The 55,368-nt window shown below is 36.0% G+C and overlaps 1 protein-coding gene across 1 annotated transcript; it reads left to right on the top strand.

The window, feature by feature from the left end:
* Positions 1 to 36,234: 36,234 nt before the first annotated feature.
* On the top strand, positions 36,235 to 52,987 carry LOC145782145 (GATA-binding factor 2-like). Its single transcript, XM_082593900.1, has 5 exons — positions 36,235 to 36,575; positions 42,517 to 43,362; positions 44,684 to 44,829; positions 50,031 to 50,156; positions 50,805 to 52,987. The coding sequence occupies exons 1-5, from the start codon at positions 36,299 to 36,301 to the stop codon at positions 51,201 to 51,203; spliced, it is 1,794 nt and encodes a 597-aa protein (XP_082450026.1). The 5' UTR covers positions 36,235 to 36,298; the 3' UTR covers positions 51,204 to 52,987.
* The last annotated feature ends 2,381 nt before the right edge of the window (positions 52,988 to 55,368 follow it).

Raw genomic sequence — 55,368 nt, 5'->3', positions numbered from 1 at the left:
TCTTGGACTGGATCGTCATGCTATTGTCTGATTATTTATCTATTTTTCTAACATGCCAAATTGGATTTCTTTATCACTTTTGTTATGGTTTAACGTGTAAAACATATACACGATAACCCAAATTTATCATATTACTGTGACATGCCACTACTACTTCCCAGCTAGCGATGCCTGTCGTTTTTGCATTAATTCAACGTTTGCTAACGTTGGATCAGTGTGGAAGTGACGAGTTTAGCTGACTGGGTTTTAAAATTATCGCTTTATCAACGCAACTTTTATCAAAGCACGCTTGATATCTTCAAGACATAACTTCCCTGGGCATAATTGAATTTCCGAAAGATGATGATGTTGTTTTTGCTAGTTTGTTTTAGTTGTTTTCGTCATTGTTTTCAGTGTTGTCAAGTTATAGCCTATCTACTGTATTTTGTGAGTCGTGCAAGGCCTATGGTGCGTTGCGCTTGAAATGGCTTTGCCCGTGGTAGGATTTCTTTGTGGGGTTTTCTTTGCCTGCCTTGCTCTTCTTGCTATGAGCTAAACGCATCAAGACGTGTTCCCCTTAAGACCATCAGCACTCTTGATAACGCACCATGGCCGATCTTCATAGCAACTGTCCATACAAATCTTAAATATATCAGCTAAAGCTATGTGGGCTAATAAAGCTATAGCCTAAATTTATTTTTTTTTTTTTTTGTTTATTAACATTTTCTTTTTTTTTTATTTTCTTATATCTTAAATTTTTCTGAAGGTGTTGCGACCGTGCCAAATTTTTTTTTTCAACTCAATAACTTACTTCGGTCACAAGCACGTTTTTAACGTTCGCGTTTTGTCGCTTCTACCTTTTTCTCGACCTTTGCTATGTTGACGTGTATTGTTTTGATATGATGGTCAGAAATAAAAAACAACTGAACTGAACTGAACTGAAATTAAATATAAACGGCATTTGTTGTTGTCTAAATTGGTTCAATTTTGTGGGAAAGACCCGAAGCTGGCAACTTTGCATACAAATACATAACGCGTACGAACGTCACTGCGTTAAGTCATGTACAGTGCTGTATTCGAGGGTATACGGCGGTATACGCAGTATACCCTATACGCATGCAGTAGGCTATACCCTCTGCTTTTTCGAGCAACTATAGTAGCCTATACCTTCTGGTTTTCCCAAGCGAGTGCGTAACTGCCTGTGCTATCCTTACTGATTCCTAATGTATGATGTTCTGCAAGAATTATCCATGTTATCCATTAAACTTCAGTCTCGAAGTACAACTTTACCTAGAGCCGAACTTTTAATAAAATGGACAATACGAATTATTGAGAGTTTCAAGGAAAATCCGGGAGAAAAAACACAGTTGGCTTTAGCAGCGAAGGATAATTTAATGTTCAGAAATATTAATCTGATACAAAATTCTAAAATAGTGCCAATTAACGCAAATCAATTCATTCAGAGCATTGTTAGCAGAATGCAAATGAGACTTTGCACTAATACCGACACTGACAATGCTCAGCTACTGGTTGATATTGCTAACTTGCAACCAGAAAAAATGATAGAAGGAAATTTGCGTCATGGAGAAGCAGAGGTGAGAAGAATTTGTAAACACTTTGACATTGATGAAGTACAGTCAATCCAAGGATTAAGAGACTTTAGTGAAAAAGTTGAAATTGTGCCCAATAATCTGAAGTCTCTCTTTAGCCTACAGCTATTTCAACTTTACCTTGTTCAACAGCAGAAAGTGAACGTGGTTTCAGTTTAATGAAAAATATTATCACAGGTTTAAGAGCATCTTGCTCATTGATAATGTGAGCTGCTGTTTGATGCTTATTGCAATGGACCACCCGTGGCTCAATTTACCACTACAAATATGTAAGATCCTGGCTACTTGCAGATTCCTCTCGGCAGGCTGTATTCATAGAAAAATAAACAATTTGGTATCTCTAGTCCAATTTTGATGTTTATAATTCATGTTATGGTAGAATAAAGATTAGTATTTTGCAAGTTGTGTATTATTTATCATTATGGCAAATCTGACAGTATACCCTGTGCTTTTTTTACGAATACAGCACTGGTCATGTATATTGTGTAAATGGGTAGGCTAATGTGTATGGCTGCTTGAATTTTGTAACTTTGTAGGCTACAATTGATGGCCTTGTAAATTTACTGAAACTCAACTTCATTTCGCCAACAAACTTTCACTGCAAATTGACTCCGACGTTTGAGATGTTGCTATCGCAACAAATTTTAAACTGCTTTGTGATTTCCTACCTGTTTCAGTTACAAAAAAGGTATAGGCCCAACTAGTGGCGTACGCAGGATTTTCTCAAGGGGGGGGGGGGGGCATTGACAATGGCGTAGCCAGGAATTTTGAAAGAGGGGGGTTTTTGACGACCGGCGGACGAAGCCCGACGGCGTTTTCGCCTGAGACGACACCCAGCGGCGGGGGGTCTGGGGGGCCTCCCCCAGAAAATTTTGAAAAATTACTTTGAATTTGGTGCATTCTGAGAGCATTTTCAACAAAAATGTGGGTATGAATATTCCTGTAAAATGATGCTGTCAGGTGGCATAGCAAAAGGATAAGATCATGTTTTCTTCGGCATTTTTCGGAAATAAAGCTAAGTCTCTATGTTTTCTCGTTGCTATCTAATTCCTGGCTGAGATGTTTGAATGTTTGGTATTGGCAAAACTTGCTCTTTTAATGCAGTTTTGTTTATAATTAGGCAAGTTTTTTTTTAGACTGAAAGCATCATTCCCAAGCATAAGGAGACTGAAAGCATCATTCTCAATATCGTGACGTCACACGCGTATCAAAGGGGGGTTGTAACCCCCAAACCCCCCTGGCTACGCCACTGGCCTTTGATATCCCAGACGTCTTCATGATATCCCAGTATGGTTTTAGTTTAGACTTTATCCACTTCTTTCTCACTATAATAGGCTTACAGAACACTATGCTACATTGGCATACCTGGGGTAGGGTAAGTGGATTGGGCCATGTATTTTGTATTGGCTTAGTCTATAGGCAAACATGGTTAATTGCTTTGACAGTGCAATCCAAAACATATTAAATGCCTTAATCTCGTTAACTATTAAAACATTTTTAAGGGGGGGGGGGGAGGCCATGGCCCAATGGCCCCCCTCAGCGTACGCTAGTAGGCCTAACGTTCGCGTTTTGCCGCTTCTACTTTTTTCTAAACCTCTGCTGTGTTTGATACTATATTGTTTTTGGCTGTGATGGTCAGACATAAACACCAGTTGAACTGAGTCGAAAGTGGTCTCTGAAATGAAAAACAGGCCTTTGAAAGGTCAGTAATAAAAGATAAGTAGGCTAGCCTATCATCCTTAGCATCAGGAGATAACCTAGTATTTAGTAGCCTATAGTCACCAGAAGAACGCAAGTCACTTTATTTAACAGGCCTATTGTTGTTTTGAGGCATTTTTTCGCCATCTTAGCGTCTCTGAAAAAAAGGTCTTTACCCAGGCTCAACTGAGCTTTCTGAGCCGTCTGATTAGGCTACTCAGTTGCAAGTTTTATTTCAGATCATCAAAGCGAATAATCTCCTACGTGCCATAACATACTGTATGTGGAAGCAACAAAAAGCAATCGTTAAATTAAGCGTGCTCGAAACCAAAATGACTTACCAAATACAAGGGCACGGTCGCATCACTTTGCTTGTTTCAGCTTCCTTTTCAGAACCTAAAAATTCCTCAATTCAAAATTTTTGCTTTCGACGACCTTGAATTTTTCATCGTAATCCGTCCTTAAGTTTTGTTGCACCAACTTCAACGTGATCTCGAAAATTTTTTTTATTCATCTCGTATTTTCTGCCTGATCTCTAAACAAATACCGCTTTTATTCTCAGGGGGAGAGTTCATCTGTATATCTGGGGCTTTTGGAGGTGCAATTTTAGGACTATCTTGTTGAGGAGGTGGTCATCCTTTGCCATAGCTTGTAAAACCAGTCTATGTACGTGATTTTTCCAACGCAGTCTAGCTGAGACAATGCCTGATAGTACCGGCAGAAAGTCAGTGCTGGGAGTTGGAAGCATGCAACCTGTAATTATTCTCATGGATGGTTAAGTGCAGTGCCAATTTTGCTAGTGTGGACGCTGCTGCACCAAGCAGGGGAAACACATTCGGAGGTGCTGTAAACAAGTGCAAGAGCATGATAATCATGCTCTTCGCAAGCATGTGATTTTTAATGAAAAAACATCTAACTTAATCAAACTTTTCTTCAAGCACAAGATTTAAAAAAAACACAATAAAACCATAATAGGGTAGCCTACTGTATCTTTGGAAGTTGAGATCAGCAGGTCTATGGTGCATTAATCCTGGAAGTTTTTTTTAAATCCTTTTTATTGCATAAGAAACTAGTTATTCTGGTTTATTGCAAGATCAATAATTAATCAGTAGAAAAAGAAAAATTTCCATTAACAAAAAACGTGAAAACTGTTCCAAACAACAATGCTCAGTTTCGATTTTGAACTCGAAACAAAATGTATTATACATTAAATTAAATTTTTGTCCAATTCTATTAAAGTTCAAAATTCTACAAATATATTTCCAGGTATTTTGTGTTGCTTGGACGTAGAAATTTTTGTTTGGGTTTTGTTTCGTTTGAAATCAAATTTGTTGTGAGGGGTTTCATTTAAAACAAAAATATACTTTAGGTTTAATCAAGAAAGATAACAACTTAAATACCGTATAAAAACTGATTTGTATTTTATGTTCAAAATACAAACTACCCTTTTTCACGTAGAATATTAGGTAATTTTCTTAGACGAAGGGTGACTTTTCGACTTAAATCGATCAGCCTTGAACCAGAAACTGCTGCCTAATTAGTTCGTCGACAAATGATTTTGTCTTTCGACGGTCATTGTTGTGTTGTTGCACGCACAACGCTTTGAATAGCCGCCATATTTATTTAACATTTGAGTGTAAAAGCGGATTTCAGTTAAATGAAGATAAATGGACCATTGCATTAAATTGTTTGCTCAAACCAGTAGATCGTAAGTTCATGACCCTGCCTGGTCACAGACCGTGGTTGTTGCTCAACCAAAAAACTAAATTTAGTCTGGTTAAATATTTAACTTTTGAGGTTTTTCTCTTAAGCAAAAAGTTGTTGTCTGACAAAACATTGCACGACAATATATTGTCAAATTGAATCATTTATATGGCTGATTTTAAAACTTGTAAGAACAAAGTAATTTATATCAAATACTGTTTTATCATAGGTAAAATTTTGTACAGCACATACATATTTACTTAGCCGTAAGGTGGCAGTAAAACCTTTAATTGCCAACCAAGCAGGAAATATGGTCCTGTCAATCTGGGACGGACAAGTAGAATGGTGGCCATAGCTGTAACAAATTGAGGTGCAGAGGGTTAATCTCACTGTCGCACCCCGCTACAAAAAACGTCTTAAATTTGAGAAAAAATGTTTAGTTATTTAAGCAAATTGTAAATTGCTCCCTTTTTAAAAGCATATTTTGCAAAGACAAAACTTGGGCACCCCAAAAACTTTTTTTCCTACGGTTATGATAATTGATTCATAGTTCATTCTTGAGAAGAAAAAAATAGGAGCAAAATGGCTAAAAAACCTGTTTAATTTGATCAAAAAAACAAAGTAGGCTATCGTAGAATTAAGTTTATTTTCTGTAGTTTGACTTCATTTGTCAATCAAACAAAAAAAAAAAATTTTGTAAAAATTTAATTTATGTTTCGTTTTGACAAAAAGAAAAACGTTTTGAAAAACCTCATTACATAGAGCTTCGAAAGCATGGAACTTTTATTGACAGTGTTGACAAAGGGTTAGACCACGTTTGGCTAACATTCCTTTTCTCCTTTTTGCCTAACCTTTACTCCACCACTGGCTTTGTACATACCGGTGTCTTGGGAAAAAGAGAAAATGAATGATTTCTTGCAATTGTTGGTTTCATGATTTGAAAATTTGACTATTTTGTGGATTGAGTTGCACAAGGTAGATCTGCGTAAATTTGTGTGAAACTAGTCATGCGGAAGGCACAAACACAAGCTAATTCACCATGATAAAGCACAACATATTTGTATGTCAATTTGTTTCTTTATAACTTACCGCACATGTTTGTAGGCAGAAGACTTATGTTTCATTCACTCAGCTGTCAGTTTAGCAAAAGCAATTTTTTCACGACTGTTGATCAAAGTTCCAAAAGTATTTTTGGGTACTTATTGCTAGCAATAAACATATACCTTTACTACGCAAACAGTCGTTAATATGGATGAAAAGTTATTTGTGATCATGGACCGGACTATTATTGTTAATTGATAAAAGGTTGGTTTCTTGTTAACTTTTGAAGGACTTGCTCTTCTTCGAGATGAGTTCAACTTGCCTTTACTGCACTGACCATCAACACTCTTGGTAACGCACCAAAGCGACCAACATAGCCACCCTGCCAGCAAATGTTGCCATTTTTACATTATTTTAACGATTAACGCTAGTCGTTGAAATGGTGTAAAAATAGCAACTTTTGCTGGTTGGGCATAGTCTACCTCGTTTCATATATGTTTTTTAAAACATGTTTGTTTTTGCTTATCCACTGTACTTTTGAATTTCTAAATGTGTTGCGGCCGTGCCTTTTTACTTGGCATGCCATTTTGGTTTTGAGCATATTTTAACGTTGGCATTTAATCACTTTTACTTTTTAAAGGCCCCTGCAAGATTGCAACATTATTACAAGCATTATTATTGGTTTGAAGGTTAAAAACAAAAAAGACTAAACTAAACGGACTTAGCGTTACTGCACAGTAGCAAAAATACGCGAACAGCATGTTGTACGTCGCACACAATTGTTTGAGTATGTCACTAATCCAGCCGTCAAAGTCATTTTATTTTGTTTCAAGTTCGACTGCACCATTCTACTTTATACTTTACTTTATACATTTTACTAATATTTTATTTCTTGTGGCAGCCCAGAGTTTTTGACGTATTGTTACTTAAATCTTAAACACGAAATGTTGTTACACTTGAAAGCAAGGACAAAAAGGTGTTGAAACTTTAATGATGAAAAAAGGATACCCTTAGCCTATATCATCATATAATTAAACAAACTTGAATACATTTTTGTGCATGTAGGTTGTAGAAAAAATTTTCTACTTAATGATCACACTCCAATTGATTCTGGTGTCATGTCCACATGCATGTGAACATGCAGTAGGCATTGAAATCATGAAACCGGTGCACACTGTTCTGGTACCGCAATAAGGGGAGCTTATCAACAACGCCATCTTAAATTGGAATGGCTTTCATGTCATTTCATGGCTTTCTTTATTGTTTTATCAATTAAAAGAGAGTAGGCCTATATCATCGGTTACTAAAAATTCAACTTGATGCCGTTGATGCCAAATATTAAGTAGGCCTACCAAACGATCAGGGCTGTGAAGAGAATAATTTTGGCCGGTACCAATGAGATGCTCGGGTCCTAAATGAAGACCCTTCCAATAAAAACGCACTATATACAAATAATATTTGCTGGTTTCTTAAAGTTTCCGAGCCCCTTTAGAAATGTTACGGGTCCACAAAATTATCCCGGTCCGAGTCCAAAAGTGACCCTTGGACCTTTCTGTCAACGCTACTGAAAATGATAACGTACTTTTTCAACTCTTCGCCTATTAGAAGTAGATTGAACTACTGTGGTGTTGTAATATACACATAGACTACAACTTTGTATAAAAACGCAGATCATTGTTATTATTTGTGCCATTATGTTACCAAACAACTTCAGTTGATGCATTTCAAAACAAAGGCAATTTTTAGACAAATGCTGTAGCGAGTTTCTAAAATTGACCAAAAAAGTTGTTCAACATTGCGTGAAATATCGCAACAAAGCAACGAAACCTCATGTTTAAAAAACTGATTATTGCCAACCTGCTGTACTGCATGATACAAGATTTCCTATTGAAATGTGACCTTCATGCAGCGATCGTAAAGAAATGAATTTGAAATTTTTCTTTGATAATTTTTTGAAATGTCAGCTGGCAGTTGTTGTAAAGACAAAAATTTATTTTACTAAGGATTTTATCAGCTCTTAGTCGATTTCACAGTGACAACGGTTGCAGACCACACATGCTGTTAAATTGAAAATCTAAACAATATGTCCGTCATTTCATGATATAGGTTATCTGATCAACTGTCTCAAGCTCTGAGAGAATGATAAGTGGTTTTAAGTTGAAAAATTTATTTAGTTTTATATTTTGCTTCGGAATATCCAACATTAGGCTATTCTATTCATAATTAGGGCATGTTTGTGCCCTGCCACTCTTCAGTACATACGCAGTCAAAACCAAATTAAACTCAGATGAAAATGTTTTTTGCATTTTTCGATTTGTACTCGTTAGGGTACTAAGCTTTTTCTCGACCTTTGCTATGTTGACGTGTATTGTTTTGATATGATGGTCAGAAATAAAAACAACTGAACTGAAACTGAACTATGCAGCTTAAACACAACTCACTACCGGTAATGAGTTGTCAAAATTTTGTTATTTGCAGAAAAATTTGGGTCCCACCAGTGACTTTTTAAAAGTGGTAGTGAATCTTATTAATCAAACGGGTGGTTGAGTTCGCAAGGGCAAACAGGGATTCATCTTAAAATTGTAGTGATATTCAAATTTACTCAAATTTGCTCTGCTTATCTTTTTTGCCTGACATCGAGTAGCCTAGGCCTACTTTTTGTAACTTAGTATTAGGCCTAATAGCATTTATTATTGGCAAGTTATATATTCTTCATCTTGTATTCTCAGGCTTACTTCACATCGTATTTTGAGTGGTACTCTACCAGTAAACGTTAAATAGCTGTTTGTTTGGTCATACTCAACTTGATTGGTTCCAAATAGCATTTATACAACTCAGAAATGTGCCTGGGATTACTTCCAGTTTGGGTCTATATGATAAACCAAACGACGTTAAATCTATGGTCACTCGAAACTGCCAAAAATATAATTTTGCTGTATCTCAAAAACTAGAACCAATTCGAAAAAAGCAAGTGCATTTTCGGAATCAGGGGCTCCAAAATACTCCAAAATGACTCTCACATGTTGTGCCTTAAAAAAACAAAAACATTTTGGCCTGTGTAGTTTCATCAACAAGTTTGAGGATGATTTTAAAGATGCAACAATGATTGAACTGTTTTAAATAGTGGAGGCTTATCTGAATTGCAACTGTAAGAAAATTTATTTCTAAACTTATATTTCCGGAGAGCAAAGTAGTCTGTTTCTATGAAGGGCAGTTCTTTGATTTTTCAGCCTTTCACAAATGGACACAGTCGTTGAAGAATTATCTGATCTACGATCAGATTCCGATTGACGCCGGAAAATTGCGTTTAAATTTTAGCCATATGCTAACTTTTGGATGAATATTCGTCAATATCAAAATATAAAAAGCTTTCTTGGGGAGTCACATCTTAATTGCTACTGATTCAATTACTCTCAACACAGTTTTGCAAAAGCGGATATTCTTTTAATAAAAAGTAAAATAAAAACCAACAAACCAATAATCTCAGACAATCCACATTTTGCGCGAGGTTTACTTGGAACAGACCTGGCTGCTTACTGGAGTTCACTATACAGTGATTGAAGATTTGCATCAGCAAAAAGGTCATTAGTTTGTAGTAGCCTAAAACTGTAAAATAAACTTCTTCATCACTTGAACACTGAATCGAAGGTGAATCACAGTGTGTGTGTATGTGTGTGTGTATGTGTGTATGTGTGTGTGTGTGTGTGTGTGTGTGTGTGTGTGTGTGTGTGTGTGTGTGTGTGTGTGTGTTTGTGTGTGTGTGTCTGCGGCTACATGAAGATTGATGCTTTTGTGCCTGATCTTTGACACAGTCGTTAGAACTCATAATCTTCCAAATCTTTGCTTTTGGCTTTCGTGTGAAATCATTGCTTTAGATTGTATGTGATCCACTTATTCAGACTATAATTTTAACACACTTGTTCTCTTAAAAATTACTGTTTTGCATCAAGATTTACAGCGTTATCATATCACATTTGTGAATCGAACAAACGATGGTAATTATTACTCAATTACAAGGGTGGATGGAACAGCAGTAGCTTATCGATTCTGGAAGGTGTACGAGAGAAAACAGTTGAAGTGCACTACATTGTTGGGATTATTTTTCCACTATTTCACGTCTTTACATGGTTGACAAACCCTTGACAAAGAAAAGCAACTTCCAGAGCTTATCTACAATCTCCTGCAGAAAGAAGGGGTTCTTAAATGTTCTTGCATGTTAAGTTTATTATCCATTTCCGTTTCACTATTATCACTGTTGACTAAATATTAAATTTTGTTGTTACAAAATTTAAACCAAATTTTTCCAAACACTAAAAATTAGGAACTGCCTTTCTTGGTCAAAACATATTTTCGATGTTTAAGATTTAGATTTTGCGGTAGATAAGAACTTTACATGGTCTAAAATGTTTCCCACCCTGCTCCCCTGACACCTGTCAATAAACACTTTATCAAGAAGAAAATGTGTGCTGGAAAAAAAAATTGCTTTAAAGTGGTGTAGCCTACTGGTGCTGTAAATCTCTGGCTAAATCACATTCAGTTGATATTGAGTTTCAAACACGGAGATGCGATGCAAACAATATTATGAGGCTTTTGGTTACTTGATTGCGTTTAACTGTAAATAGTCTGTATGTTTTTAGGTGCTAAGTGCAAAGCTGCATGATCAAGCTTGCAACTTGTTTTACAAAAATTTATTTTTTCTGATACGCTCCAAAGCTCATAATATAGCCAGTGACATTCGAATGAAGAATAGCAACTTATATTTAGCTTGATAAAAAATGTTCAAAACTGTTTAAATGTAAATCAAAATTTTCTAAAGTTTTGCTTTGCCTAATAGACCGAGAGCCTACGACAGAAGATTTCACCCCATAAGGTACAAAAGGTTTGACCCCTTGAAGTTACTGGGGTCAACCATGTCACTCACAAAAAGTATGGAAGATTGACCGCACCGGGTGGATCTGGACCCTAGAGCCCCCTAAAAAGCCCAAAAAGGGGGTTAATTTCACCCCATAAGGTACATAGACCAAACTTGGTCTATGTACCATAAAATCTTGGTCTATGTACCTTGGTCTATGTACCATATGTACCAATAAATCATATTCAGTCAATCGAAAAAAGGCAACAGGACATGACAATACATGGCTTTGTAACACCAAAAACAGAAAGTACATAAGAAGCATATAGGCTACAGTAGCCAGAAAATTGATCCAAGATCTTGATACGACCACTAAATGTGGACTTAATCGAACAACTGACTATCCAAATCAAAACGTTTCGAAATGAATCATTTGGAACGTTAATTCAGGCAGTAATGAACATTTTCCAGCTGCTACAATAAATAACCCAATAAACCAAATGTAGTAAATTTTTGTTTAATGCCATTTGCTTCATGTCTCCAATCAGTTATTGTAACTGTTCATTTATAAACAGAGATTGTTTGTGTAAATGTAAACGGTCGTTTCTTCATTCTTCATTGTCACTGCTGTCGCTTTTTCATTTTTTTCGTCTTATTCTTCAGATTCATACAATTCTCCTGTTATGTACAGAGAAATAAAGACTGTACAAAACATTTGCTATTATGCACTACAGATATGCGTAACATACAATAGTAATTTTATTATCTTTTACAGACGTCTATTTTTCTTCGAATAATGCAACATTGCAACTTACTATTAACTGGAAAAAGTTCAACATTTATTTGTTATTTAGTGCACCCAGGCATTTTTCTCAAGATTGCAGAAACTATTGGTTATAGGTTCCTAAAACGAAACTTTACAGCCAGTTATTGGCTAATGTTTACAGTAAGAAAGTAAATGATGGATAGACCAGGAGAAAGTTTTATATTTATAAAGGGTAACCCAAGCGACATCCAATGCTGTTTACCTTCTTCTTGACTTTCCTGGATGAGATCAGATTCCACGCAGAGACATCTAAAGATGCTTTATACCTTTACCTTCAAACCACACCACTTTATAACAACCTCCTTCTTCTTTCCAGCCATACTCTAGCAGCGACGTTGCTGCTTGTTCACTTCTAGTTGAAGATAACCACCATCTTGTGATGAGATGTGTGCGCCTTGTCTTCTGGAGAAGTACTCGTAAACAAAGTGGTAGAGTACTATTATCTACAGTAGTTTCTGGTATGCATGATATCCTTTTATTTTCTTTTTTGGGTATGTAGCCGTCTAAAAACATTTGTAAACGGACTTCGTTGACAAAATTAATTTTCTTGTTTTTGTACATGTTACACACAAAGTTCTCTATTGCGATGATAGTGTCTTCACTAATTTCTTTGTCTTGTCCGAGTTGGCTAAAAGCTGCCTGTGCTTTGTGGTTTCCTTGGAGTAATTTCAGCGGCCGCACTTTCCCTTTCCTGCTAAATGACGAGGTGTAATCAGAATCTGTAAAGGCATGATATGCGGGTAAACACTTGCAAATGGTCACTCCAAGTGCGGTATGCAGCTGGTTGATGTTGATGTACCGCTGCGTGTTATTGCTTTGCAAGCCAGCTTCTATCCATATCTTTAATGAAGGATCAAAAGTTCCATAGCAACCTAGGCCAATTATAAGACAGTCAGTGTCAGACGTGCGGATAACCACATTGCTTGGAGCTGGTACATAGCAGACAGCTTGCTTTATCTCTGTATATAACAGGAGAATTGTATGAATCTGAAGAATAAGATGAAGAAAGTGAAAGCGACAGCAATGACAATGAAGAATAAAGAAACGACCGTTTACATTTACACAAACAATCTTTGTTTATTAATGAACAGTCACAATAACTAATTGGAGACATGAAGCAAATGGCATTAAACAAAAATTTACTACATTTGGTTTATTGGGTTATTTATTGTAGCAGCTGGAAAATGTTCATTACTGCCTGAATTAACGTTCCAAATGATTCATTTCGAAACGTTTTGATTTGGATAGTCAGTTGTTCGAATAAGTCCACATTTAGTGGTCGTATCAAGATCTTGGATCAATTTTCTGGTTACTGTAGCCTATATGCTTCTTATGTACTTTCTGTTTTTGGTGTTACAAAGCCATGTATTGTCATGTCCTGTTGCCTTTTTTCGATTGACTGAATATGATTTATACAAAAACTTTTTGTAAAGTAGGCTATAGTTCCATTTCATGCATCATGGGACAGCTTGTGAATGTATTTCACCAAAACCTATATAAAAATATTTTTAGATTTAATCCATTCGTACTGTCCTGGCATAGCACTTCCGTTACACCAAGGTTGGTTCGAGAAAGAGATGAAGTAAATTAAACTATAGGAGGAGATTCACTTTTGGGTAGGTCTTTTATCACCTTCCCAATTGAGAGTATTGTTAGATTTGATACTTTGTGATGTCCTATAAAACTTCGTTTTGACCACGTTTAGTCCATGTACTCAGTGTTTTTTTTAAGGTGTTTTGGGGGACCGAAACGGTCCCCCAAATTTCTCCAGCGGTTTCCCAAAATTTGGAGTTGCAACTACAGTAGAAAAGTAATGGTTGTTTATCCCTATGTCTTAAGCAAATATGGCTATTTTTTGGTATTTAAATGAAACACTTGCGGTCTCTTAAAACTACTTAGTGGTCACCCAAACCAAACCTTAAAAAAAAACCTGCATGTACTCATGGCCACCTAAAGATACGGCCTGATTTGTCACATTTTGCAGAAATTTCCAGGTTTTTCTAACTTTGGGCGAACGTTTAAATAAATTTTTCTAAAAATTAGATTTTTACGCTTTCTTTTTTCTTTTCCCCAGATGACACAATAGGTTTTAACATCCTCACATGTTGAAAAACAAAGAAAATTTGATTTTGTAAATTTTAGTCAGACTGTTAATTTTGAATAACAGTCTGATTTTGCGTTTTTCAACTTACTTTTTCTCATTTGCTACTGCTTCCCCAAGGCAACAAAAAAGTTTTTTGTCATTAGGAAACCGCAAAAAGTAAAAACATCTCAAAAAATGTCAGTCAAGCACTAGCAGTAGCTGTAATTAAAATCTGCAAAATGTGACAAATCAGGCCGCATCTCCAGGCGGCCATGATGTACTCTATGCTGAAATAAACCCTCTGGGGGTTACTTTGATGACATCTTACATCACCTTTCCACCCGAAAATATTGTTAGATTTGATATTTTTGTTATGCCGTGAAATGAGACTTCGTTTTAACCTACTTTAGTCCATGTAGCCTACCTTATGGGGTGCAATTAATCCCCTGGGGGTCACTTTGGGGGAGTCTTACATCATCTTTCCACCCAAAGCTATTGTTAGATTTAATATTTTTGTGATGTCCTGACATAAGACTTCGTTTTGACCAAGTTTGGTCCATGTACTTTATGGGGTGAAATACACCTTCCGAGGGGTCACATTAAGGGAAGTCACTTTGAAGTCATCTTACATCACCTTTCCACCCGAAAATATTGTTAGATTTGATATTTTTGTGATGTCCTGACATAAGACTTCATTTTGACCAACTTTGGTCCATGTACCTTATGGGGTGAAATTAACCCCCTGGGGGGCCACTTTGGGGGGGTCTTACATCACCTTTCCACTCGAAAATATTGTTAGATTTGATATTTTTGTGATGTCCTGACATAGAACTTCGTTTTCACCAAGTTTGGTCCATGTACCTTATGGGGTGAAATTAACCCCCTTTTTGGGCTTTTTAGGGGGCTCTAGGGTCCAGATCCACCCGGTGCGGTCAATCTTCCATACTTTTTGTGAGTGACATGTTTGACCCCAGTAACTTCAAGGGGTCAAACCTTTTGTACCTTATGGGGTGAAATCTTCTGTCGTAGGCTCCCAGACCATAAAATCTTATTTCGTGTTACGGTAGGCCTATACTTTATTTTTGTGATTTTTTCTGCATCATTTCTTTTTACTTTTTCTTTCTTCGATATGTGGGACTGCTGTGGGTAATTGGGTATATCACACTACATGACCATAGACATGAAGGGATTCACGCTTATTTTTTCACTTACAATCATAATATTATCATGCACGTACAACATGTTATTTCATGCATTCTTCCGATTCTGATTATCCATGCTGTATCATTTTAGGGAAGCAGCAGAATGCCACTGGTTGCTCATCTCAAAAATATGACAACGCCCACGATAGCTATGAGACAATAATGTGATTTGACATCTTACTGAAACTCCAAAGCGTGATGGTTTGCTTTTTCGGTCAAATTGATAAGTTTATTTTGATTACAATCAAATTGAACTCACACTTGAATTTTCTCATACAGTATTGCTAACAGTCCTTCTCTTATTTCAAAGAAAAAAACAAAGCCATTTAAACAACATATTTATCGACTTGGTCAAACGAATAGATTACAATATAATGTAATGGCATCTTCATTCCCGATAAAATTAGTCAATAGTTTGTTGTTAATTGAAGTTTTTTTTACATTTTTAAACCATAACATGACATGGCAAAACCAAATTTTGAAAAACTATTTGAAACAAACAAAATAAAGTTTTGTTGAGGGACATGCCATCGATTCTCTTTGACTGATCATTTGCATAGCCTACTAAGATTTTTAAATCATCAAGCCTACCATGAGGTTGTTGTTTGTTATTTTGTTTTTATTTTTAAAAAGTTGATTGGTGGTAAAAAACTTGAAAATTGCGAGTAAAATATTGCTCATAGCTCGAATAGCGACGAAAGTCAGACAAAAAACTTGCAGCTTCGAGCTATAAGCAACATTCTACTCGCAGTTTTTATTACTGCACTAAAAACATAATCAGACAGCATTTTTTATTTTATTTTTTGAACAAATAAACGAAACATTTCACTAGCTTTGGATTAACCTTCTTTAAAGGAATATTTTGATAAAATGTGTTTATACAGAAGGATGAAATATCTTCAGATCTACCCCTCTTAAATGCGGTCGACGTATTAAGATGAGATAAGAAGATTTTGTACTGCACGTGGTCATTTAACTTGAATCATGCCTTGAAAACCTCACTTTATTTCTGATTATCTGTACTGATGATTTGTAAAGCAAATAAGCAAGTTTCACTGAGTTCTGGATTAAGTTTTTAGTGTTTTGGCTAAAGTGACGCAATTGCGCATATAATCTCAATCAGATTGCAGATAAGTGTTGTGCAAAGCGTGCTACTGTGCATTTGCGACTAATATTTGCGATTATAACTCAATAAGTTTAGGCTGTTTGCAAAGTAGACATAAACCCAGGGCCGTGTTAACCGGTCCTCATACCCCCGGCTGGGGCGGCTCACAGCTGATTAAGGGCCCTCTCATTTTTGTCTGTTTAAAGTGTTTCTTGTTTAAAAAGTAAAATATTTGCTACAAAAGCTCAATATTTAATAGTGAATCATTCAAGACCGTATTTACTCCTTCCTAAACCTTCCATTGGGGCCTATTTCTGCCTAGGGGTTTTACTTCATATTTATTTCGTTCAGCATTTTTGACTTGTAATTTCACTTGTAAACCAACCGGTAACATTGAATATGTAACTTTTTTCCCAATTTTGTAAAACTGTTTCGCTCGCTCAACCACATTTGATTTACTTCGGCTATATTGGGGATGTATTAGTAGGGGATTAAGGAAGTAAAAAGTTTTTTGTGTCCTAAAAACTAACAAAATGATGCAATAATCCGAAGTAAACACTGATCACTCAAATAACCTAGTTAATTAACAACTAAATTGATAAATTTCAATGTTAATCGAGATAGGTTGTAAAGTGAAAATGCTATCGGTGAAGGTAGGAACATCTCTGATAAATTTTCGAAGTGTTAACCTGCTGAAAGGCTATACCACGCTAAGTTATACCGTATGAACTTTCAAGAAATAAATTATTGAAATCGTTCTGTGGTCATAAATAATTTTTGTTTGAAATTCTGGTAGGTTAACTTAAATTTTAAATGAAAGCGTCTACCCTAATCCAATTTTAATTTAATGAAATTTGTTATATACCAAGTGTCCATCTTAATAAAAAAAAAAAAAATTATTCCTACAAATGTCTAAAAAGTGACCAAAACAAGACTATATTTGTCAAAATGCTCTGGAAGCAAGCCCCCCACAGCTCCACACCTCCTTTTAATTTTACTTTTTCGGACATTGAGTTTTGCATTGTTCATCTATGTTACAGATTGTGCTTTGTTAAAACTCTGGTCCTTCCCCATCTTTTTTCTAGATCCGCCATTGCATTGTCGGCATAGCCTATTAACTGCATTTTTTCTACAAAATATTAAGAGTTCTTTACTCTTTGCTAAAATGATGAAAGCGATATTTTCCCAACATTGAAAGAGTTTGTGTTCATAACCTATAACGCTTTCTTCTATTTTTAAGAGAGAAATCCACTAGGTCATCCTCACCACCATCGTGCTCGGGATGTTGCTGTATTAACCACAGCTGTGTATGGGCAAATTACTGCTAACAGTGCCGCTACACTAAACATAGGGACTCACTAGTGGATTTGGGGGGGGGGGAGAGATGGTGCTCACACGCCCCTGCTTAGATCCACCACAACTAATAAAGTTGCTGTGTCTACTTCTTCAACGTAAAGGAAATCAAAACTGCATTTCTGTCTTCTTGTATTATTTCAATATGTATAGTTTTCAATAGAGTATTTTCAGCAATCAAATACATAGGCTACAGACAGTGTAAAATGCACTTCGGTCTAGTCTAACAACAAAGCAGACGATGCAAAGAATAATTACTGTATGTTGCCACTAAATAAATGATTGCAGCCACTCAGCCTCAAGCCCAAACTAAGGTTTAACAATGCTAAATCATTTATATCTGAAGTAAATAAAACCACCCAGATTTGCTAACTTGCATAATTTGTTGAGAAATCTTTCTTCACCATAAAGTCGTCTTTTTCAATGTCTTATTCAAATAAAATACCGCCTGGTTGCCTTGCTTCCTCAGAACATATTATGTTTACTAGCAATAAAACTCATGTTGCAAATATTTTATGTCATATTACTTGAGGAATAGCCAGCTTATTTGTTTTCAAGATAATCATGGGAGATATAAATATACCTCACACAAAAAATCATTATCTTTGTTGTGCCATCGCAACCAAAGTGCTTTTCCAATAAACAACATGAAAATCAATTATCTACTTCTCCCTACAAATGTTCAAAGCGTTAAATTGACTGGTATTATTGTCAATACCTTGCGATGGAAAGATTGTGTTTTTGCATTCAGTGATAATGTTATTTTAGTTGCTATTTCAGGCATCGGCCTACACTGACGCTTACTTACAAAACCTTCTCTCAACTTTTAGTGCACAGTATTTTTTATCTGGAAATAGATGTTGACTTAGCAACTTATTCGTATTAAGTAAAGGAAAATTTTCTTGCAATTCTTAATCTGTTATGAAAACCACATGTAGACTACTTGCAATTTATTGCAGCTACTTACTTTATTGCTGACTTGCTGTTGTTGAGAAAGTACTCTTCTGCGTTAACAATTAGTACAGAGAAAACTCTTAAAACCAGATAAAGAATTTCATGCAAGCATTTTGGAATTTCGAAATTGCAATAAAGCTTCAATTTCGTGGTCACATGTCGCCATTAAATTCCCACCAAAAAACGTTTATAGTTGGCATTCTATTTCAAAGTGCTGTATTTTTATTATTTAGTGTTGCGACTGTGCCACATTTAAAACTGATTGTCCTGCTTTGGTACCTATCATGCACGTCATAACGTCCGCGTTTTGTCACTTTTACCTTGTTCTAGACCTCTGCTATGTTTGTCATTATTGCTTTTTCGTTGTGATGGTCAGAAATAAAAACAAACTGAACTGAACTAGAAGACTAAGAGATACCGCTTAGTTTGCATGTTTTGAATTATTTGTAGGTTGCAGCATTCGTGGTTTGATTATGGGTCATCTCTATTAAGTGCTAGAAGAATATGAGTAACTGTTGCATGTAATATGAAGATAAAAACAACTGTCTTTTGTTGAATCAAAAGTCAGTTAGCTTAACAATTGTTCGTTCATGGTCACATTATGATGAATCAACAGGACTTTCTTGATATTAGCTATTTAATGCATACTGGCATCGAACGTTGCCATCGATTGCTGTTAGCCTATTAATTTTGCATGCCAGCTTCTTGCCGGAACACATCCGCATACTCTGGAGCGGTGTTGAACCGGAGCCATTTCGAGTGTCGGTCACGCAGTGGACTACAGTATCAGGAAATCTTTTGAAACGACAAGTGCTTCGTAAGTTGCAAATAGATTTTTTTCTGGCTGGTCAGTTGTAAAACTGTTCGACGCGAATTGTTTTAGTCGAAACAAAATTCTTTCCAGACAATTTAATCAATGTAGGATAAAAAATTTTCTGTCGAATGAAATATTTCAAAATATATTTGCGCTGGACACTTGTAAGCCTGAAGTGGTGTTTTTTCAGTACATTTCGATTTCATAACGAAATGATATTGCTTTTCTTTCAGACACCAAAATCAAGACTAATAAGTTTCAATTAAAATGAAACAGTATCTGCTTCCGAGTCCTCATATAAACAAATGGTGGCTTTGTTGTCACAAACTATAATATTGAAATCACAAACAAACGATTGACCAACATAATATTTATGTTATTTTTCATCTAGCCCAAGTAACGACGTACAAGCAATTTAAATTACAGGGGTGATGCGCAAGGCCTTCTTGAAAACATGTTTATGCTGAATTTTTTGTTGTTAATTATGATGAAAAGAATATTTTTTATAGATTTTCCTGGTGAATCCTCATCCCATTCACACTGGGTGCTTTGTTGAAGCAGTCACACTTTTTTGTTGTTTCGTAATGTCAAAATAGATTTACACTGACTTTAGGTTTGCATCCTACTCTTCTTCTGTCGTTGAAAACAAACGCTAATATTTCTCTTGCAGTGGCATTGCTATAATTCAATAAAGAAAGCAAATATGCGAGAGGCAAAACCGCAACAGTGTTGTCAGTTTTAAGTCTCAGAATATTCGGCGCCAATGTCTCTTCCTTTTCACTTCTGTTTGTTTTTGAATAAACAAGGGTAAGTCTAATAGTGGCCAAAGCAATATTGGGTTTATTAAAATTGTTCAAAATAAAATTGCTCTGTAAACTCAAATAAAGTTTATAAATGTACGCCACATACACAGGGCCGGATTTAGACCATGAGAGGCCCTAGGCTATTCCATTTGTGAGGCCCCTCCCTATTTTTGAGCTCAGAATTTCTCTCTAAACAAATCACATGTCATTGCATGACATCGCGATAGATTCTCAATCTAGGATACTGTAGAAAAACTCTATTAGAAACACTTTGCCTACCAATGTTTGTGTAGCTGTCTATACTTCATCTTGTAGGCGAGTTATTATGCTAAACGATGCATCAAAAAAAAGTGTTTACAAAGTTATAAACCTTAGTACGTGAACATTTTCATAGTTTTCAAAAAAGTATTTTGTAGCCTATTATTGAAAAAAATTTCTGGTAATTTTTCACCCCTGAAAAATGAATCTATTAAAAACTTTTCAGGTGATACAATACTGCGGGGTAGTTTCTTTTGTGGAAAAAACAATTGTTAAAAATGTTGAAATAATATAAAAAAAGTTTTGTTAAAAATATGGACAATGACAATTTTAACTACTCGATTCTGAAAGTGAAGCTAATCATACAGAATTCTTCCTTTTACCGATATGAGAAGAAAAAGGTATGAACTAGCGGTTTGAAGTGACGTTTTAGTATTGTCTCTAATGGCAACATATATTTTTGTACATAACGTGTCAAGGAAAAAGGTCTTGAGTTTGTAATAGGCCATAACTCATCCGCTACAAGTATGCCTATTACAAAATTAGTGTATTAAATGAGTCTTCTTTTTCGTTGTGTAAGTGAATGAACTAAGTTTACATATCGAACATGTCTGCCGACAAAATTATGGAAAACCTGATCTGAAAAATAACAATTTTCTGCTCAGAATATAGTATAATATTTCAAATGTGGTGGTTAAAGGCTTGAATTTCGTTTGGGAAAACTATAATTTGCTTTGCTGCAATATCAATGAAAGGTTAAATCGATCTTAAACTTTTATTTCATATCATTTTCTTACAAATTTGCCACATGCAATTATGAACTGCTTGCAATTGCCTAAACGTGATGCTTACTGCACCACAGCTCACAGACATAATTTGTATCGATGTAAAAGAGGTACTTGTTGGTGACCAGTGACCACATTCAGTAAATATAAAAAAGCAGTGATCGCAAATGTCTGGAGAAAAAATGGGGGAGAAGCATGAAAAGATGTCAACTACAGGAGGATAGAATGCCAAGATGGGGTAGGAAGCGTGGTTCCTTTACTTTTGACGATCGCACGTGTGAACAAACGCGACTGTACTTGTAATTTTACATTAACAAATAAAAACTGACATACAAAATAAGTCCAAATTATGTGACAGGCGAACAATTAAAAAGGAAAGTTATGTCTTGCTCACACTCTTGCAGAAAATTGTTCTGAGTGGTAAAGCTCCATTATTTTGATTTTATTTTGCTTTTCTTCAGTAAGGAAATCTCATAGTTGTAACCTCAGGTTACTCACTCAATTGGGTGACCAATCGTTGCTATGCAGACCACACGTTTATTAAACAGGAAGAATACAAAGAGACCCAACACACAATGCAACCGACAAACAATTAATAGGATTTAGCCCCATCAAGACCAGGTAGCTGGCAGAGTGAGAAATAAGAAGGCTTCTAGTCGGGGAGGAGAAGCTGTAGTCAGGGGGATCGACTGCGTTTTTTGACCTTAATAGCGATCACTTTTGCTTTATATTTTGCTCGTCCAGCGTAGAAAACTACAACGCTGGAGTTGTAACGTGTTTATGCTCTTTGGACAGATTCAGCCACGATGTAGGCCTAGTTTACTGTTTCTTGTATACATTGTTATGCAAAGATTAATTTTAAAAAATACACTTTAAATTTTACTGCTAATGCTAAAAAATTAAAAAGCTTGGCAATACTTTGCTGAAACAGTAAGTTTGAGGTTGCTTCATGCAACTAATGAAGCTAGTTACATGTTTCGTAGGGTGCAGCAAGTGGTGGCCAGTCAAGAAAACCAACACTCAGTTAGCTGAGGGAGAGAGAGAGAGAGAGAGCAAAAAGGAGAAACCCCTCGAGAAGAGAAATGTATAGGAACTGGACATTCATTTGCCTGTATCAAAATAAAGTATTTAAAAAGTAGAAAGTTTGACCTGTTGAGAAGGAGCAATCTTGCTGGCGTCAGCACTACCTGACTACTCACAGCGAGCATTGCGTTTCGCTAACCATACCGGTTACCGTTATAGCCTACACTAGCCTTCAACGCTTTTCCAAAAACATGTGTTTATCGGCAGTCGAGTGTAGCAAGAATGTGTGTCTATCGCTGTCACTTCTTTCCACACTCGACTGCTGAGAAACACAAGTTTGGCCTGTTGACCTTTTTCATTTGCGCTTGTCTTCTCTCACAGGCATTAACATTGAGTTACACCACTGGCAGCAATTCTTAACCACAACACAGGCCTACAGCTATTTAATCATGACTGACTCTTCTTGTGACACCTTACGTAGGCTACGTGACTAAATCGCAGTCATCAGTGTTTTTAATTAACCGTAATCACTTCCACACATTTATAAACTTCAAAACATTGTTAAAATCCATCTGGACGTAATACAGGTAATATAAATGTTGAATTAAACTTTCATCCAATCTTATTTGCAAATGAGCTCTCCTCAGAAAAACATAAATGTTACAACACAGAGAGAGCACTATCTACAAACAATATGAAAACAAATTTCAGTTGTCAAAGTCAATAGTTAACAAACGCTGTGTCAAACGTTAACACATACTTATTGTTTTGTTTTCATAAAAAATCCAAACTGCTTCTTCACTAGAAGCAGTTGCTTGATTGACATCATGTCCACCCCGTTAGCTCACTGGTTAGGCGTCCGAATCAAGGTCAAGTTGTGCTTGTTCGGCTCTCGGGGTGTGCGCTTGAGCAACGCATTTCAGGACTGTTCTCCATGCATTGGCAGCTATAGTGGATGGAATAATTCCCTGGTAACAACATTTTAACAATCGGAAACTTTACTCTGTCAATCTCAGTAGCCTAACCTTTGTCAAAAAGCCTCCATAAGTATTCGAAACTACTAGAAATATACAGTAAATTGAGTTTCGCTTTTATCAGCATGATTGTTGTTTCCTTTACAAATGTAAATACAAACGACCTGTTTCAGCCTGATGCTGTGGGTTCACTGTGGTAGTAGCAGTTTGCACTAGCTTTTGGAACACAGTTCCTTAGTCATGTGCTATGACTATGACGTGTTATGCCAGAAAAAGCCTATCAAAGTCTTTGTCAGTCCGAGGATAAAGATTTAAAACCAACCAACTATCATGTGCTTCAAACTTACCATTTATCTAAGCTTTCCCCGGTGGTTGAAAATTTAATTTAATTGGATGGGAAGGAAAAAACAATCTTTTTCTCTATCTTTAGGCACGTTATTAAGCGTTCTGCCAAAGACGCTCTTGCTCTTGAGCGGTGTCGAACAGGCGCCATTTCGAGCATAGCTTTTGATTGGCTGGCGATTCCACTTTTAACTGGGATTAGATTATTCTTTTACTGATGCAACATAAGCGTGCTCACTTCTTTTATAAAAAATGCCCTTCAACGCAGCTTTGCACATTTTGTGTAAAGACAAGAAGATTATGTAAGGATGGGATGTGAGGAACAAAAGTTGTATTCTTTACCTTATATTTCTATTTAATCCACTTCTGGAGGTGCTAATGTTGTCAAAAGCACAGAAGCAAAGTCACCTTTGCACTATATCATGAACTATTCCAGGAAAAGACGTTGTTTGCAGAAAAGAGCTGAGGAAGCTTGGTTCAACTCGGTTGACTTTGTCAAACAGTTTCATTTCATGTGTTTCAATATTACACGATTTCTTAGAATTTCTCCAAAGCTTATTTTGGATGCGCGTAAATTAATTATTTAATTACTGTTCTTATGGAATTATTTCAACTTTGTGTAAATATACCTCAAAAGCTTCACGTCGGCAACACTTTAGGCATTTGTCAATGCAATGATTCACAGTTGCTTTGTGTTGAACATCAAATCCAAAAGGAAGTCTACAAGATTAAATCGCTTGACATCGCTACAAGTCCTTTTTAAATCGAGTCGCTGGTCATCTATTAAGGTGAATTGGGTTTGTTATAAATAATTACGTTAATGAAAGTTTTTGTGAGGTTCATCATTGTTTGAAAATTTTCTGTTGTCTTTCTGTGAGCAATGAGGATACGTGCACTACACAGTCAATCGTTATTGAAGTTTTCGTCGTCACAGGTAACTGAGTATTTTCTTTAATGTTACGAGAAAACAATTATTTTGTAAGAACGCATGTCAGCTTTTGAATGTAGACTTCTTAGTTCTGTTCAGAAGCAATCGTTTTTTGTTTTTTTTTGTAAATCGAATTTAAACTATTGTTTTTACATTGGTTTAAGAAAGGTGCAGCCATGAGCTACAAAATTTTAACAATACATTTCATATTTTCCCGTCATATTTCGGTTTAATGGAAAATGTACAGTCTTTTTTTGTCTGAATTTTCCAATATACATAATTTATGTCATTAACCGATCGACAATAATTAAAAACTACCAATTAATACACGGGGTTGTTAACAACCGGCGAAAGCTCTGTAATAAACTTGTTTTAAGATATTCTCTGCTTTTTTTTCTTTTTCTAAAAAGTGTTTCAGTATTATGGAATATCGTAAGCGGCTCTTTTTTGTGTTTCATTTTCTTTAAATAAAAATATGATTTCTGGAAAAGTATTGAAATATCTAAAGTAGGACAATATAACAAACTTACAGTCTGGCATATAGGCCATCAATTTTTGGTATTAAGTAACAAAGATGTGCTTACAAGGTAGTTCATTATTATTGTTCAAAATAACGTATGAAATTTCAGATTTCCGCACACGTAGAAGACAAGCTGGATTGTGAAAATCGACTTCTTTCTACGTCCATCCGTGGCGTCGATAGTGTTTATATTCATCAATTTGTAAAGAGATTAAATTTTGCGTCACTAAAAACAGCTTAAAGTCGGAAAAACTCACGCGTTTTTACGGCTTAGTAACCTCCGACGAAGCTAATAAGAAATAAACTGATTAAAATCCCAATGATGTAACATCACTGGACTTAGGCTACAAACAAAAATTAACTGTCAAAACCTTCAACCGTCTGCGTTATTACCTGTTTATCAGTGAAGAATTACACGAGTCTTCGGCAATGGTATGCGGATGAAAAAAGTGTAACTTGTGTTAAAACCTTGCTCATTATTAAATACCCAAGTATCCCAGACAGCAAAATCCATCATTTTTCACATTGGTTCAACTTCTGCAGACGTTGAACCAATGTAAAAATGACGGATTTTGCAAGGGTAATTAATTTCGCTCACAATCGGAAATTTTTTTGCAAAGTTTTGACCGCAATGTTTTTATGACCAGTTAAGCCTGCGTAATCTGTTCACCGTTCAGAGACAGGTGGACTACGGGGGAAGTTATAACGGTAAAGCGGCCACTAATAAGCTTAAGGTCGGTTCCATAACAAATGCACAGTTTCTCAATGGTGCACCATCACAGTGTATGATGTAATTCAAGAAAATAAGGATATAAGTCTGTATTTTATCAATAGAGACTTATGTGTGCACTTTCATTCAACCCAACTCGGCAGAGTTGCTGGCCACTTTCTCCTCTGTTTTTTGACATGTTAGTTACACCAGTTTTTCATTTTACATTAATACACAGTCTATTTCAGAAAAGAATTCTTTTGTGTTGTGAAGACTGTTAAACATTTTCCATCAAGTGTTTTTACGACAAGGAACACTTTACGGTCATGAGGCTATTGTTCTTTTCATGTTGTGTTCTTTTCTTTACACCGCAATGACAAATTGCTTCCTCACTTAAAACGAACAAGCAATAATGACGTTTAGTAAGTAAACATTATGACAAAAACATCCCGGTTATGAAATGCTTTATTTTGGTGTTGCGTCTGCTGATGGCTACAGCAAACCTATAAAACGGTAACCGTAATTTTTTTATGAAACTGCAAAGTTAAAAGTTGTATGAGGTTGCGTAGATGTTCAATCAAATCTTGATATCGTTTTAGTGTATTTTAGTCCAGCTATTTACAACAAAACGATTAAAAAAAGATGATCGTAAGTAATTTTTCTTTGGTAGGAATCTATAACACAACTTGCCTGTCAACTGGCCTCAAACGACTGAACAAATGTTTGCCTGGTTTTTCCGCGGCACACATTTGCAACAGTGGTGCTGTGGTTGAGCAGCAAATTAAATCCAATGGTGTTTTTAGAAGAAAAAAAAAAAACACAAACCAGTCTTGTCATTCTCTTTCTTTGTTGAGGGGTAGTGAACTTTTTGAGTTGTTTGAACAAAGGTAGTTAAAAACTTTCTAGACAGCACAATCCGTCATATTTACATCGACCCAACGTCCGAAGACGTTGAATCCATCTAAAAAATGATGGATTTTGCTGTCTGGATTGCTGTTTATCAAGATTAGTTTATACAAAAATGCAGGCTCATCAAGACGTCCCTAATCACCAAAAAAATGCGGTGATGACAAAAGCAACTCGTTAGTAAAGAAAATATCATGTGGAGTTGTGGACGACTTGTTAAAGATTTGAAATGTTTACGTTCAACATAAGTGATGTTGACTTTGCATTGAAAGCGACAAATCGAAAAACGAACCAAAAACATACTAATGACTGCAAGAAGGGCAAAAAGTCAATTTAGCAATACTCCATGCTGAAATCTTGTTGAGTTAATTGAGAAAATAATGACGTTTTTGGTACGCTATTTCAACCGATTTTCAAGACACTTGTCACTAAACAATTTTAAAGCAATTATTCTATAAAAGTGTGCGATACACTTTCTATTAAAATCTTGTTTGCACATGTCTTTCTAGAAGGCATAACATGAATGGCATCAACACTTGTTTAACTTTGACATTGAACATTTTGGCGTTGCTTAAAAAAAGCATATATTTCAAAAAATTTTCAAGCATATTTCGGAATTATTATGCACAAAAAAAGCATTTTTAGATGCATCACTATCATGAGAAAAATGCAATTGACTAAGGTTTAGAGCTACTTTCTACTCAACCCTTAATTTCCAACTTTAGATAGACGTAGCAATTTATATATTTGTTTGGTATTCTTGTATTAGATGATTTCCTCAAAGTTCTAGCAGACTCTCATCATACAAGCACACAACCTACAGTACAACCAAACGACTTGAAACCGTTGCAAACTTATTGTTGCAAACGAGTATTGATAATAATGGAGTGACCTAAATTAGGTACCACCAAAGCATCACATACGGTGGTCTTCAAAAAGCTGTGCAAGAATAACTTGGTAAAACTTATGCAATTTTTTTGTCTTGTCTGTTATACATAGACTATAGTTAAAAAGCAGAAATGGCCCAATGATAAAAGATATTCAAAATATTAATTCATTCACTCATAGCTTTTCACTCCAGTGTCGAAGCCAGATAAAAGCATTTTCTGTCATGCTTTTTACATCATTGTCGTCACAGGAAGGGCGAATGGGGCAGTTGGTCAGGATGTGCTTCATCATCTCATTGTCTAAGCCACAATCACACATTGGGTCAGGAGTCATCTTCCATCGAAAAATATTGGTTTTACTTCTCCAGACACCGTAGCGGGTTCTATTCAAGAAGCACCACTCTCTTCTCTAGAGGAGGGGTGGGCGGGGGCTTGTTGGAGGCTTTCGGAAGGACTTGGAATAGCAGGATGTTGTGTGCCATTAAACTTGGATAACCACTGTTTAAACCGAGCAGTTGCCGTGTTGGTGTGTTCAATGGGCTGTCTTTGGCGAAGCTCTTGCGTGACTTGAGCCAAGTCTTAATATAAATAACCAACTTAAAAACAAGCAAATCTCATCAATAGGCTTTGTTCAAAGAACACAAGTTGTTTATTGTCATCAGTTATCATCAGTCATAGACTCATAACAATAAAATGGCCGCATCTAAACAAAGTTTCATTTGTGGTTAGGCCTACGACTTTGTTTAAAAAGTGAAAATATTTACTATCCATTGGAGACACTAGTTTAATGACAATCCAAACAATGAAAACTCTTTAAAATATATCAGTTTGCGTAGAAAAAGAAAATGCATGTCTAAAGTACCGATTAACAGAATTTTTTCAAAGTCTTCAATTTTTTCGATCATTTTGACGTTGTGTGTGAAATGTCTCGGGAAAGTTGATCTTCCCTCATAGTGCACTGGTCGTCAAACCAGCAATAAATGAAACAGTGGAGACGGCATTTCATCTTTCTGAAATTTTTATGACGCAAAGATTACTCCATCAACCTACCTTTCGTTCTTCTTCATTCAACAAAAAGCAACAACTTTGCATAACAATAAGTGAAAAAGGTTGGTTTGCAATGGTGGTTATAAAACCCTCGCTATCCTATTCTGAAATCGGTTTCTCCTCAAGCTAGCCGATTTGATATCAATCACTGCCAGTTGGAACCACCTGTTTTCAGAAGCCGCTAACTTGTTTTTAAAAGTATTTCAAGCTCCAAAATTTCGGCCCGGTACCAATTACATCTCCCAGTCCCTAAAACAAGACACCACTAAAAATACCTTTAAAAAAGGGGAAATGTCAGTAAAATCATCGATGAAAGAAGCCATTTTCTTCGAAAAGCAGAAGTTGTCTCTAATATGAAATAGAACTATCGGAAACAAAAGGCCACGTTTTTTAACTTTCTGTATCCCTACAATTACCCTAGGCCGGAATTTAAAAGTAAGTACTCCCTGACCTCCTCCTTTCTTTTCCTGTCTACTCTACTGTTCAAATCCATTCCCAAAAATTCTCAGAATTTTTAAGTCTGATCTTTTGCTTTTCAATTGTTTGATTCCTTACATGGAAATCGTGCCAGGTGCCCACATTGGTTTCACACTTTCGGCACTTTTGTTGGAAAAAAAAACAAACTAAGTGATGAAACAGGAAAATCATTTTATAAAGTAACAGCAAGTTGAAAAGATTTTGACAGCTTGCAGGCGAGTTGCTGGTGCAAAGCAAAAACACATGACAAGCCAAATCAATCAAAGCAAATGGCTGTAAGCTAAAATTGAACTTTTGCAAATAGGACACAGCGTGGCCTACGTAAATAAGATATTTACGTAGGCCACGGACACAGTCAACTCAGTAGCGGATAAACAAGAAAACTTTTGGTCAAAGATCATTGTTTGATGATAAAATATGGACTTTGTTGTAAGAATTTTTTTCTTTTTTTTAAAGTTTTGAATCGCCTTAAGAAAAATCACTAGAGTATTTTAATTTGTTTGCTAACTATAGTTAGCTGTAAAATTTTGATGTACTTAAATGAGCAACGTTTTACTTTGCAGTTCCTTTGGAACATGCACAAATGCACTTATGATAAAATATTGCCGCAAGCCTACAACCACTACAAACTAGCTACACAAATGAAATTGGACCATCAAAACACAATTTCACATACGATTCTCTTTCAGTTCACCGTTTGTGACCTTTTTATTTCAAGCAATTGGAGCATGGGATTGGAAAAGCACAGATAGAAAGCTTTAAGACCAATTTTTCAAAAAAAAAAAAAATAGCCGAGTTTCACTGATTGCTAAAATTGTCAACCTGTCGAGAGTTTGGACTTGGTGAAGAGTCCGTGACAGTTAAAGGGTGTAAAATGTAGGAGTGATAATAAATAAATCACAACGATCATTACAGTTTCTATACACCACCTTAAAAATTTTCTAGGACCAGGTCATGCCATAGACAGTAAAAATATTTTTTGACTGGAGTACTTTACGGTAAAACAACGATTTATTACAAATTGATATAATAATGAACGTAGATGCGTTGCATTCCAACGTCGGTAAATAAGATTGTATCTTTTAAAAAGTTGGAGTACAAGAAAACTTTGACATATTTGCTTCATGGATTTCTTATCAGCATTCACGAGCTGCGTGTAAAGGTTAATGACAAAAACACTTTAACTTTTTCTAATTTTTTTATTTCGGTAAAAATAGACGTTAAAAATTAAATAAACATTTTGTTCATGGTCAAGTTTTCGTATTATAGTTGTTTTGTTGCTGAAAAAGTAATCTGCAATTTTCTAGCAATTAGCCTACGTTTTTCTTCAATGCTTCAAGCGGTAGTACTTTTGTCGAACCAAATGTACAGTCTTAATGGATCTTGAAGTGTTTTTAAGATTTTATCAACTAAAATATAACACAATTCTCGTGGTGACAAGATGACTTTCAATTTTCCAGTACATTACGGGGTTTTCTTTGTCTAAACAATTTGATAAGTTTTCTTTCAGAGCAGAAAACTTTAAACGTTAAAAAGCACCACTTTTGTTGCAAAACCCTTAAATATTGTGACCGAACAACTTACAGCCAGAAAAGTGTTTAGACACTGACAGGTACATGCAAAAATACCTAACAAATGGGACGAAACTATAGCAAGCAGAACCAATTGGGTTGACATCTATAGACAAACAATTGCTTCAGCTTGCGGAGTGAAGGCAAAAAGAGATAAAATGTGAAAAACTTGCTGCCACGAGCAGGCTTCCCACTTACACTTACTGTACCCACGAAACCTTATAAGCACCAGTCTCTTATATGCCTAAGAGCGAAACAAATTACACGAAGGTTCAAACTATGGAATCTGGAACACGATTTCATTTGCATTCTGTAAGTGTTTACTTAATATGGCGCATGGCTACCTAAAGATACGGCCTGTTTTGTCACATTTTGCTGAAATTTCCAGATTTTGCTCACTTTGGGCGAATGTTCGAATAAATTTTCTGAAAATTATATTTTTACGCTTTCTTTACTGTTTTCCCCAGATGACACAATAGGTTGTAACATCTTCACATGTTGAAAAACAAAGAAAATTTGATTTCGGAGATTTTAGTCAGAGTGTTAAATTTTCAATAACAGTCTGATTCAGCGTTTTTCAACTTACTTTTTCTCATTTGCTATTGCTTCACCAAGACAACAAAATTTTTTTTATATCATTAGGAGACAGCAAAAAGTAAAAAAAATCTCAGAAAATGTCAGTCAAACACTAGCAGTAGCTGTAATCAAAATCTGCAAAATGTGACAAATCAGGCCGCATCTTCAGGTGGCCATGTATGACGTAATTTAGATTCCAATTCAGACTTAGGCCTACCAGAAGCTGCTGCTATCTTCAGGCCCAGTTAGGCTATCTGAGAAATGGTGCAGTGTTTGTTTTCTTTGTGCACAATAATCTAATGACGAGAAGTCTACAAAATCCGTTCCACAAGCATGACAGAAGATAATTCTGCGGTTGTTGCCCGACAAATTTTAGCACTGTTTGATTTCGTTGCAAGCATAGCCTACTCCTTCTGGTGCCTTGTTGTATGTGATTTGCGGATATGTTTTCCATTCACCGGCATTAAAATTTCTTTTTAATTATCATCTGCCACGACAACAGACTTGTCTGTGAAACAACACTGGAAGTTTTTAGATGACCTCAGAAAACATTGGAAATGCTTATCGTATGAGTGAAGATGAGAAGAAATGCTCTCTTGAACACGTACACGTTCATTTGCGGCCTTTTTGTGTAGATTCAACGTTGTACAATGGTGATTTAACATAAAAATTGTGAGCTTCGACAACCGTGCGAAGGTGTATGAAAACTACAAGGGTCAAGTTTGTTTAGAACTGTCTTAATTCAGTTGTCGATTAAAAAATTGTTCTATCTATGACTTGAAAACAGACGCCCCTCTCCTTGATGTGACAATAAATAAACGCCTTCCATCCATCAGGAAGAAAATAACTTTTCTTTGCTTATAACGATACATATTGGTAAAGGCAATAACATTAACAACACCACTGTCGTCAGAGAAAATGCGACTTTGAAATTCGCCTGCAGAAGCCGTGGGCAGGAAGTGTGAGAAGCATAAGTCAAGATAATGTATCGAGATAATTTCAATATTTGATCTTCATGTAACCACATACCAAGATGAATAGCTGTTTTGGTGTTCATGTCGGCCAGCAGCCAAGTCCATTATGAAAATAGAGTAAGCGATATCTGACAGGCGAAACTGTCAGTTACGACAAAGAGAAAGATTTCAAGATATTTGCTCCATTTCCTATGCTATGGGTGTGATGCCTCACGTTCTGCAGCAGTTTAGCGGGCTGCAGAATGAATATTTAAGAAAGCCTCAGGACCACCATTCGTTATTTAAAACTTAGACTACTTAAGGTACTCGACGTCTATGTTTTATTTTGAATATAGAATTCTTTCAACTTTAAAGATCTCATGACATGTGAGGTTACGCTATTATTTATCAAAGATTACTGATAGACAAATGTAAATTTTGATAACAACGTATTGGTGTACCCAATTAAACAAATTGTGAAATTTTTTTTGCAAGATACGAAAAATAGTAAAGCGCACATTTGATAATAAAGTTGTAAAAGCCTACAGAAGTTATTTATTAAAAATGAACAGAAATTTGTAGTAAAACAATATTGCAATATTTTCAGCATGGATTAAATGTTTATTTGATGAACAACGATTTTTAAACCGTAAGTGTAATCATGTCATCAATTATGGAAATTTAATGATAATTTTTTAGATGCAGTATTATTGCACATAGCAATGTCGCGGGCAATTTTGTAAGATTTTGTTGTCATTTTCTTCCCACCTAATGCTTGTGTTTAAGTTAAACATGATAACATAGAATAAAATTTTTAACTTAGAAAGGTATTCTGCCTACGTGTAGTCAGTTATATATTACAGTTCACAATCGCAGTTTTTATTAACTGATCAAACATCCAAATCGAAATAAAAAAGAAAACCTTTCTAACATTTCCTAATTCTTTTTTTAAGGCTTGAAAACATTCAAAAACTGATGTCTCGTTTTTCTGTTCGTGTTGTGAAAAACAATTAGAGGCAGTCAGAGTCGGTTGTGTGCAGCTACCGGCTACAACTTGGTTAAGACTACGAAAACATTGTAATCTCTTGAGCTAATGTTTTGTAAATTTCATTATTAATTGCTAAATATGACCAGCTAATAATCTTAAATTCGAATAAAAAGTTTTGAATTAAAATTCTGTCTTCGGATATTTGCTCAAATGTTCGGTAACCCATAAATTTGTTGTAAATGATTTTAGCAGCACCAGCTAACACTGAGTCATCGTTTGTTTCCACAATTTAACTTAACAATTGCCTTGTTTGTATGAAGAAGGTGTGTAAAAGTAGGACGACTGTACAGTTTCAGCCCTCCAATGTAAAATTCGCAAAGCAGCAGAGGTGTAAGAAGGATTAAGAAGAGTGTGATAAACTTATGCAGATAAGTCAAAGCTTTATACAAAACACAAAACTAATTTTCACTTTGCTTTCCATAGCAAAGCATAGCAAAGAATTTGTTGAAACATTTTTAATATTAGACAATAAAAGTGTTTGATACGATTAACATTTAAGACGCTTATTCCTCTTTCTGCAAATGAGTTGGACAGAGTCGAAAACTCAACGTTTTACCACATTGATTAAAAATCAAACTTAAAGATTTTGTGGTCAAAAAAAGTGCACAAAGGTTGTTTTTTACGTTCGTCACAACGTAGTCCACGTAGTCCACAAAAGAGAGTTACGTTCTTCTATGACTTGTCGAAATATGGCGATCTCTGTTATAATCTGTGTGTTGTTTTTCGAGCCCAAAAGGAGAGAACATGCGGATAGAACAGAGAATAAAAATATGGTAGGCCAATTTACAAAGGCACATTGTTGTTAGTGAGCGAGTGACGAGTGTACCGCAAGGCGATGTAATCGCCAGTGTCTTTCTAGTAAGTAACAAATCGTGTGTGAGCGTAAATTCATTCAAACTTTAACAAGGGAACAAATGCTTGCTTATTAGCATGTCCAGTTGATAGCAGAAAGATAAGTAACAAACAAAAGCGTATAAAGTAGCTAGGTGGATACACTATGCACAGGCTTAGATTGTTTTTATAGTTTTTAGTTGTAGCAAAAAGTCGCTGTTTGAAATTTCGAGTTATAAACTCTGTCGAATGGATTTTCTTTTCAAATAAAAAAGAAATCATTTAAGCAAAACAGAGTAATTACAGGTAGCATACTGAAAACAAAATTATTATATCGTTGGCTATTTCTCCCGGCCTTACAGATTTGGCTAAATGCGATTATTTTGAGTCTAAAAACCTTTTTTCAAAGCCCGCTTCGTTTTCGTTGCATTAAATTTATATTTTACAAAACTCAGTGTCTCTTAATGAATATGAACCGTTTCTCAATCTTCAGTTTTGTAGGAGCTCATGCGCTTATTTGAGGTAATTTTATCGCGTTTTAACATCTGTCTTTTAGTTTAGCCGCTTTCAAGCACAAACCGTTTTTAATTCGGTTTTGCAGTTCATAGCTTACACCGAAACAATAGGTCGAGACAAAAAATAAGGTTACACAAAAATGTGTTCTTATTTTTAAATAAATGATATAATCACGCATATATACGTGATTATATGTGCATATACCCTTTGTCTACGTTTTTGTGCAGCTGAGTCATTTCTGGCGATCGGTGTGTACCGCACGATAAATAATGTTTTTTAGTTTAGGTAGCCCGAGGCCCAGCAGGATAATTGAGCCAAGCAATTTTACCTGAGCAACTGCAAAGGCAAAATATATCCAACAACTCGAAGTTTAAGTTGAATAAGTTAAGTCAGCTTAATCGGCCCATGTCTGGAGACAGCTAAATTGTCTGAACCAATTTAACATGTGTCCCATTGACAAGAATTGACTGCAACAACGTTTGTTGTAGATAAAGCTTTCAACTTTAATTTTTTTTGGAAGCCTTCTAAAACAAATCACTGGAACTGCTAAATCTAACATACAGTACAACTCAACGTTTTTTCTTTTGTTGCAAATGCGTAACCTATTTTTTGTTTGTCAAGATACGTAGATAGCAGCTTGTTGCAGCCTATCCTGTGATGATCGCAAGAAGACACTGATAGCTCTGTTCCCTCTGGAAAGTGTATCGCTTTCATTAGCATAGTCCGCCATTTTTAATACACAAAAAACTGTTCTTATCCCATATCAAACCAAAGAAAATAGGCTTCAAAATACAAAGAAAATTTAATATTTAATAGATTTTTGAGGTTTGAAACATTCCTGCTATAGACTAATGTGTTCTTAAAAAGCAGCAAAAATTACTTTGTTTTACTTCACAATTATTTACAACTGACTATAAATTGGTAGGTAATGCATCTCTTTTTGAAACGATAGACCAATAAATCAATGCTTAAATCTGTTTTGCAAAGTGTTTTGCTTTGATCATACACTGCAAGAGATTGCTTTGGTCTATGGAGGCAGTCGTCTGTCCATGTCCGCCATATTGTTTTGCAAAAGAATCTTTAGCTATGATGGCGCCCGAATATTACTAACAGGCGATGCTCAATTGTTTATGGTGAACGGTATTGAACGTTAATATAAGTTTTAAGTTAACTAGAAGACAACAAAATTAAATAGCAGTGTGGTTTTAGAAAGCAGTGAATATACCATTTTTGATGCAGAGAACAAAGACAGCCATTTCAACATAGCACAGAAATTAATATTCTTGACGAATTAGGCAGCGGTAAACTACCCAGTATTTAAAATTAAACAGTTTACTTGACTAATACTGGTCTGACTTGTGTAGTCAAGATGATGTAAATTGTCAATGTTTTACAAAAAATGACGTAATCGATTACCATGGACATGTCTGACTGTTATCGAACCCATGCACTGAAATATGTCGGAAATGACGTGCTTTCAAACGAGAAATGACGTCATAAACGTCAAGTCCTTGACTGGAAAGGAAATATTAAGTCAACAAAATATAGGTTTTAGAGCGATTGACCCACGTCCAGAATGCTTCCGATGAGTTCCCTTTCCCAATCTCTCTTCATACATTTCGTGACATTTCTGTCATTTTTGTACATCTTTGATCATCACCTAACAGCTGAATACGTAAGAGATGCTTAACTTTGCCTTAAAAGCTTATTAACCGACGTTAAACCTAAAGTAGGTATACTATTACAGATTTATCCGGGGTTTAAAACTGCTTCCTATCTTTGACGTGACGATTATTCATTATTTAAATGTGCTTCACCTTTTATTTGATGCAGATGTGAAGTTAGAGATGTTCTAGAAAAACCAGTAAAGTGTGAGCAAAAATTATAGTCTTGTGCTTATATCTGCAATTGATTAAAGATACCATGCTTCCCTCAACTGAACAGCACAGATGGTTTGCTCACCATCCAGGAATCCCAGCATCGTCTCATTATTCAGAAACTGCAGGAGTAGCAGGAGCAGGAGGAGCTGGACCATTTTCTTCTACCGCCACTGGATCTCATCATCCTGCTCTTAACCCGTACATGGAAACAGGGTACATTGATGATGTTGATGCGTACTTACACCATATTGACGGACAAAGCGCCGCCGGATATTACGGTTTAAATATGCAATATCGTGCACATCAAAGAAGCTTAACTGGTAAGAGGTATTTGTTTGCATTTTTAAATAAAACTTTTTGGTTTCAAGAACAAATAAACTTGTGCTCAACTTGGTGGATTAAACTTGCATAAGCTAACAATGGTTTCATATTAACAAAAAAAGGATAAATTGTACGGAAAAAGCGGACACTTGTTTGAGAATTAGGCTATAAAAAGTTTTTTGCACAAATTTGTGTGTTTGCTAGATTTTTTCCTTTCTTATCGTCTTCGCAGCTATGACGTTTGTTTGCTTTTTGTGAAGCGTAACTAACTCTTTGCAATTACTTGCATTAGTAAACAATAAATACTGCTCGGATGAGGTTAATTTTCTTTAGCGTTGTACCAACCTAAAGTTTGAAAAAATAAATAAATTAGAAATTAAGTACTAAAAACAAATTTCTTACAAGAATAATTTCTAAATTTATTTAATAATGATGCAATATAAATTTGAACCTTTTTGACCGATGAGTGAACGTTGGCTAAATAGAAGAGCCATGATACAAACCAGGTTCACAATGCTGCAGTCACATCCTGTGCCTACATCATAGATTGAAATGAATGAGATTAACAGCATTAAAAGATAAAATTTTGATAAAAAGAAGATACTTCAGTGTTAATAAACACCGATAGAATTATCATGCCCATTTGCGGATAATTAGCCTAAAAAATCGCGCTGAAATGCAGATCTGAGATTTTTCCTCGCTTTCAGCGAGGAAATCCTATGTATTTTAATCAATTAAATAAATTAATTATATTAGATATGCAGTACAGTATATCAGTTTAATCCTTCTAGTAAAAAATTCATTTACAAGTGGACAACAGTGGTAACAAGAAAATGGATAGTTCCAGGTGGAAAGTCTGGAAGAAATGCAGTACTCATAAAAATCTTCTGAGAGATTTCTGTAATCTTAGAAAGTGTAAAATTACTTCCGGAAGATCGCATCTTAGCAAGGTAAAGAAAGAAAAGAAATTTATAATAAACGTGTATAGAAAAGTGGACCTAAAACCTTTGTGTTATTGTGTAAGGGCATGGTTTTATCAGGGTTATCAAGACGTTTTATATCAATCATTGCATTGCTAAAAAGCTGGCTAAGTTTAAAGAAGAATAAAAATATGCAATAATAGCAAATGCATTATGAAAAACATACGATTTTAACATTACTGAAAGTTGTTTAGAACATTTTATTGCAACTTTGCCTCCATCGTTGGAATAAGTTGAAGGTAGATCTAATTTTTAACAGCCAGGGTGCAAGTGATTGGGAAATCTCCTCTCCGCTTAAAAGCAAAATGTTAAGATTATGCTTCAAAGTGTTTTTATATTTTGCGTCAATAATACACGGTGTTAGCACCAGGCCCGGATCTAGAGGGGAGGGGGGGCAGAGAGTGCAGGTGCCCCAGCCTCCCCGACTTTTGAAGGGCCCCCCTACGTGAAATAAGTGTGATTTTTGTGTGCTATTTTTTTCTTTTAGCCTTTGAATTTTCTGCAAAATGCTGTGCAGTGCTGGATTAATGCTATTATAGACGTAGAGGTGGTTTTTCGTGCCATAGGCGCGAAAATTTTTTTTGCACGGGGGCCCCCCCGATCTAAAAGTGCCCCGGGCCTCCCATCAGCTAAATCCGGCCCTGGTTAGCACCGGGACGTTAAAAAAGCTGCCTTATTAGTATCTAGAACAGGGGTGGGGAACCTTTTTAGTATTGCGGGCCACATAAAATGAGAAATAACACAGGCGGGTCACTAAAAATTTCGAAATTTTGTCCAATCTTTCTGGAACATTCTGCCTTCATCACCAATCTTTCTTTTCTTTCCAGAAGCCATTATACAACGTAAAATTTGCTAATTTGAGAAGTAGTCTACTCTGCAAAACACTTTTCACGAATGGCATAACTGACCGATTAACAATAACTGGTCACATTGTGACGGTCACATTGTGACGTACACATTGTTGTTACAAATGGCCATTTATGATGGATTAACTAGTCATAGAAGGCCATTCGCAATATACCGAGAATGCAGACTGCAGAGCCTACTCTTTTTTGAGCAGTGTTGTTTCAATATATTTTGGGCAAAGAAATTTTGACGCGGCCACATGGAACAGTCACGCGGGCCGCATTCGGCCCGCGGGCCGCAGGTTCCCCACCCCTGAATTCTAGAACGTGGCAAATATGCCAATTTTGCTTATTATGATTTGATTTTTCAAATGTCGCATTAGGGCATATACAAAACCGTGAATAATTTCTTCATTTAGTTCAAAACTGATTTTTTAAGGTCGCTTGAAACGTTTCGATTCATCGTTTTCATAATTTTTTTTTGTTGATAAAATAAATTTTGTCCTGATATGGGTGCAGCGTTTAGTTGAACACTCTAATGCACAGAAAGAGTTTTCATGTTGATTGTAAGAATTATATAAAACTTACTTTACAATGCCAGGTAATGAGACGAAATTACGACAAATAAGCACTAATTCGTAACAATAAAGCTGAGTTCTTATGGCCTTAATAACTGTAATGCAATATCAAGGAAAAAAACTTCTGTGCATTTAAAAAAATACTAATTTTATCGGCATAAACATGAATTAAATCAATGACACTTGTTACTGTCACTGACAAAAACGGGATTAAAACAGACTAAAGTGACGGGAACATCCAAGCTCTTTGGATTTTGGGAGCTAAAACTGATGGGAGACAGAAGGTCGCAATTTTCCGACAAGCTAAATCTAAAAACTGACACGTTTTTGGTATACAACAATTCGCATCAAAATCCTGTAGCATTTTATTTGCATGAATGTTATCCCTTGGTTTTCCCTTTTCAACTAAGCTACTTTACTTTCTGCCAAAAACTTTAGTCAACCAACTATTAATACTTCCATTTAAAATCAACAAATCATATTGATTCATGGAAGATTTTAATTTAAGTTGGGTCTCCTTCCATTAGCCTCGTATCTTTTAATCCACGGTATATCAGTGTCGATCTGTGGGTCATTGTTAGAAGCAGGTTTCGATTAAATGTCACACGTGCGTAAATGGACATTATCTCTGCGGATTTCTCTTGACAACTGTCGAAATTTTTGTGACCTTGTCACCTGCTTAAACGTAATTTACAAGATATTCTCTAACAAAGGGTTTCATTTTGTTAGAAATAAAAGCAACTGCAATTAAATGACTAACGCCTTGCATCATGAGAAAATTGATACTTCTGTAGCACTGTAGCGTCAAAGTATATCTTCTTTTTTATTACATAGCCTGCCCTACGTGTGTCTGATCATTGATCATACAGTATAAATAAACCAAAGTAGGCTAATTCATGAGATTTCGTCCATTTTATTTGCTCTTAAATGAATACGCATTGTAAAAAGAAAAATGAACTTTCCGTGCAAACGGCGAAACATTGTAAATTCTGAAAGTGCTTACAGAGGCTTTCCGCAGAGCTCAGAAAATCGGATTGACACAAAGTGTTGTTATGATACATTTTGTATTTGTTGACATCTACTGGTTCTTTCATACCTTCGGGGTATTTTGTAAGTTAAATCGAAGAAACAACAGTTAAATTGCTTAACGAAAATGTTAGAAATAATTGTAAAAAACAGACAGGATTTTACATTGATTTTTGTTATATATCAACAATATTTTTTAATGTCAAAGCAAAAAAGCTTGAGTGAATAACACTTTTGACTTAAAGAAGTTGTGAAACCGTTTTTGAATAAGCTATTGTACCATAACTTCCACTTTGTGAATGTCCACTTTTGGGAAGTGGTGCATATTGGGTTGATAAATGTTAGATTTTCATTTCTGAATATTTTGTAAAAATAAACAAAAATAGCAGCTTTTGGTTACACCTTCGGTTAAACATCATTCTATCACCTTGTTACAAATTCATTGTGACAAAATCCGAACAGTTCGCCTGTAATTGTCAAAATGTAGAAAGACCTATTTGTTATGTTTTTTTATATCTTACTTTTACAGTAGCAGTATACCAAAAATTCATTTTTCAAGCAAAGTTGTGTTGATCATAGCCAGCGACATGACCAAAAGCATATGTCGGACAGGGTACAGTTGAAATGGGCCCACTGCCACAAGTTCAAACATCAACAAGACAGTATCCAGTTTTTACTTTATTTTGTCGGGGAGTGGTTTCTTTATGGCCATGTGCCAGTTGTACCATCCCATTATTGCCTTCCTTTTTATTGTCACACTTCATTTACTTTCTCAAACTTGTTTCATTTATAACAATAGTGCCGGTTTTAATATACCAACATATTTAACTTTTCCATTTTCATTTAAGTTGGTGCCATAACGTTGTTTTTAGTTGGCTATGTGAACATTAAGCTTTAACTTAATAAATTAGGCAATTTACAAATAAACGCCAGTTGAACAAAAAAGAACATAGGATAAAGGTGTAGGGCTGTAGGCCTAAGTTAGTACCATGATCGATCAATTTATAACGTTCTTATTGTGTAAACATCGTAGTGAAACAAGACAAAAAAACATTTTGTAAACAACCCCACATCAAAAATTGAACCTGCAAGTCAATGTTCAATCTACCGGGCAACAATTCCCACCCCATTCCCACCCCCGATTGCTGGACACTAGTTCGAAACCAAACGTGGTTAGATTAAAATCGTCTTAAAGCGATAAATTTTGATGCTGCATGACACTTTCGAAGAGAAAATAACATTCCTGTAAATAAGGGTCATATTTCTGGGAGCTTAATTTGATTGAGGTAGACCTAGTCGTAAAGTTAATAATCTAAAACGATAGCACAAGAAATTTCATCACCCAACACAACCGTGAAGAAAGGAGCGTTCTTCCTGGCTATCAGCACAAAGCTGAACACTCACTAGTATGTAGCATGAATTAGTGGTGCGATACTGACGAGCCCAGCCTCATGGACGAAACATAGTGTCCATCGCTGTCAATTCTTGCTGCAATTGGCTGCCGAGAAACCAACACAACCATTAAACTTCAAGACAATCATTTAATTTCCATGCATTCTTTATTGGCGCTGAGTAGCTTACGCGTTAGAAACTAGAGACAAGTCATCCACTTCTTCATCAAGTCATCCACTGATTTGATTAGTTGTCGGTAGCAGTTATTAGAGAAAGGTAAACAGGAAGTTGGGAAACCTACATAGGAGCGATCGTTGATGAGTGCCGCGCAATTACAAGTAGTCAAGCGAGCTTGAGGAAACTTTTTACACTCACAATTTTATTGCCACTTAGTACGGTGATTTGTAATTTGTAAAGACTGCTTGCAAAAGCAATACTTGTATTAAGTTAATTAGTAAAAAAATAAACGTTTCGTTTTTCTGTTGTGTTTTACATAGCAAAATAACGTAATAATAGACATTAAAATTGTTGAATTAATATCAGAAATGGAGATGCTGGACTCTTTGCAAAATAAAAAAAATGAACCATCTAAATTGATAGATAAAGATAATCAGGCAGGATATTTCACTCCAAAATATATTCTTTGAAAAGAAGAAAAAGTTGTTAGTGAAAAACATTACGGATAAAAAATAAAGATTGTTTAAGTGCTAGATAATTTTAAACTGCATCACAGTACAACAATAGAAAGAAAAGCTTTCAATAAAACTTAAAATTCTTTTATTCAAAATGCACAAAATTAAATGAACAGTAACAAAGTTATTTTATTTACGTTTACCAGACTGATACAAAGTATTAGCCGAAGTAACATAAATACAATACAAAAATTAACCAACATTTTTTGCGTTAGAAATATTGGCATGGCTGTTAAGAGTCTGGTAGATATGTGTGAACTAGATTATTGTGAGTTCTTATTTCGTGATGCTTTTGTTGATCACGAACGGTGCAACAACGATGTGTTTTCATCTCGTCTTCCTCTTCGCACCAACATCCACTCATCGTTGCTACCTCGTTCCTCGTCATTTTTTTCATCGAGATACTCTTCTCATATTAAATCTGCAGCTGCAGCGGCACGAGTGGAAGCAGAACGATCATGCGCGGTCCGGAATTCACATTTTCATCATCAGAATCACAGCAATTCTCCAGGATCTTCTACGGGATTGTCCTGGCTGAGTACAGCATCTTCCAAGTCAACCGTGTTTGCTCCTCTTCCGAGTGCTTCAACTATAACTTCGCAAAACAACATCTGGAGTTCTCAAATTACTGCTAAAAGTCCGATTGAGGCTTCCACATTTCAAAATGCTGACTTTTCTATCAAAATGGAGGGCAGAAATCATAGAAGTGAATCGTCAACTATTGGTTCTTCGAGTGAATGTACTGAAAACATTGAAACGGTTACTGGAAGGTCCTGTGGAACAACAATGACAAATGAAGCTGAGGTTCCAATTTCCACCGAGTCCAGCTCAAACCCAAATTCCTTTCACGTCTTTCCCACTCCACCAAAAGAAGATAATGATGTTTCAAGCGGAGTGCCTCTTACGCCTTCTAGCGTTGTGTCAAAAGCAAGTTCCAATCACCAAACCCATCAACAACAGCAAAACTCCACTCAGCAATCTTCTTCGAATCAACTTGCGTCGCCAATGGAAACTTATCAACATTCTCAGCAAGCGCTTCAGCAGCAAAACCAGCAAGTTTTCCACCAAACTCTTCCCGATGCAAAAACTGATTCCTCACTTCGTGCAACATCATCAGCTCCAATGTTATCTTACTCTTACCCCTACATGGCTTCAACTGCGAGTGGATACAACAATGAAGCCCCATCTCACCCATTCAACCAGGATCACACCAAGCTTACATCGCTAGCTGCATATTCGACAAAGAACAAGTCAAAAAACAGATCCAGCACAGGTAAATTGTATACCGGTATGAAATTTTCATTCTTATTTTTAACTAAGCTTAGTTTTTGAAACTGCTCTAAGCAATGTAACAACAAGCAATTCTCTATTACAGAGTTAGGCTATAAGTGTGATTGATAATCTCATTTCGGTATAGGGTTTCAGTTAAAGTCCCACAGATTGGGAACTAAATCCCGCTGAATTCTTAAATCTTTGTCCAGGCCTAGATTACTAATCCAAGCTTCATTGAAAAATTGCAAAAACTTTATTTGTTTGGGACATAGAAATTGTATGCAATCACGATGCAATAAAATAGTTTAATTTTTTTAGCCGCTGTGCGATTAACCGATTTCATCCATGTTCGTGTATGTAAGATGGCAAACACGTAAAGTAACGTTACGGATGTACAATAGCTGAGGTAACTCAAAATCATCCATGATAACGTTACTTGAAAAGTAATAGTCTACTGTCAATACGTGGAAGCTGTTTAAAAGGGGTTGAAAAATGCGTTACAGATATTCTGTTGTCATTTAGCATGCTCTGTCATGTGTCTATATGTTACATGAGATTTATCACGCCAAACAAAAGATTCGACATATCATCCATATTCCTTTTATGACCTTGTGGGTGAGCAATTCTAATGCAATCAAACGAGCTGTGATTTGAAACCAGGACAAGCTTTGATTGACATTTCCTACGTTGATCTGTCTTTCACAGTTTGTATTAAAATTGCTGATCAATTTTTTTATCGCTATGCAAGCTGTGACAGGAAAGTCGTCGATATAATTTGTGTGCTTTGCTAAGTGAACACGTGGCAGCAGGGCCGTTGAGAGGATAAATTGGGCCCGGTACCAATGAGATCTTTAGGGCCCAAATCAAGACACTTCTAAAAAACACAATATCCAAAGGATAAGCGGTGGTTTCTTCATTCCGGGATCCCCTGGTAAGGTTACGAGCCCTCAAAATCATCTTGGACCTAGATTAAAAAGCATCCTCTCCGGATCCTCTGGACCCCTGTTAACGCTACTGCTTAGCAGTATAACAGATTAAACATTCTTCCATCATTTCAACATAGTAATAGATAATAATAAACACAAAAATAGCCCAACAAGTTGATGTAATAAGCTTATTGCTTTCAAAGGCTTTCAAAAAACATTATAATCATCTAGCATAAGGCATAGGCTACATTAAGTATTTTCTTCAGCTACTATATTTTCAAAATACTGTATAGCTCATATAGACGTATTGCATACTTCTCTACTAATTTGTGTTTCTAAATGGTTATTTTTGTGACGATAAAGTAAAACTCATATTGTATTCCGAATATCTTATAGAAGGGAGGGAGTGTGTCAATTGTGGAGCAACAGCCACACCCCTTTGGCGGAGAGACGGGACAGGACATTATTTGTGCAACGCCTGCGGCTTGTACCACAAGATGAACGGTCAAAACAGGCCCTTAGTCAAGCCAAAAAAAAGATTGGTGAGATTTGACAAGCATTCGTTTCTTATCAATTGCTTTTTCATGTTAAAGCTTTTGTAGATGGGTAAAAATATCATATCGAAATAAAGAGCTCATCACTTTATTATTAAGATAATGATACAGCAAATACGAACAACTGTTTCAGTTACAATATTGAAAAATACAGAAGAAAATGCTTCAGCAAGTTAAAATGGCCTATTGTCACTTTACTTGCTGCGATTGATAAAAACACAAGAAGGACGTGGCTGGAAGAAAAATAATAACTTAACTTCCATTGGTGGAAGATCTAAGTTAGAATCTCTTCTGAACACAATGTGACCACAAAAATATATCTAACACTCTATATAGCCTACGCACATTTTTCTTCTAACTTACTTTCAAGGAAGCTTCTTTTTCAAACTTTGTTAACAGTGTTCACTTTGCAAAAATGAAGATGAGACAACGGAAAACTGCAATAAACATTGAACAAACAAACAAGAAAAACATAATGCAATCAATGTACAGTAGCTGCGAGGGTCTGCTCTCACAAATATCCGGTCTTTCATGAAAAAACTTTCGTACTTTCGTCGACCTGTATAAGGCCGACAGGACTGGCGAAAGAAAAGCCATGGCTTCTTATCGGCATAACTTTCTTTCAGAAACTTTATGGCCTATCTTATGTTCAGTAAAAATGTCATTTGTGAGAGCAGACCCTCGCAAGCGAGAAATTCACTTTGTTCATTATGGAACCCTATCAGAAAGTCAGGGTTTATAAACATTAGCTGATTTCATGTCTGAAAACTAAAGTGAAGAATACACCCTTTCACTTTTGTCTCGGTTTTTTGGAGCGTTCATTTAGTAACTCATTTAATATTAGTCAATTGTTCAGCTTTTACAATTTTTTCGAAAATATCTGTTTTTTCTTTTTACGAAAAAAAAAATTATTCATTTTTTTTTAGTTTTAATTCCAAAAGGCTTTGAAGGTCCCTTTTTTTAATTGTAATACTTAAAAGTTACAGACACTTCACTCTTCTGAAAGACGATCATGAAAAGTTTTCATTTAAAAAGATAACGTTTGGCGGAGAAATGAGGAGTTGACTGAAATGTGTAACTTTGTTATTATAATGTTGTTTTTTTTGTATAAATAATATTTTTTTTCTTTTTGAACGGGGTGAGCTAGTCAAAAGAAATACCCCCACAAACTGGATCAATCACGGCCCCAGTTTGGTAGTCCGGGCCTAGTAGAAAAAATGCCAATTTAAAAAAAATCTATTCTCAAAAATTAAGGATGGAAACTCACTTTTCAGAACGAGTTGTTTACCTGAAAAGCCGCATTTATCAAACGAGGTAATGTGTTTTCAATGTCCTTATTAATGTCCCAGCGAACAATCACAATCATTTTGACCTTCAGAATATTGCGAAAATAAAATAGCCTCTCCTGGCTTCGAATGCAAAAATGAGCAAAAAAACTTAACAAAAATGGTCAGACCTTAGAAATGGTAGTAAGCAAAGGTAGTTCCATTGAGCTCAGCAGCAAATCTGTTTTAAAATAGCTACAAGAAACGTGTGAATTTTACCTTCCATGGCAATCGAGTATCGCATTAAACGTTTTCTGCGGTTTGAGATCTATTTACGGAAACACATTGATTGTGATAGTTGTATTTGTGACAGCACAAAACACTTGTTTTTGTCGGCATTTTGACTAGCTGCGTTTCCGATTGAAAGGCACAAGCGACTTTTGACCTGTACGCCAGCCAAGGGTCACTGAAAGGTCGATTGTTGCTTGATGCAAAAAGCGTTAAAGATCAGCCAAAAACGATCAAGCACCTCCACTTTGTGTCAGATCGTTCGCCATACTGCCCTTAATAATGGCAATGATTTATTCGCAATTCTTTCCCATGCACGTAATTGGTAATTCTGATTATTGCTTTTGTTTCTTTATGCTTTGCAATTTTGTTATTGGCGTTACGTCATAAATACAATATCTGTCGTCTATACTAGGTCTGTAGATACAGGTGAAGCTTTGTTTTTTAATCTTCAATGCAACAAATTTTTCATGCCTTTAAACCGCTGTTAGAAATGACATTCTTTGCAGCCTTGAATGAAATGTGCTTGCTTTTTAATGCACTTATCCTAGTACAAAGCTTCAGCAGAAGAATCATTATCGTATTATCGCACCTACTGTGTATTTGAAACAAAAGTTAATGCATGGAGGTCCAAAACTGCTATTTTTTTCCTGAAATCAACGTATAGATACGCCAAAACGAACAAACAATGATAAATTATTTTTCTTTTGGAAAAGGCCTGCTTTAGTGGTTTCATATAGATGCTATCTAAAGGCAAAGGCATCAATTACTTTTCTCAATGCCTACGAAAAGAGCAAATAATGCTATCCCATGGTTAGTTCTCGAAATCGACTTAACATTTTGACAGAAATGACAGAGCGAGGTAATTGTCTGACAGGACCATTAAATATGAAGCCACAAAAAGACGTTGTTCCATTAAAAGGACCTCTTACACTTGAGAAATGTGCAAATCTTTGCTTTTCCTTCGTGGTAGACGTTCTTGTTTCGTTGACCTAAATCGGCAATCTCACTTCAAAATTTCAATCACACTATAAGCTACAGAGAAATATGTAGTTTAATTAATTTTAAGTTACTAATCCCATAGAACTTTTATAGCTGCAGCCTGGCACATTTTTGATTATTCTCGACAATTCTAGCTTACTGAATGATTTATAAGCTTCACTGGATTTTCTGAAAAATTACCTTAGAAATTTTAAATTGGCTTGAGAATCTCAATGGTTTTTAGGTAAACACTGTAAATGTCTTTTGATTTGACTGTAAAGTGTGACTTAAATTGCTAACAGCAACGTGCAATCGAGGTAAATATACAACACCTCTATAATGATAAATTACCCCATCAAGGGAGTAAATTCAAAAACGTGGGATTTGACTGTGTTCTAAATGCACTGGTTTTGATGCGAAAATGACCAGTCGGATAAATTTAGTTTGTGAATGTTGACTAAAAAAAAATAAAAGCATAAAAACGTTGAAAACTCGTGGAGGCAAAAGGGCCTGGGCACATTTTTTTACCTAACTTATAACAACGTGGGCAGAAAGGTGCCGTGTTTACACTTGCTTTGCCACTGACCAGTTTGTCTCATGCTAGCTACGCTCATGATTAAAACAGTTTCAGTATAAAGTTTATTTTGTTGCAGCTGGCAGTAGTGGGCTTTATGAAAATTTTGCAATACATTTTGTAAATAGTTTCCCTGCTTAAAAAGTGTGAGAAATCTTTGTAATATTTCATGTTCTGTTAAAAAGTTCTTTGGCTACAGTTTGTGGATGAATATATTCATTTTGAAATAGATTCATTTTGTAAGGTCGCTTGCTTGCTACATGTCAGAAAAAGAAAACAATAATTAAAAATTGATGTTGCTTTTCACGGTATTTTGCTTCTTCCCAAGGCTTGATGAAAGCAGCAAAAAAGAAACAGCGAAAGTAAAATCGGTCGGTGTTAAGAAAATTTTAGTACATTTAATTTAAAACATGCACCAAAGCATGCACATTGAATGTTTTTCTGTGCTTAATTTGCTGCTACCGTAGCAATACCTTAAGAGGAAAGATAAATTTATGACAAGGATGTGGATTGTCAAATTGTTTGGAAGATAGTTAACCGTGAAGAGATAAGAGATGTGATTTGCTTTTAGAAAAATATTCTATAAGATAAATATCTTCTAACGGTTTCACGACTTAGGCTAATTAAAATTGCAAAGCTTTTCATCATTTTGTGATGGAAAAAAATTTTTCAGGAAACACTTCGATTTCTGTTAAGAAACTTTGTCAGGAGTAGCCTAGTCAGCAAGCCATTTTCGCAGCAAGATAAATGATCGAAATTGCATCTGTAAATGATGCGAATATTCATAAATATTATTTGGCTTGCGTCAGTGTACAATATAAGTAGGCTACACAGCGTAAATAGCCTACTGTAGGCAAAAATGCCTAAGCGTAGTAATAGTTTCATTGAGTGACTAAAAAGTTAGTGCGGTCCCGTGCGACCGTAGTATAGCCTACCTTGTAAACAAAAGGAATCCAAAGATGTGTTGAAACGTATTTCACAGAAAAGTCAAGACGCAGTCTACTTGGTTTGTTTCTTGTGAGAATGCTTTCAGTTCGCCCCCTTCTCTCTCAGCGGTCTAAATTGCTTTGAAATAAGCTTACCTAATTACACAAACACAGATTCAGTTCATACTGTTCTTTTTATTTCTGGCCATCACAGCAAAAACAATAGCGTAGATGTCAACATAACACAAAAGTTTAGAAAAGGGTAGAAGCGACAAAATATAACAAGTTCTTTTGTGTCGAGTGTGTAACTTATCAACACATAAAAATCGTAACAATAAACTTTTAGTCGTTTTGAAACAGTACCGCAGCAAATACTTTCTTCTATTAGCCTACTAGATCATAGAATACACAAAAAACGTGATATAGCGATATAGAAAGGTGGCTTAAAAGCCATTTCAATGACAATGTGGTCTGTCCTGTGTTTTTTTCATATCGTTCATTATACTTTCCCTTTATCTTTGACAGCCGACCGAGGGTTCGATTCGTCTGATAATAAGTTTGTTGTTACAGCAAGGAAAAGGCTGTTTTTATAAAAGTAGCCTACACCAAATCACACAAGTTTATCGATTCAAAACTACTCCATTTTTGTCTACACTATCTTGAAGTTGACAGGAGAAAAAAAATCATTACTCACTGCTGAGTTGCAAAAATGAACTTTCACTGCTTTAAAAGTTTAGAATAAAATACAAGATACTGAAAAATCAAATAAAAGTGACTAAATGTGAAAATGCTTAGGCCTACTATTGTGAATCGTTCAACCAAATTTTGCCTCAAAGTGTGAAATATTGATAAGCTTGGCTTCGTCGTAGCCTAGTTGTCAATTCAGTTATTTTTGTTTTCGGTTTAGGCTATAAAGAATATTCCACTTAAAAAAGTCGGTGTTGCAGGTTGAGATTAATCAATCTGATAGTTCTCTGCTAAAAAATACAATATCCTACGAAATATACCCTATAGGCTACTGATGAAACTTATTTTCAAAGTAACCGACAATTCTTTAAGCATAAAAATGTTTTGGTTCAGCTACCGTGGCCATTTTGCTACAAATCTATATTTCCTTTGCACAAAAAAGTCAACAAAAAATTCTTACATTTCCAGTCAGCGGCGAGACGAGCAGGAACCAGCTGCAATAATTGTGCGACTACTAACACCACCTTGTGGCGACGAAATGCAAGCGGAGATCCTGTCTGTAATGCTTGTGGACTTTATTTCAAGCTACATGGAGTAAGTCGAAAAGTTTTTTTTGTTTAATTATTGTTAGTAATAAAATGGACGCTGATGTCTCTCAACCTCTGTTCTGATTCCTCAATGTTATTGAGGATAAAAAGGTATTTGCTACAAGTATCCTTCATTTAGAATACAACCGAACAATTAAACATAACACTGCAAGTAAACAAAATCAGTACGGTTTGAAAACTAGAATAACTTATTGATAAAGCTTTCGCCATCGTAAAGACAGCTTCTTCAGTATATTATTTAAATAAAATTATTGTTTGAAATTTTAACAACAATATTGTCTATTCATGCGATCCTTATTTAACTCCCGGCTTAAGCTGGTTATTGAAAAACACCACTCACCTCCACCCAGGGTGTAGTAGGCCTATAGCGATTCATCATGACAAGTCAAACCTCGAGCATGCTTTAACGTTTGTCGCGTCAATCTTTTTCTAGAGTCCTGTTTTGTCATAGCAAGTATTATTTTCCAGCAGACTATTCCAGTCGGAAACACAAAATAAAGTATAAACTTATTGGTTTTTGTGCAGATTTTAACCGAAATTTAAATTGTATTTGTCTATCAGTTATAGCCTCGCCTACATTAGGTAGCCTAGTAGGCTATCGTGCAAGCCTTATCAAACCAATCAAATTTTACAGATCAATCGTCCACTAACGATGAAAAAGGAAGGAATTCAAACTAGAAACCGAAAAATTTCGACAAAATTAAAGAAATCTTCTGTTTGCCGAGATCCTCGTTTCGATCCAACAAATTTTAAGTTCTTTGAAAATCCAGGGGGCTTTGGAGCAGCAGCGGCAGCTGCCGCCGCGTACTCCGGCTCATTTGGTCAGATGCACACATTTGGAAGCGTGCACCCTCACCATCCTCATATGACCCATCCTCTTGCTGGAACAACCGGATTCGGGGGAAGCCATCCCATGTTAACAACGCAACATCGCCACCCTATTCACCCACCTCACCCTGCTGCCGCAGTGACAGGATCTGGAGCTCTAACTCTAGGGTTGAATCATCCAAGTATGGTACATGCAATGGGTTGAAATGCGAGAAGCCATTTTGGTGAAAAAAGGAGCTTATAATAAGGTTTGCTCGTTTTTGAAATTGAGCAAGCTCATTGAACTGAGCAAGCTAACAGAGTCATTATATGACAACCTACTATTTGTCCAAAGAAGGGCTAATTAAACTGGGCGCAACGGAGAGTGTGTTTCATCGCATTTTGTAACAATGATAGACTTTATTGTTTTTAACTTGATCTTTTTTGTTTTACTGTGTTTTTTCGATGTTCAAAACATGCTTGGGCTCTTGCTTAGCCACGGAGCAAGAGTAGGCCACTGTCTGTAGGCTACCCTTTGAAACACAAAAACCTATGAAAAATGTGTCGTAGTCTAACATAACGTATTTTTATTACTAGTCTACTGTTTAAACGTTGCTTCAAATGTAGTGACAATATTGTTACTTTATGGTCATTTTTCTATTCAAGTAGCCTAACATGTTTGCTTTGGCAAAGCCTAATCACATTTTTGTTCCCAGCCCAACATCGTTCTTGGTTCTTGCCGTGACGTAGCCTACCGTGTGAAACGTAGCATGTCATAGCAACTTTCGCAAGACCAATTTTACTTTTCTTTAAGTTCTTGAAAATTCTGAAACTCGGTAGGCTATTAGGCTTGAAGAAGTTGTATGTTTGTTATAAACTCAAATCAAAGTTAATCAACCTCGCTTGAACAGGTCAGGCTACTGGATTGATCATTGACTACAATATTTTAGTCATGCATGTCACACATGTCATATCAGTGCCCATAATGGTGTAACTTTATATGAAATGAGCAAGCATTACATCCTAACTCAGGGGTTCTTAAACTGGGGTCCGTGGACCCCCAAAGGGTACGCGAACTAGTTTTAGGGGGTCCATGAAAGCCCAATGGAAATCTTAGTGTATAATTTCAAAAATGGAATAAATTTTTCAAAAGAAAAAAGATTAAGTTCGAACAACTATCCTATCAGCCCTATCAAACACGAAGCCACAATTTAATGTTCTTGTTGAAGACAAAAGCAGCATTCTTCACATTAATGAGATTAAATCAAAGATATTGAAAAACAATCTGCATTTGCTATTTCTTAAATTTAATAAAACATAAATTTTGTTACCAATTCATTTTAATTTTATTGCGTTGTGTCCAATTCATGCTGATCAAAACAGTTTCTCGGACTTGGCCACAAAGGGGCTCCACGCAAACCAAAATTTTTTTTAACAGGTCCGCGTTAAAAAAAAGTTTAAGATCCCCTGTGACCTAACTTAATTTCTTTTTAAAAGTTTTCTGAAAAAATTTCATTTTATATTTGTAATCGAAAATTTGTGAAGATAACATATAACTCGCTGAAGTGTTGCAGTTATGTAGCCTACATGTTGAAACATTTTCGACGTCATACTAGATTTTGCCAATTGGCAAAGAACATTATGAAATTTATTTTGAATTTGTGTTTCTTTGTTGTATTTAAACGTTAGAAACCTGTAAAGGTTACAACGCTCCGAAATTATGTTTGAGTTTCTTGAATATCATAATTATGCACACTCGGAAGAGTTCAGAATTGTCATTTTACGTTGTGTAAGCTTAAATTAACAACAGCGGCATGTAAGAGTAAGATAATGGAGAGCAAAGATAGTGGAGTAATATGATATTTGAGGAGCCCTTCAGACCTTGACGAAATCTGTTGCCTCGTTTTGCAAGAGTTAGTCTATTTAGAGCAAGACTGTCAAACGTTATTTATTTGAACGATTATAAAAAGATGTTTGTGTTTTGTTCGCAATACAATAACCTTACTATTGTACAGTAGTAGATTTGGATTGAGGGAAAGTATTTGAAGTGTGAATGCGGCATCGTGATCTAAAAATTCAGAATGACGCAGCAATATAGGAGAAACCTGTGTAATTTGATACCATGTGTAATTTGGACCACTTTCCTTCAAATCTGTTTTTTATTGGACAGCTGCAATAACCACATGACCTTACTGACTGACTTACGTCATCACTAGCGACGACTAGTTTCTGAACACTGACGTTAGGCCGCAGTTCAGCATTTTCAGGTAGACTGATGTAATTTTCTGCGGTCATGGCGTAAGAAATTGTGGAGAGGATGTAAAATGTTTTTCAAAAAAAAATGTGAGGATTTGTTACCCAAGGAATTGGCCACCTAGCTATGTAAAAGTTTTTGTTTGATTTTCATCTTAAAAGGTTTAAAAAGCGAAAATAGTAATCTATGTGACATGTGTGTAATTTGATTTTTTTTTTGTCGTATCCAGGCTTACACCCGGTGGTTGAAGATTTAGATTAAGTGGACGGGAAGGCAAGGAAGCCAATCTTCGTGTTCACCTTCAGGCATACCTTTAGGTGTCCTGCCAGAGATACAGCCGCATGCTCTTGAGCGGTGTCGAACCGGCGCCCTTTCGATTGCCGTTCCAGTGGTCTCACCACTCGGCTATGCAGCCGACTATTTTGAACCACCAGGGTTTTAAATTACACAGGTACTTTTATAATGAAGTGCAATGTTATTGAAAGTTTTATCACCAATCTTTGTGGTAGAAAACTACTATTATAGGTGACAAAACTCGACATTTATGTTATATATTTCTGTGAAAAAGTAAAATTTATTTTGATTAAAATGTCTACTCGAGATGAAAGAAAAGTCAAAGAAAAATATCGCAAATGGACAGAAGAGGCGATGAAACTTGCTCTTTCGGATGCTTTAAATTAGTGCCCTCTTGTGTCAACTTTTCACACTTTTTACTACCCAAATCACTCCTTGCTAATGTTTCATAAGAACTTTGAACTTAGGAAATTGCTAAGTTAGAATACTTCCTTTCTTTACTGCAAAATAAGCTTTCACCTAATAGAAACAAATACTGGTTCAAATTACACATGGGTGAGGTTCATTCAGGGGGTTCATTTTACACAGAGCATGTGTAATTTGGGCCAGGGTAGCCTACGACTTTTTTTTAAATCACCCTTGTGTACAGTTTTTTCCAATATTTTTTTTCATGTGTGTACCTTATGTCTTCAAGTTGTTAACATGTCAATTTCAAAAAAAAGTTGTGTTGTAAAGAAATTATAGCAAATCCTGCTTAAGGGGTTCAAATTACACAGGTTTCCCCTACTGAAATAACAAATAAGTAATAAATTTCATGAGAAATATCCTATCGAACAGTTTAACATCGTTGAAGCGAACATGTTCGTCCGCCAAGTTAGCTCAGTGATTACGCGCCCGGCTCAAGATCAAGCGGCGCTGGTTCGACTCTCGGGGTGTGCGCTTGAATTCCCTGGCAACAACATTTCAACAATCGGAAAACTTCACTCTGCCAATCTCGGTAACCGGCCCTGTGTCAAGAGCCTCTACAAGTAGCCTATGCGAAACTACCAGGAATAGGCTAACCTATCAAGGCTTTGTCAATCCGAGGATAAAAATTCAAAACCAACCAACCATTTTTCTCTGCTAGACACTTCACACACAGCTGAACGTTATTCTACTCTTTGGTTTTGGACAGGAGCATCCAGTCAAAACATTTGAGATCAGCAAATGCAGTGGTCTATTTATCCAAGTAGACACAGGAGTCGTATGCTACAATAAAAATACATCTGACTTCATCTAGAGTTTAGACTTCTTCTTTGTTTGAACCTTCTTCGCTACTCCAGGGGTCGAGGGGCTCTGCCTTTTACCATCCTTGGGCAGTGGCGGCGACGCGGTCTAGATGTTTGAGCAGATGTGTCGAGCAGCCATGAATTGCAGTTCACGCATACCATTTGGCGCATGGTAGATGGCGCTGTTACAGATTGTGTGGTCTGCGGTTTATTCCTCCTTGCCACACTCACAGATCGCGGATGAAGCCATCCCCCATTTGTGCACGTTGGAGCGGAATAGTCCGACGCCAGTACGCAGGCGGTTGAGCCGCACTCAGGCCTTCCTTGGCAAATGCATTCCGGTTGGGTGGGGGCTGGTGTCGAAGATGAAACTTTGGAGTCTTGGGGAGTTCTTCCACTCCGAGCTCCATTGGTGGTTCGCCCCGGTAGCCGCACCGTTGGATTGGTCTTCATTAGGAGTTGTGCGGCACGTACAAATGGGTGTCTCGGTTTCAGTCGCCGAGGTTGCTCGCTCACAGACTTGAGTGGAGCAAGTGGTTAGGGTTCGTAGCGTGGCGATAAAGAGACAGGATGGC

Source organism: Aplidium turbinatum, chromosome 13 (assembly GCF_918807975.1).
Source record: "Aplidium turbinatum chromosome 13, kaAplTurb1.1, whole genome shotgun sequence".
Classification (NCBI taxonomy): domain Eukaryota; kingdom Metazoa; phylum Chordata; class Ascidiacea; order Aplousobranchia; family Polyclinidae; genus Aplidium; species Aplidium turbinatum.
Note: the sequence above shows the minus strand (reverse complement) of the source record. Positions and strands in the feature narration are given on the sequence as shown.

What these genes read in the sequence shown, in the direction of transcription:
- LOC145782145 (XM_082593900.1), top strand. Translation starts at nt 36,299, where the DNA reads ATGCTTCCCTCAACTGAACAGCACAGATGGTTTGCTCACCATCCAGGA. An exon ending in ACATCAAAGAAGCTTAACTG is followed by an intron (nt 36,576 to 42,516) that starts GTAAGAGGTATT and finishes TTAAATCTGCAG; the next exon opens with CTGCAGCGGCACGAGTGGAA. An exon ending in AAAAAACAGATCCAGCACAG is followed by an intron (nt 43,363 to 44,683) that starts GTAAATTGTATA and finishes AATATCTTATAG; the next exon opens with AAGGGAGGGAGTGTGTCAAT.